Source organism: Lathyrus oleraceus, chromosome 5, assembly GCF_024323335.1.
Source record: "Lathyrus oleraceus cultivar Zhongwan6 chromosome 5, CAAS_Psat_ZW6_1.0, whole genome shotgun sequence".
Classification (NCBI taxonomy): domain Eukaryota; kingdom Viridiplantae; phylum Streptophyta; class Magnoliopsida; order Fabales; family Fabaceae; genus Lathyrus; species Lathyrus oleraceus.
Genome location: NC_066583.1, coordinates 545,772,552 through 545,844,640, shown reverse-complemented (window position 1 = coordinate 545,844,640; position 72,089 = coordinate 545,772,552). Strand labels below are relative to the sequence as shown.

General features: G+C 39.3%; 1 non-coding gene and 2 pseudogenes across 1 annotated transcript; 2 read left to right on the top strand and 1 right to left on the bottom strand.

Moving 5' to 3' along the window:
* The first annotated feature begins 255 nt into the window (after window positions 1–255).
* On the top strand, window positions 256–1,480 carry LOC127081974 (receptor-like protein 52; annotated as a pseudogene).
* A 34,206-nt stretch (window positions 1,481–35,686) lies between these two features.
* LOC127089314 (uncharacterized) lies at window positions 35,687–35,786 on the bottom strand (annotated as a pseudogene).
* Window positions 35,787–48,922: 13,136 nt separating this feature from the next.
* LOC127089732 (small nucleolar RNA R71) lies at window positions 48,923–49,029 on the top strand. Its single transcript, XR_007791289.1, has one exon. It is a non-coding gene; the product is annotated as a small nucleolar RNA R71 (small nucleolar RNA).
* Window positions 49,030–72,089: the final 23,060 nt, after the last annotated feature.

Genomic DNA, 72,089 nt, shown 5'->3' with positions numbered 1-72,089 from the left:
TTGTGTTAGAGATTCCATGAAATGCTGTGATCTTGATATGCGATGCGGTGGACGTTGTGTTTTGCAATGTTTATCTAGTTGGCCATTGGCATAACAATGTTGTGTATGCATCTCTGATAGGATAGTGCTGTGTTCAGGTCATTGGCATAACAAAATTGAGTAATAAATTAAAGTTTCTATTATTCCTAAAATATTTTTTAGACAAAGTGATAATAACCATTATGACCTTGAGTATTTGAGTTCTTTCATATGTGATTAAAAACCTCAAATGTTGATTTCAGCCACAATTTCATTCCTGGTGAGTTTCCAAAAGATCTATTTAACTGTTCCAATCTTGAGTATCTTGATTTGTCTTTGAACAACATTGTTGGCAAGATTCCTTATGATATTCAAAGTTTGGTTCATTTGCAGTATCTCAACCGTAGTTCAACCAATTTCGATGGAAAAATTCTTTCTGAGTATTGCAAGGCTGAAGGATTTGAGATTCCTTGACCTTAAATATTGTTTATGATACTTTTCCTTTTGAGGTAATTGGTGGTTTGTTCAATCTCGAGTTCTTTGATTTGTCCTTTATTCCTTTGCATCCTTTGAAGCTTCCATTAAGCTTAACCAAGTTGAAAAAATTGAAGTCTTTTTATCATACATGGTTCAAACTTGATAGGGGAAATTCCTGAAAATATTGGAGATATGGTTGCATTGGAGAAATTGGATTTATCAGGAAATAATTTAACTGGAAAAATTCCTAGTGGTTTGTTCATGCTGAAGAATTTGAGCATAGTGTACCTTAACAGCATTAATCTCTCTGGAGAGATACCGAATTCGGTTGTACTGAACGATTTTGTTAAGCTTCAAATGTTGACAGTGCTGCGTTTGAACATGAACAATTTTTCAGGAGAGATTCCAGAAAGCATAAGCTGTCTTGAATCTCTAACAGAATTTCATGTCTTTATGAACAAGTTTTCAGGTACACTTGATAGTAGCTTTTTAAACAATTTTGGTTTATGTGCTGATACACCAAAATTTAGTCTTAGCCTTTGCAATTTCGGCCTTGAAAAACCAACAAAAACTTAGTCTTAGCCTTTGCAATTTCGGCCTTGAAAAACCAACCAAAACCTCACGTTGGTCTATTGGTTTGATTGTTAGCCTTATTGTGGTGACTTTCTTGTTGGCTTACCTGTTAACGGCTTAACCTATGTTGCTGTGAAAAAATCATGAGCGTAGAAGTTAAAATATTGAGCAATATTTCTCATCGAAACATTGTGAAGTTTGTGTGTTGTATCTTTAATGAGGACTCATGATGCTTGTGTATGAGTATTTGGAATACAGCAGCCTAGACAAATGGTTGCACAACAAGAATAAATCATCGAATATGTCAGGTTCCGTGTGACATGTTGTCATTGATTGGCCGAAGCGATTGCAAATAGACATTGGGATTGTTCATCGCTATTTAAAAACAAGCAACATACTTTTGGATTCTCAATTCAATGCAAAAGTTGCTGATTTCGGTCTTGCTAGATCGTTGACATTACTTTTGGATTCTCAACATAGTTGATTTCAAAATCGAAATAATAGAATTTCTATTATGCTATTAGGGTATATACTAAAATCCACCTAAATCGATCTAAAAAAAAAGGCTGGATCGGGTTATTGGGTTAACACAATTTTTAAAAAGAAAGTGGGGTTTTTTTAATACACCTTATATGTTTCTTAGTCATCACGCAGAAATATATAATCCCCAGATTTAAGAGATGCATCTCCGGACACATCAAATTTTGATTAAACGTTTAAATATTTCAAAGATGCATCTCCGTAAAATCTAAAACGTATATCATGGATCATGCTCAGAAGTTATTGTACAATTTAAGATGTACCTTTGTTTATTTTACGGAGATACAACTCCACAACTTATCAGAACAAAATTGTTCATACTATGTTTTGTTAATGTTTGCTCAGATGAAGATTTAAATCGTATAAGTGATATGCAAAAAATGACGTACATAAGTCCAGATGATCCAAAAATGTCATATAAATAAAAGATCAGTAAATGTCAAAAGTCGAGAATAAAGATAAAGGAACATGATGTCGAAATAAAATACAATCCATACTACTACTACTACTACTATATACTAATGCACTACTGTGTATGTCTGACTACATCGCATCTACCTCCCCGGCCATCAATCCCCAGTCCTCTAACGCTGTCTCTGGTAGATCAATGTATCACGTGCCTCGGTCATGATGGCATATATAACTTGCCTTACATTAGATCCATCAGGGAAGATACCTCTGTCAATTCTTGTTTGCTCAATCTCCACAATATAATGACATCTAGGCAAGACATCCTCAACATGATCTAACTGTGTATGTTCCTCCTCTAGTATCTCCTGATGAGTTGTCCTAGGCGAGTCTATTGAAGCAGCATGCATGTGAGTCTCAACACTCGCCCAGTCGAAGATGCGCAGGAAGTGCTGGAGGATCTAAGTCTGAAATGAAATGTTTGGATCACACGAATTATCAATAATGATTTTGCAAAGATGAAATGAAAATGACAAAGAAACATTAAAAGACCAATAATTATTATAGTCAGTAGTGTGACGCTACTTGTGACCTACTTCGTCTTTCACATATAGCCCTCTCTCAACTTTGAGTACAGGTAGACCAAACAAGCGGCCCCCCAATTGTACTCATGGATGCCCTCGAAATCTTGGAAGTACCGTAGGTATTCGACATCTGAATAAGTGGAACTCTTGTCCACAAAAATGACAGTGCCAACAAAATATAACATGTATGCTCCCATAGCATGCGCTCTTTGGAGCCCCACTTGCTCCTTATCACTTGTGGCATGATGTGCTATTCATAACTCACGTATATACCTTTTTTAGGTATTCAAATCTAGCATGAGTCATTGGTCCTATCCAACTCCCTATTCGCCTCTCCTGGGTCAACCCTGAGATAGTCTTTCATCATCTCAAGTGCCTCGTCTTTGGTAATCCTCCCATGATATATGACTCTCCCAATGATCAGAAGATGTAGCAAACACGAGACATCATCGAGTGTGATAGACATCTCACCAAGCGGGAGATGAAATGATAAGGTCTCCGAGTGCCATCTCTCCACGAATGCATTAAGCATCCAGTGGTTGACCGTAGTATAGGCGGTCATGCACAAGTCCTTCATGCCAGATAAGGATAAAACTTCCTGAAACCAATCCTCATTCGGCTGAGGAAAGCCAGTAATCTTCCGCTCGTGGTTAATAAACTTCTGCGGATCACGCTCCATAAAAAAATAAAAATCAATGTTAGACATTTTTCAATTAAAATTAACGTAAATAAAAAATAATGAATCCAACTAATGCTATCTCTCCATCCCAGATATGTCTGATAGTATGATCTGCGTACATAGGCAATAATGATAAATCTACAAGGCCTCATCCCAATGCATCTGGCTCAACATCTGCAACAACATCACCCTCCAAAAGTGGCATTGGATAAACACCCCCAGCAGTAGGAGGTGGCGCAAACTCAAAAGCATCTACAATAGGAGGTGACGCTGGTGAATCGGGCACATAAGGTGCATGAATAGGGGAAACTTGGCGCTTGCGGGAGGATGAAGGGAGTGATGCGTCAGTAAGTGAATCTCGTCTCATACGGGAAGAAGATGTAGTAGCATGAAGAGAAGCATGAGCCCTATAAGTAGACGGATCTGCATGATTGGAGGGGCCAGGAGCCTCCAAAACCTATTGACCCTTCTCCTGCCGCATTGATGCATGTTGTGCAACCCTCCCGTGCCTCAGTCTTTCGTGTTTATCAGCCACTATGTCTGTAATTTAAATTAAAGCAGACAATTAGTGCAGGCAAAAATACCACAAGCAAGAAAATAAAAAAATAAAAAACTGAGAAAGTTACGGAGATGCATCTCCCGAATATGGGAAACTAAAACGTTAAAAAATTCTGGAGATGCATCTCCGGAACTTTCTACAACTCGGCAACTGCGTCAATAGCGCAAATGTACCCATGCAATAAAAAAAGAGCTTTAATAATCCATTTTAATCAATAAACATGTAATAAACTATGTCTAAACTATCATACATGCAATTTATACTCATTTTTGACCTTAATCATCAATCTCCACTCATTAACGCAAAAACTCAAAAACTTATCAAAAACTAAAAAAACTTACAAATTTCAACTTTTCTTCAGGGTTGGATGATGTTTCTGATGTTGATTGAAGTTCCTTTGAGCTTCGTTGATTGTTTTTTGAGTTGGTGATGAGAAAAAAATTTGAGAATGTTTGAAGTTGGTTTTGAGCAAAATGAGAAATAAGGAAGGAGAAGGGTTTGGTGCGATTTAACCTCCAAAATATTTCGGAGATGTATCTCCGGAATACTTTAACGTTAACTAAGGCTTAGGTGCGTCCAGAGGTACATCTTCAAAAGTTGGGGGCAATTATGTATTTTCACATGGTGGATAAGAAACATATATGATGCATTAAGAAATCCCCAAATGAAAAACCATTCAAAATAATTGGATTATTGGTAAGCATACACCGAACCCACAAAACTCATGGGTTATTGAGTGACTATTTTTTATGATTTCATGAGTGATGACTTTGATGCCTTTAATCTTGACTGCTTCGACTACATCCTTTTGAACATATTTTATTTTGTAAGTAGTGATTTTAACTTATTTAGGATGTTCCGTTTAGATTATTTTGTTGTTAATTCTTGTAAGTTGGAAGTATTTTATGCAATTCTAGGTATTACTGTAATATAACTTTGGTTTTTCCAAATATGTTTATGATGAATTTTATTATGAATTTATACATCTGATGTTTAAAAAAATTGAGGTAATAGGTTAAACTATTTATTAAGAAAAAAATGTGACCCATAATTTAAAATTATATAAGGAATAAAAGAAAGGCAAAAAATTGGGTAATCCACTATCCAACCCATAAATTTGTGGTGTTACTCAAATCGACCAAATGATGTTGTGAGTGGTTATTTCACCTCATCGAAACCATTGTACCATGTTTGGGTTGGGTTATGGTTTTGGCTAAATTCAATCCAAACTGACCCATGTACACCCCTAATCCTGAGGGAGCGTATAATAGAGTACCAGTTTTCAAAGGCGAAAATTATACATATTGGAAATCGATCATGCATGTGCACTTGTTGTCGGACGAAAAAAATCTATGGTGTGCCATCATCGAGGGACCATTTATTCTCAAGGGCGATGACGACATTGTTACACATCCAAAATATTGGAATGATGATGAAACCAAAAAGGCTTCATATGATTTGAAAGCGAGAAACATAATTATTTCAGCATTTAGTGCTAAAATGTTCTATTCAATTTCACATCATACGAGTGTTAACGGTATATGGGATGCTTTCCAAACTCTCTATGAGGGAACATAAGACGTAAAACATTCTAAGATCAATATGTTTACATAGGAGTTTGAACTATTTCATATGGAACCTAGAGAATCTGTGGATTTTATGCAAACTAGATTCCTCCATTTGATCAACAAACTGCGAGAATTGGGTAAACCTTTTCTAACAAATATTATACTAATAAAATATTGAGATCCATGTGCAGAGAATGGTAACCTAAAGTCACTGCAATAAAAGAAGAAAATGATCTTAGTACTTTGGACATTACAAAACTGTTTGAGAAGTTAGTCGAGCATGAGAATGAGCTGAAATGACTCGTCGATAACAAAGTAAAGTAGGAGAATAAAGAGAAAGGGAAAGAAGAAAATAAGATCTTTCTTTGAAGGGTTCATCTTCAAAAGGGAAGAAGTCAAAGGAAGAAAGTGACAACTCTGACGAAGAAGTTTCCAAAAAGGAAGAAATGTATTTATTTATCAGACGCTACTGTCATACCTTAAATATCACCCCGAGTTTTTACTTTCATTAACATAGCATGATCATTTTATTTGGTCACACATTCCATCAGTCAAAAGCATTCATCAAGGTTTAGATGAAAAGTCAAGAGTTTTGGCATTTTATTTGATCTTGAGGATATTCATTCATTCATCTGTGGATTGAGGAATCAAGAGTTTTTTCTTAATCTTAGTGCATCATCCATTCCATTGCATCAGATCTCAGAGGTCCAAATGGATGAATAGTCAAGGGTATTAATTTCATCAGTGTATTTGTAAGATTTTGACTGTCATTTATGATTGAGAATTTGAAAGTGAATAGTCCAAGACTTTTTGCATTTTGTTCTCTATTCATGACCCATATGCACCATTATCATGCATCATTTTTTTTGGAATAAAATTCAAAGTCAAAGATTAACTCTGTTGACCTTTGTTGTAAAATTTGTTTGCATTGTTTTGAAAATTCATATGCATTTGTTTTTACTCTCATTTATATATAATGGAGATTAAGTCAAAAGGCCAAGAGTTGACTTTTGACTTTGAATCTTTATTGGTTAATGACTTTTTCTTTTTATTTCATCTCAATTCATTACATAAGTAGTTGAATAAGACAAAGTTGGAATTAATTTGAAATAAAAAGTAAAATTTTATTAGTATTTGTTTCGTTACATTACATCACATTATCCATTTCTTATCTAGTTGAATCAAGCCATACACATTTTTTTTACACACAGTCACACTATACATCACATAGTACATATACTATTACATACACATACCATATACATCAATACACATAAGTACATCCAAATTCAGAAAATGACAAGAAGAAAACAATTTGTTTTGAGTTAAACTTCAAATAGAGCCAAGTTTCTTTATTCTCAAAGATGCAAGCCTCACCTTATGCTCCTTGCTTTATTTTCCCAATCTTTAAGGCCAAGTTAGCTTCACTTCAAGCCATATACAAGTCATCCTTGTGAGCGAGTACTTGGCATACAACCGGGAAATAAGGGAAAGGAATTTAGTTTTTACCTTAGTCTATACTGCGCAACGAAAGAATCACACTATTTGACTAAATCAGGTCCCCGGTAACGGCGCCAAAAACTTGATACGTCTCGTGACTGTATATAAAATATAGTCTATCGGGTATTTGACTGCAAGTGCACAGTCTAGTCGTTTTAGTTTTAAAAGATATCGAACCCACAGGGACCGATGGTCAAACTAATGCTATCGATGTTACTATGTTTAGCTAAGGAGATGATTTTTAGAGGTTTGGTTGAACAAAATTAAATCTAAAGGAAATTGAGTTTTTAAGAGAATATTAATAGAGGGATATCAATATGCAACACATTAATCGTCAGGGATTCGATAAGTCATCGGTGTATATTTTAATTACCAAATATCTCTTAGTAGAAAATACTCATTTAAAAGGCTTTATCTCACACTCTCGTGATTGTTGACACGGACTATACTTTTAAGTCAGAATGTACGCTCTCACTGTCCCATTTGAAGTTAAAAATACTTTTTGAAAATAAATAAGTTCTAATTGCTTTTAAAGTGCTCTCGCTGTTTTTAAAATCAATGCCTAGTTTTTACTATCCAGTTCGACCCTCACGCTCTCGTGATTGTCGGTTCTAACCTTAGTTAATTTCCCACTCTCGTGGCAAAACCGTATTAAATAGCCTCTCACTCTCATGACAAAGTTAATTAGATTTAAATTAAAAACCACAACCAAAAAGATTGTTTGACAAAAGAAGTTTACACCGATTATTATTGAATCCCGTCTAATTAAATTGTTTACATACCGATACCGGTAGTTTAGCCAGACATGTTAAATAACGCAAACACAGACGAACATAAATAGACCAACAATAAGGCAAACATGGTTAAATACTAATAAAGCAATAACAATAATAATTGAATAAAAACCTGTAAATTAGATTGATCAAATATGCCGAATCTTGAAGTACTTGAGCAGTCCTCCACAGGTCGGTAGGATTCTGCTTCTTCGAAATAATTGCTTAAACTAAATTAAATAAATTGCAGTAGTTCCCTAATGTAGGAAACTACTACTTTGGCTAAATGAAAAACGGAAAGGGAAAGGGAAAACGAAAACTCTGAACGGAACGGTAACTAAATTGCGGTAAAAGAAAACAATGTTGCTGAAGAAAAATAATAGAAAACAAAATTGTTGTGGAAAGTAAATGCAGAGAAAAATCTTGAAAGCTGACTTCCGGGAGGAAAATCAAGCCTGCCCCTAGGTTTCCAACTTCCATCCTTTTATATTCTCCATTTGGTCTTGGCAGTTGAGAGAAATAAGGGTGACTTTGTTGAGTGAGAAATTCACGGGAAAGTGGGCCGAGGAGCGAGAAAAATGGGCGTGTGGATCACTTCTGTTGACAAATTCATTACGCTGCTTTTAGCCTTGTGATGGTCGTGGTGGGCCTGTGATGCTCGTGACACCCAAGGCGTGACGGTCGTGACAGGGTTTGTGACGGTCGTCACATGCACAGGATTTGTATTTTCTGCTTTTCTGCTGTTTTCTCTTTTGTTTCTTCTTCTTTTTTTTCCTTTTCTCTACTTTGCTCATTTAAACATGGGAATTGAAATACCTGCAAAAAATACTCGAACACTTGAAGAATAATAGGAATATAAATGAAAGTGGTACGATTTTTGAATGTAAATCGAGGCAAATATACGCTGTATTTTCGCGTTATCAAACTCCCCTAAACTTGAATCTTTGCTTGTCCTCAAGCAAATAATCAGTATAAAATTCGAAACACTTGTTAAACGAGAATACGTGACACATTTCCAATTCGTACGTGGTTGTTAGGTATTTCGTTAGAATGACAGATACTCAAGTAAAACACTAAAGATACAATGACGACACAAACAATAAGCATTGACATAGATCTCTCTTTTGTACAAACCAGTTCGAATCATGCTATTATAGCTCAACCTAATGCTCCTCGTTCCTATTTCACCCGGTTTCATTCTAGTGCAATCACATTAAACCCTTTGCCTTTACACGCACTTAGTGAAGTAGCCGGTTAGTGGCCTTGATCCTTTTTAGCACGGGGTCTGGTACACTAGTGTGGTAACCCTTTATATATCCCATTTGAAGGTTGTGGGGGATCGAACCGTAGTTCTCCCTACCGAGTCTAGTACCAGGTACCTCTGAACCAACCGACAACATGTTTTTCTTTCCTTTTGTATATCTTGCAACCGTTTGTATGGTGCATTTTCAATTTCTCGATAGCAAAAGTATGAAGGATCTTCTTAATTCGTAGGCATCAATCATTTATATTCATCGGCTCTTTACATGGTTTGTGTTTAAGACGGTGCTGACTGCTAGTATAAACTACTAGGGGTTAATCTAGAACGGAGGCTTAAGGTATCGGTATAATGGGTATTCAAACTGGTCTCACAAAAGTGAGAGATCTAAGGTGTCAGGACGATATCAATCTTGTTAGATTTTTCTCAGCTTCCTAACATAACCTATGTGAGACAACCTATATACTTGTAGGGTATGCATTTAACATAAAAACAAAAAAAATTGTTATGGCAAATTAGATAGAAATAAATGAACGCTTAGATAGGAACAAATAAACGAAAGATAAATTTTTTGTTATGGCTAAAAATAGAAACAAATAAAGGAAAGACAAGGATTCCCTCCCACACTTAAACAAAGCATTGTCCTCAATGCGACAATATAAAGAAAGAAAAGGGAAGAAACAGGAGGATCGCTACTCTTCGCCACGATGTTGGGCTCTGCGTGCTCTAACTCTTGCTCGTGCACGTTCACTTCTACCATGCTTGGTAGGATCCAACCCCACATGCTGAGTGTACTCCTGGATGGCATCAACGCGATGTGTCAAGGCACTCATCTCTTTGAAAAGTTCCGTCATCCCTTGGTCGTGCCAGTTCGCATAGTCATGCTGATCTCTCTGTATCTGCTGGATCGTTTACATCATTTCCGTCTGGCGCTCTTCCATCCTCTGGTTATGTCGCAACATCTCAGCATAGATGTCTTCCATGGTGGCGGGTCAACGCTCATTTCTCCGTTGGCCTCGGGAAGATGTCTCTGCAGCATGTTTAGGAGGTGGCTGTGGCATCTGTTGGTCAAGTTCCTCTTCAATTTCATCAGCTCCATTATTAGGATCTTCTTCATTGGGATCAAGAGCGTTCAGATTAAAAATCCAATTTGCCATATTCTACGAATCTGTACGGTTCCTGTTGGGCATGATGATGCTTCAAACTATCTTGTTTCGAACCACAGGGTGGTACTTTCTGTTGTCTCTAACCTTGATGAGGTGCGAGGAACGACAATAGTTGAAGTTGAGGAACTCGGCTGGCAAGGCAGGTAAGTTGGTGAGCCTATCCCCCAGATTCAGGCTTAATGCTATAGAGGTGATGATTCCTCCAAAACAGAATGATGTGTTGTCTCTCATGCAGGCAGCCTGGATGTTAGCCAACAAGAACGGGGTGGCATTGAACGCCACTGAAGTGAACACACAATGTAGGAAGAAGAGCTCCTTAGAGTTTACCTTGTGGTTTCTTTCGAAAACCGTGTGTCCTAAGACTCGGTGGCAATATCTTATAGACGGGTTGTGGATGTACGTTGCGTTGAGCGCATCCCAGCTTGTGATGTTCACGTTGGTAAGGCTATGCCACACTCCAAATGCTATTTCCGACCATCCGTCAGGGATACATCACTGAACTCCATGTCCATGTCGGAAACCAAGTATTCACGCTATTTGAGTTTGGTTCAAGGAATACTCGGTACCGAACATTCTAAATGTGGCGGCTCCGGTGAGGAACTGAGTTGCACCGGAAGGTGTTATATAGGAGAACAAACTCAGGAATTCCAGGGTCAGCGCCTCATAAGTTGGTTGCGGGTTGGTGCAGAGCTGCGTCAAACTAGAGTTGTTCAACATCCATTCCACGCCATCTGAAAGCCCCAAATCCGTCAGACAGTCATTATCAACGTACCTCGTAGCTTGGACTGAACGTTGATAGAACCTGAGGTAGTTGTCCCTCTGTCGTTCGCTGGCTTCTCCCTCTATGAATACGATATTAGAAAGGTCAAGAGCAGTTCTCTCTTGACGGGCCATTGAGTGTGCGAATTGCAAATTTAGGTTTTGGTGGAAGAGAATGGATCTCATGAGTTATAGGGAACTCACTCGTTTCTTGCTTAAAATAGGTGGTGATGGAAGGGTTAATGGGGAAATAAGTGGTGTGAGTGGGATGGTTAAGGAAAATATAAGGGTTAGATGAGGAAGAAGAAGAGAAGGGCGTCTGTTTTTATAGGGAAACAGAACGCGCGTTCTGGATTCCTGACGAGCGTCACAGGGCTGTTACATTCGTCACGCGTAACGGTCATGTGCAATGGTCACATGCAACAGTCATATGCAACGGGCATGTTCATCTGTAACGGGCGTGGCAGCCCTGTGTGACGGTTGTCATGCTTTTGTGACGGGCGTAATACTTCATGTGACGCTCGTCACATGCAACGGTCACAACTTTTGCAAAAAGGCAAAAAAATATAATTTTTTTACTGCATGCTTAATTTCTAACTGTTTGCATGTTATGAGTGTAAGGACAAAAACAATATAGAAATGCAGTAAAGACAGTAGAGACACAGTAATAAAATAATTGTAGCAGCAATACAAAATAAAATAACAGCAGTATGGAACTAGTTCAGATGTTCTACACGAAGTCATGACATCTGATCCAACATTGTTCCTAATACAGCAAGACAGTTAGGAAAAATATAACCCAGTAGTCATATGCACACAGTCCCAGATGTCACGACATCTGCTAATCTACCACCATGGACAGAAGAACATCCAGTTTTGTCCATCTAGTACAAAGACACAGTATAGATCAAACATAGCCCTTTTGTATATTGATCCTGCCCAGTTATCAGCATGATGTCTCAACATTGATTTGAACATCACCTGTTCCAATATTACAGAAGGATGAACTGTAACAGACCAACCAGTCTATCAGTAACAACAGTCAATAATGAATGTCATAACATTCTGTTTTGCAATTAGACTGCAGGCTATGTGTTAGGTCTGTTATTGCTTTCATAAATAGACTAAAACAAACTGAGTTATAACAAACAAAATATAGTGTGCAGAAGGTAAAAACACCAGTAATTGTTAACCCAGTTCGGTACAACGTTACCTACTCTGGGGGCATACCAAGCCAGGAAGAAGATCCACTATTAGCAGTATTAATTCAGAGTTAAACTCCCCCGTTTACAACTCTTCACTTAATCCCTACCCAATGCAATCTATACCTAGGGACTCCTAGATAGAAACCTCCAGTTTCCATTCCTATCATTACAAGTACCATGTAATGTTTAAACAACTTGAACTTGCTTCACAACTTCGTTCAAGAACATAACCACTCTTGCCTACGGGCTTTGAGTTACAAATAATCTCATGCTTTCAAGCACTGAGAAACACTTGGTAACCTTCCCACAGGTTGGGAGGTTTACCTCACACATACCCCTAATTTCTACATTGTTTGAGGCTTACAAAACCTAGGTTACAATCTCCTATTTATAACCTAACCACCCAACTGGTTTTGGGCCTACAAAAATCGCAGCAAATCTTCTTCTTTGCTGTTACAGAGCTGGCAGAAATCTTCAGCTACAATCAAGGTCTTCAATCAATCTTTTATTTCCTAAAAGATCTCCCTATTTGGAAACTGCATATTCACCAAATCTTCTGATTGAATCTTCAAGATCTTCACATAGGAGATAGGATATTCACCAGATCTCCTAATTAATCACAAACCAAACCAGAATTAACTGATTCAGTTTGATACACATGTGAGATGTCACAGTCCCGATGTCGTGACATCTTACATGACATGTTGGTCCAGATGTTGAATTTCTTCAACCCAACATATTAAAACAACAGAGGTGATTACATTATTTGTTTTACAAAATTAATGCCAATCTTAAGGTACTAACAATCTCCCCCTTTGGCAAATTTTAGCTAAAACAAATAACCCAAATCTGGGTCTACACTTCCTCTTTGTCCTTGACAGCCCCAATGCCACCACCACTGTTGGTGTACATGAGGAAGAAGATGTACAAGGATCAGCTCCACCACAACCCTTCCCCTCAGCAATAGGGCTTCCTGAAGAATATGTAATGCTGAGTACATATGTAATGTAACTCAGATTACAAGACACAACTGTCTTCTAAACTCAGATCACAAGACACAACTGATATACCCAGTTAGTGACTTTTGTGTCTGAATCCATCTTCTCCTTGCTACCAGATGTTGCTTGCTTCTGGTACATCCTCAGGACCATGTTTCTCTCCCCCTTTTTAGCTAAACATTTATAAATGACACCTTCACAAAACCAGATCCAGGAGCAGTAAGCCCAGATTTTAACAAACCTCATGGTTTATAGGGAATGAAATGTCGCTCTTGTGAGAAGAGGAGTGCTGAAACATCCTTTAAATAGGCCAAACCATGCTTAAGAATTAACGGTAGGAGTAAATGCTTGGTCAAGATTCATAAATATTTGCTGAGAATCAGTCAGAGAATCACCACCAATATCCCAGACAATCTTTGAATACCTTTTACAGCTCTTGACTGTTTCCAGAAACAGCAGTTCCAAGACTATTCCATAAATGCTGTCAGACACGTTACAAGCTATGTCTTAACATTTGATACTGCTTTTGTCTGCATTCTCCATATATTCTCCCTGTCACCATTCCCTAAGACCACTTTCTCACCTCCAGTGGTAGCTTGACATCTGGCACCACACATCCACATTTCCTTATATAACTTCCAGCAGGAACATAGGATATCTTATGTTAAGACATCACATATGACATCTTGTGAACACTTTGTCCTTTTTGTTCATAAGGCAAACTAGCAGCACTTAAACCACACACCAATAGTTTAATCACTAGCAGAAGCAGAAAACAATTACTAGCTATGGCTATTAGTAAAACACACATGCACAAGGGTACTTCTCCTCCCCCTAAATCTGTGCAACAATCAGAATTACTAGTTATGGATCAACTAGTAAGACACACAAATGCACAATGCACCAGGGTACTTCTTCTCCCCCTAAATTTGTGCATTCATAAAAAACAGCTACTGAAAACTCCAGCACCTGTACCAGCCAGACTGTCATACTGACATCTACTTCCATATTTCCTTATGACTGTAAGTTTCAGAAGGAAATAACAGTTTTGTCCAAGGCAATGTCATGACATCCGGTCAGACATTCTTCTGCTCACTCAGCCTTGACACACACCTCATCATCCCACTAACTAACAAGGTGCCATACCTTGTTATCTGAGAACACATAGACCACAAGCTTGATGATTACTTGCAGTGCAAAGACAGAACTCCCCCTGTCATGAGCAACTAACTCTCCTCTTGAAACTTGGAGAAGAACATATCCAACACCCCAAGGTTGGACCTTTACAAACTTCCTGATTCAAGGAGAACCCAGACCACTTGATGAATGGAAAACATAAGACGCATCTTCATGTCTTCAAGAGCACGCCCTCTGTTCAACCTTCTTGGATGAACACATCCACACTCTGTGACAATCTCTCTTCTAACCAGAACAGAAAACAACATAACACCATCTGATATTCTTCAGATATCACTGAATCACAAGCTTGGTCCACAAGAAACCAGACACAAACCCTAGCTCTCTCTCTAAATTTCGCTCAGTCTAGGTTGTGCTTTCAAACAGGTTTTCTAAGTCCCTTTTTATAGAGGCATTGGACATCTTGAAAACCCTAGATATATTTTCCAATCAAATCTTTTCATATCAGCTGTAAAGATCTCCTTGGAAAATAAACAAATCTGGTTGATATCCCTGATAGAATGCGCCAACTAGCCATATCTTCAATCAACCAATGATTGCCCCCTAATTATGCAATCACAAAACACCAGACATTCACACTGAATGTTCTGTGTACAGGTTGTCATGACATCGGGTCTGACATCTGGAAAAATCCTGCATAATCCAGTTTCCTTTTATAGCAGGTACTGCCATATCAATTACAATGACAATGAGTATGTCAACTGAAACAATCCTGCAGCATATGTCTTCCAATTTAGCTCCAGCAGTTACATCCAATATCAGAAGCCTTAGCATTATAAGTGGCATTCTGAAACAATCCTGCTTGCATATGTTCTTCAAATCCAGCAATAAGCTCCAAGAGATGAAAAGGAAACACCTCATTATGTCTTCAACTTACTACTTTACTGCTCAAAGTAGTTTGTCTCAGACCTTCCTCAAGAATAATCAGCTGCCATAAGCTGATTGTCTTGATCCTACGAACTCACTTCTGAGATAGACCAATTGCCACTGGTTGATTACCTCCTTCATGAATCCTCATATGAAATAAAGTCAAATGTCATTCTTTGACCTCTCCACGTTTATCAGACTTCTCCCAAAGATATTCTGACCTTCCAAGTGAGACTATACCTTCAAGCTTCTTGAAGTATCCAATCTACAACCCAGTAGACCCTTCTATCTCAAGTTGATGTGCCACTTCACCAACTAAGATTCTGATGTTGAACCAAATGTCATAACCTTGTGTTTTGACATCTAGCTGTTGAATTCAGCTCCTTCTTCTGCCACTTGAAAGAACTTCCTCCCTTCACAGAACAAGAGTTCAATGTTCTCATAGACTTGATTGTGGAACCAAGTTTGAGTAAACATCCTCTATCCTGCAGGTTTGCAGTTAAGTCATCCAAGCTCACACCTTGATGAATCCCTGCTTCTTCTCCAAAGACCTCAGACACTCTGATGCATGAGTCTTCAGAAGGACCAGTTAGAAACTGTCCCTTCAGCTATACCAAGGATTCCACTTCCTCAAGCAAAGCTGTTTCCATGATGTCAAGAATGCTGCCACTTATTCTTAACTCCACAGTGTGCATTAGCCAATGCACTTCCTTACCTAGATCAGAAGTAAACTGATCCAAGTAACCACCATCAGGACTATGATGTTTTCTTCTTCTTGTACACGTCAAGGCTGAACATGTTTCTTGCCAGGAAACCTTTTCAGAGATCATATGCTTTTGCTGCCACCAAAGTGATAGATCATACTCCAGTGTACTATCCTTCCTGTGATTCTGCACAGGGTCTTGAAGACTAGATGTTCCAACATCTTTAAAAACATCAGTTATCTTGAGCTCCAAGGATAATCAATTAAATACTTGTACTTGGCACAAGTAGACATTGATCTTAAATCCTTTCCCAATATTCCTTTCAGATACTTCTACCATAAGAATACTTTGAAAATACTCTTCTAGTGTTAACAACTTCTGCTTGCAAGCACCTCAACAGTTTTGAAAAACTTCCCTGATTAAATTCACCCTTAGGAATGAGAGAGATGAATTCTTCCTTGCAAATGTGTCACACAACTACCAGAACCCATGTGACACAGGTCAACAGCCAACTAGACCCTAGGTTGACCAATACGTGAGGAGGTTAACCAAAACTCCCCCTCAAATTAACAATTATGGAAACTTCACACCAATATCCATGCATTGTACCCAACTGTCTCACCATGACATACATCACCCTTATTGGTGGCAACTAACTCTCTGAGTTAAACCTCTACATACTCCAATCACACCAATCAGACTCCAGCTGACCATAAGTACTGGTGAAAGACAACAACACTCGTCAATAGTAGGTATGCATTGCCAGAGCATACTACCTCAACCAATCTCTGAATCTTCATATTCTCACTCCTTGACAGAACTGCCACTTCTGAGCGTGGTGTTTGAATTACAAGATTCATGGTCCTAATCCTCCTAAATGATATAGCAATCAGGTTGCCCCATTATTGACTTCTAACATCCAGGGGACATGTCTTCCAACATAACATAGTACTTCCAGGAGCAACTATCCAAGACAGACAGCATGAGGTTGCACATTGTCACATTTCAACCAGCTCCACTTCTAGATATCAAACTTCCAAAAGTGACCTTCTTGAGCATACTCATACTTGACCCTACCCTTGTCAACTTAGCTCCCACAGATGTCTCCTCTTCCAGGTCAGGAGTAGGTTCCAAACACAAGTATCCCTTTGTTTGACACCTAAAAACATCTGCTCTTCAACCAGTAGCTGCATACTTGTTGAACAACATGTTCTAACATCGCCTAGAACATTAGTTCCACCTCCTTGGAACAAATCCTCCTTGAAAGTATTCAAGGTCTTCATATACACTACCCAAGAGAGTAAAAGAATCAGTAATCAGGTGATTCTTACCATCTTGAAGTGAGAACATCATCATGAGTGGACTTGAGGAGACTCAAGTATCTTTGACATCTTCAGTAGATTATGATGAAATCTTGAACACAACAGCCTTTCATCCACATGAGGAGAAACTACATCAGAGTTTGAGTTTTGCCAGGTATTATGCAGCGGAAATCATAATACAACTCAACCTATGACCACACACTTCACCAGATCAACCTCCAAGAACATACCAAGTTTGAATATGTTTCAATACTAGCACAGCTGTTCCACATAAAGGCCAATTGCCAACCTCCAAAGACAGGTACACATAGTTCCTGTTATGAATAGTCCAACCACCTACTTCAAGGGACCATTCAGGGGAATCACAGAACCTTCCACAGGCTCCAACAACAGTACTGGCATAACTCCTTGCAAGATACCAGAAAGTATCACCCATGGACCTCATCCAGAAACAGAACAGGATGCCTGCTCTGATACCAATTGAAATTCTGGTATAGTCAGAGTTCAGATGTTCTACACGAAGTCATGACATCTGATCCAACATTGTTCCTAATACAGCAAGACAGTTAGGAAAAATATAACCCAATACTCATATGCACACAGTCCCAGATGTCACGACATCTGCTAATCTACCACCATGGACAGAAGAACATCCAGTTTTGTCCATCTAGTACAAAGACACAATATAGATCAAACATAGCCCTTTTGTATATTGATCCTGCCCAGTTATCAACATGATGTCTCAACATTGATTTGAACATCACCTGTTCCAATATTATAGAAGGATGAACCGTAACAGACCAACCAGTCTATCAGTAACAACAGTCAATAATGAATGTCATAACATTCTGTTTTGCAATCAGACTGCAGGCTATGTGTTAGGTCTGTTATTGCTTTCATAAACAGACTAAAACAGACTGAGTTATAACAAACAAAATATAGTGTGCAGAAGGTAAAAACACCAGTAATTGTTAACCCAGTTCGGTACAACGTTACCTACTCTGGGGGCATACCAAGCCAGGAAGAAGATCCACTATTAGCAGTATTAATTCAGAGTTAAACTCCCCCGTTTACAACTCTTCACTTAATCCCTACCCAATGCAATCTATACCTAGGGACTCCTAGATAGAAACCTCCAGTTTCCATTCCTATCATTACAAGTACCATGTAATGTTTAAACAACTTGAACTTGCTTCACAGCTTCGTTCAAGAACATAACCACTCTTGCCTACGAGCTTTGAGTTACAAATAATCTCATGCTTTCAAGCACTGAGAAACACTTGGTAACCTTCCCACAGATTGGGAGGTTTACCTCACACATACCCCTAATTTCTACATTGTTTGAGGCTTACAAAACCTAGGTTACAATCTCCTATTTATAACCTAACCACCCAACTGGATTTGGGCCTACAAAAATCGCAGCAAATCTTCTTCTTTGCTGTTACAGAGCTGGCAGAAATCTTCAGCTACAATCAAGGTCTTCAATCAATCTTTTATTTCCTAAAAGATCTCCCTATTTGGAAACTGCATATTCACCAAATATTCACCAAATCTTCTGATTGAATCTTCAAGATCTTCACATAGGAGATAGGATATTCACCAGATCTCCTAATTAATCACAAACCAAACCAAAATTAACTGATTCAGTTTGATATACATGTGAGATGTCACAGTCCCGATGTCGTGACATCTTACATGACATGTTGGTCCAGATGTTGAATTTCTTCAACCCAACATATTAAAACAACAAAGGTGATTACATTATTTGTTTTACAAAATTAATGCCAATCTTAAGGTACTAACAGAACTCACTCGTTTCTTGCTTAAAATAGGTGGTGATGGAAGGGTTAATGGGGAAATAAGTGGTGTGAGTGGGATGGTTAAGGAAAATAGAAGGATTAGATGAAGAAGAAGAGAAGGGCGCCTGTTTTTATAGGGAAACAGAACGCGCGTTCTGGATTCGTGACGAGCGTCACAGGGCTGTTACATTCGTCACGTGTAACGGTCATGTGCAATGGTCACATGCAACAGTCATATGCAACGGGCATGTTCATCTGTAACGGGCGTGGCAGCCCTGTGTGACGGTTGTCATGCTTTTGTGACGGGCGTAATACTTCATGTGACGCTCGTCACATGCAACGGTCACAACTTTTGCAAAAAGGCAAAAAAATATAATTTTTTTACTGCATGCTTAATTTCTAACTGTTTGCATGTTATGAGTGTAAGGACAAAAACAATATAGAAATGCAGTAAAGACAGTAGAGACACAGTAATAAAATAATTGTAGCAGCAATACAAAATAAAATAACAGCAGTATGGAACTAAGAGCAGTAGGAAAATAATAAAATTAACCTGACAGAGGTAAATTAAATTTATTATAGAAGTAAAAGAAATAACAATGTTATTTAAATTAAATGTAAAGACTAAAGTTAAATGTAACATTAAGCATTAAAAGAAATAATAGTAATAAAGTGCTCCCTCCCCACACTAAAACATAGCAGTGTCCTCATTGCTTTAATGTGAGTAGGAGAATTCAGCGATCGATGTAATCAGCCACGGTGTTGTCCCAACGCAGCTACAACCTGGTTCAAGTGATCAAACTGTTCGATGGCGACATCCATTAAGCCTAAGACATCAAGGCGCATGCTTTTTAGTTCATCTTTCACATTAGTAATGTCAGTATGGAAACCATCCAAACGGGTAAGGATTATGGTCAGATTTTCGGTATAGGATGGAATTTCTGGTTCATCCAGGTTATAGTAGTTTAGAGGGGTTTCAGGGTCAGATTCATCAACAGAGATAAGGTCATCTAAATACTCATAAATAGGTGGTGTATTAGGAGGTGATGGTGGAGCCATGTGGTGTTCATCTAAATCATATAGCCAGTTATTTCGGTTATGAACACTTGTTCTCTCATGGTTTGGTAAGGTAAATAGCTAGACAACTTCATTATTAGTTAGGTAGTCAAAAGTGTCTGGCTCAAGGTTTCCTATAATTCTTCGGTCGAAGCAAAAGTCAATATCCATGGGTCGGATGTGTCCAAAAGGTGTATGCTCGTTAAGTGGGCGTCTAAGTCCAATGGCATCAGCTATCATGGTTACTAGGCCGCCTATTATGATTGGGCCGCGATTATTCTTTGCAAGGTGAACAAGTCTTTCCATCATAAATGTCACAACATTGACATGTCGACCTTGGTCGACATAGAGTAAGATGAAAAGTTCATCCCTTGACACTAAGGTGTTGTTCGCTTCTTTCCAAATAGGGTGTGGGCTAGTATTTTGTGGAAGTAGTGGATAGCAGGGTTGTGTATCATTTGGGAGTGCATCTGGTGTGGGTCAGGGTGGTGATCTTCAGTTAAACTACCCCAAAAGTAATCTAAGTCAATGTCATCGATTAATTCCTCCTGGCGGGTAGTGAATACAAATGGGCCACTAGGAAATCCTAGAAGGTCAACAAGGTCTCTACGGTTATAAGTGAAATCCATACTAAACAACCTAAAGGAAATCAACCCTTTGTTGAGTCCGTAACCATGCTCGGGGTTGTAAACTAGGGAGCTAAGGAATTCTAGGGTAAGCTCATAGTAGGTGACAAACCTTCTCTTAATAGCAGCATTCTCCCAACCTAGCTGGTTAAACATAAACAAGAAGCTATCACGGATACCTAACCTATCCATGGTAGGTCCATCATAATATATGGATAAGGCCATATCCTTTTGAGCTAAGTAATCATAGCGTCTTCTCTGAACTCTACCTCTGAAAACTGTATCTACTTGTTGCATGATGAAAGTTAGTTACTAACTAGTTATGAATTCGCCTGTTAATCAGTATCCAATATTTCTAAGTTAGTAACGTGAAACAACATGTACATTACCGCATAGAATCAAGGAAAGGGAGCAAAATAGTCAAAGAAGGGAAACACTTAAAAATAAAAATAGCAAAATCAATAACAAATTAAAAAGAGGTGGGTTGTCTCCCACTAAGCACTTTGTTTAATGTCGTAAGTTCGACAGTAACGTTGCGATACATTAGTTTTGGGGTTGAGCGGGAAACTCTATAAGTCTTAGACTATTTGAATAGTCTCTATTGTAAATATTATGATAATGTTTTAATCGCTGCCCGTTTACCATGAACGGTTCACTATTTCTACCTTTGATTTATATCGCACCGCTTTTAAAGACTTTTGTAATTTCGGAAGGGCCTGACCACCTAGATTTAAGTTTTCTCGGAAAAAGCTCAAGTCTTGAATTAAATAGTAGCACTACGTCGCCGACATTAAACTCTTTCCTAGATATACGTTTATCGTGCCATTTTTAGGTTCGTTCTTTGTATATCTTGGCATTCTCATAGGCGTTTAGTCGAAATTCTTCCAATTCGTGAATGTCTAAAATTCGCTTCTCGCCTGCGGAAGTATAATTTAGATTTAGGGTCTTAATTGCTCAATAAGCTTTGTGTTCTAATTCCACAGGGAGATGACATGATTTACCGTAGACTAATTTAAAGGGTGTGGTCCCTATTGGGGTCTTGTAGGCTGTCCTATAGGCCCATAAAGCTTCATTTAGTTTAGATGACCAGTCTTTTCTAGATATTCCGACAGTCTTTTCTAGAATTTGTTTGATCTCTCTATTCGAAACTTCGACTTGCCCACTGGTTTGTGGGTGATAAGGTGTTGCTACACGGTGTCGGACTCCATACTTCAGAAGAAGTTTTCCAAAGATATTTGATATGAAATGGGAGCCACCGTCACTGATTACTAGTTTTTGGCACACCGAATCTAGGAAAGATTATGCTCTTGAACAACTTAATCATTACTTGTGTGTCATTTGTCGGAGAAGCTACAGCCTCGATCCATTTTGAAACGTAATCGACAACTGCGAGTATGTACTTATTACCAAAAGAAGACGGGAATGGTCCCATGAAGTCAATCTCCCATACATCAAAGACTTCCACTTCTAAGATGCCTGTTTGTGGCATTTCGTCGCGTCTTGAAACGTTACCAGTGCGTTGGCACCAGTCGCAATTTATAAACGCATTATGGACATCTTTCCATAGAGTAAGCCAAAAGAGGCCAAATTGTAAGATCTTGGCACAAGTTTTTGAAGTGCTTGCGTGCCCACCATAGGGAGCGGAATGGCAATGAGAGATTATATCGTCTATTTCATCCTCAGGAACACATCGATGGAAAATACCGTCGGTACCTCTTTTGAAAAGCAGAGGTTCATCCCAGTAGTATTGTTTTAGATCATGAAAGAATTTCTTCTTTTGTTGGTATGATAGGTTCGGTGGAAGTACTCCAACAGCTAGGTAGTTAACAAAATCAACATACCATGGTGTCATACCCCAAAATTTGCCCGTTAATTTTGCAAGACATTTTTTAAGGCACTCCAACTCATTACTCAAGGCATTGACCTTAAAGGAACAAAGACCCAGCTCACAGATGGCCAAATCCAGAAAATGGCCCAAACTGGCATGCTCGCTAGGCGAGCAGCTCCTTCGCCTAGCGAACCCTTCGCTATGCCACTCGCCTAGTGAGGCTTGCGAATACCAGAAAATTCCGGGCTTCATTCTGAGCCCATTAGGTCACGAAAAAGCATTATAAATACCAACACTTCAGAAGGAAAACAAAAGGAAAAAACAGGAGATAGAGAGAAGGCACAGCAAACCCTGGAGGCTAACCCAGAGAATTCAGAGCAACCCTAAAGGAAACCCTGAAGGAAACTCATCTGCACCAAGGTTACCTCCGCCCAACTCAATCCGACTTGCCAATTCAAGGTTGCAATTCAATTGCAAACAGGTTTTCATTACTATTACCGCTTTATGTTCTTAATTTGCATGTGGCATTATGATTGAATTTGTAAAAATATCTTAAGTTTGGCATGTGAATTTAAGTATGTATGAATATCTTGAACGTTTAACCATGTAATGGATGCCATAGGGTTTGGAGCTTTCTGGAATTGTACTGTTATCAAAACCAGAACCCGCAGCCGCTCGCTAGCACATCGCTAAGCGAGCATGTAGCGAGCATTCGCTAAGCCATCGCTAGGCGAGGCAGAAGCGAACGTGACAGTCGCTGTGTTTTTTGTTCTGATTCTTGCCTATCTGATCTGTTTTATTGTAGTCATGCAGTATTTGCCTAACACTATTTCTGTTGTGATACCTTTTGTTGGGTGCAACTCTTGACCGCACCCTGATTTGGTATTCTGACCTGTTTGCTGAATTTTGTAAGGGTTCACATACTCCCGGAAAAGGTAGCTGGCTAAGGTATTCCACTTTATTTGTGGGATACCCTTGTGGAGATTCATCCTAATTACCTAATTGATTATAATGTGGGGATTCACCCTAATTACCTAATTGATTATAATGTGGGGATTCACCCTAATTGCCTAATTGATTGTAAAATATTGCCTTTGAATATGTGATCTTGGACCTCTCTTTGTTGCCTCACGATCTTACGGTATTATGGTCAGGTCCCGCGAATGTGGGGATACACTTAGCAAAGACCCTTCGATTAAATCATCATGTCCCTATAAAATAAATCATTGTCCCTCGGATGTTGCCTGCGAATATACGATTTTGTCCCTCGATGACCCTTCGTTGTAGCCTACGGTTAAATGATGATCGTCCCTTCGAATGCTAAGGTATCCTTACAAATGTTGCCTTCAATGACCAATTGATGACCCTACGATGACCCTTTTACATCCAAAGGGATAAGACTACTTACTTCTCAATAGTAAGGACAGTTTTACCCTCATAAGGATAGGAAATGCCCATAAAGACCTTGGGTAGGTATAACTCCTAAATGCTTGCTCACAGCTTAAACTACTTTTCACACCTCACACTTTTCAAAACCTCTATTAGAAAATCACCACTTGGCATACATTCGTACTGGAATCATTGTCAAGTTATATTTTTCTAACCAGCTTTCAAAATTAAACGAGATAAATACTTTATATACATTCGTACAAGAATCATTACAAAGTTAAACTCTCTTTTCAAAACATTTTCTAAACAGCTCTCACACACTTTTTCAGACAAGAAAAACATAAGTGATCAAGCAATTAAGAGCCCATGGATAACCATGGATACAAAGGGTGCTAACACCTTCCCTTTGTATAATGTACCTCCCGAACCCAAAATCTAATTAAGGTCTTTCCTGTTCTTTTCCACCTTTCCTTATTGGATAAAAGAAAAGTCGGTGGCGACTCTTGCTATCCGCGACATTCGCTTTCCAAAGCAAAAACACATAAAGTCAGTTCACCGTATGACAGAACTGGCGACTCTGCTGGGGATTTACAAAGAGAGGTTACCTTAAAAAAAAAAAAAGATCACTTATTTGAATTGTCTGATTTACTTTTAAGGGATTGCTTGGGTATTTTTGAGTGAAAGATCCAACACCCGGATCTAGTGTACCTTAGGTAAGTAGCAATATATCATCGCGACTATCCGGCGTATACTGGAATGGTTAAAATGATGGCTACGGTTAATGCGACACTTTGGATGTCCTGATGTTCCTCATGTTTACTTGAGGAAAAATTTGGCTTCCGCGTGGTGTCATCAAAGCGTTAACCAGACCTTTAGAACCCTAATTGACTCATCCTAGCCATTAGAAAGTAGTGAGATAACTGACTTCGGTTCCGACTGGGGTTGGTTGAGACTCGATACTACACTCTTTGAGATTGGACTTTAGGGAAGCTTCGGTCAACCACTTGGTGTTGCACTGAAGTGGACTTGAAGAAAGGTCAATGATTGGAGATCCTTCTAGAACCCGGTTACTATTCTAGGACAGGTGGAACCAACCGAACTTCAGTAGGGAGGGTACTTACCTATGGAACTCATGCAAGCCTTAAAACTTAGGGGTGATTGTTGTGTGACTTGCTTGTGCTTGTTACTTATTTAACATCATAACATCATGACATCATAACATCATGGCATTGTACTAACCATTTCAAGGACTTTAAACATTGAAAACATTTCATACATTGCATAGCATAACATAACATTGCATAACAGGTATTCTAAGGGATCAATGTTCTCACGGTTTTCCTCCAAACAGAAAAATGGACCTCGAACAAACTGTCAAAGATCTCCAGGCTCAGAATGCTCAATTCCAGGAGATGATCTTGAACTTATCCAAGGGGCAGGAGGAACTGAAGGCTCTCTTGCTCGAGAAAAAGAAAGACGAGAAACCTGTGAGTTACATCAACCCGGGAAGAAGGCTTAAAGGACAGGTTACAAGAGTCAAGATTAGAGTTCCGAAGGATCAAGGAGAGGAGACAGAGAGTGATTCGGAAGAGGAGAATGTTGACCTCTTCAACTCTGAGGACGACGATGAAGATTATGAAAATGAACAGTACTCTCCAAAAGATGATAAGTATAAGTTGCTGGAAGAACGTATGCTAGCTATGGAGGGTCAGAAGGCGCCCAGTCTGGATTTCGAAAGCTTGGGTCTGGTCTCTGATGTGATCATTCCCCGCAAATTCAAGGTCCCCGCTTTCACTAAGTATGATGGGGCATCTTGTCCTCAGATGCATCTGAGAGCTTATGTGAGAAAGATTCAGCCGTATACCACTGATAGGAAGTTATGGATCCATTTCTTCCAGGAGAGTCTGTCTGGCACACAGTTGGAATGGTATTATCAGCTCGAGAGCTCTAACATCCACACCTGGACTGATTTAGCGACAGTTTTCTACAAGCATTACCAGTATAATTCTGAATTAGCGCCTACTCGGCTACAGTTGCAGAATATGACTATGGGATCTAAAGAAAGCTTCAAAGAATATGCTCAAAAATGGAGAGATTTGGCTGGCAGAGTCAATCCCCCCATGACTGATCGAGAATTAGTGGACATGTTCATGAGCACACTGACTGGCCCATTCTACAGCCATCTATTGAGAAGTTCCTCATCGGGTTTCACTGAACTTATATTAACAGGTGAGCATGTTGAACGCGGCATTCGAAGTGGAAAGATAAAGGCGACTACCTCTGATCCTCCGGAGACTCCTAATGACATCACCGCCCCTCTGCCTAACCATGACGAGACTGTCAATGCTGTGGAAGATGCTGATAACGATTGTGACTCGGATAGTTGGATTTTCCTAACAATTGGTGACGGACTCAATAATTGGAAGGCTGAAGACATTATCCTGATTTCCTTTAGTCAGGAGTAATTGTTATTGCTTATTTTAATGTATTAAATTTTGTTAAAGGTTTTGTCATTTTTATAAGCATATTCCCATTCAATAAATCAATGGACCTTTTTGCATTCAAATATTGCGCTCTTTATCTTTCCTGTCATCTTTCAAATAAACTATGTTTTCTTGCACACACTCACGTAACAATTTGTCGATCCATATCCACTCTGGATCCTGTTGGTAATAACTCTGCTACTGTTCATTATGACTTTGAAAATCCGATCTACCAAGCCGAGGATGGAAGTGAGGAAGTTTGTGAAGTACCTGAGAACTTTCCAGACTGTTACTGCAAGAAGAAAAGACTATACAGCCGCATGAGGAATCAATTGAAATTGTAAATCTGGGTACTGAAGTAGACAAGAACATTACTGAGGAAAAATCAAGAGATAATATGGAATGATGAATGTCAAGAAGCTTTTGACAAAATCAAGAAGTATCTCCAAGAACCTTCAATTCTGATGCCACCAGTTGAAAGAAGACCTCTAATCATGTATTTGACCGTGTTAGAAAATTCAATGGGGTGTGTGTTGGGGCAACATGACGAGTCTGGTCGAAAAGAGCATGCAATATACTACCTTAGCAAAAGGTACCGACTGTGAAACAAGATACTCACAGCTCGAGAAAGCTTGATGTGCTTTGGCTTGGGCTGCTCGCCGACTAAGACAGTATATGTTGAATCATACCACTTTATTGATTTCTAAGATGGATCTTATCAAATATACATTTGGAAAACCTGCTCTCTCCAATTTGAACAACAAGATGATTACTGAACTCTGCACGCAGTTCAAAATAAAACACCATAACTCTTCTCCGTACCGGCCGAAGATGAATGGCGCCGTAGGGGCTGCTAATAAGAATATCAAGAAGATCATACAGAAGATGACAGTAACATGCAAAGACTGGCATGAGATGTTACCATTTGCTCTTCATGGTTATCGCACTTCAGTACGCACTTCGACAGGGGAAACTCCTTTCTCTTTAGTCTACGGAATGGAAGTCGTCTTACCGGTGGAAGTTCAGATTCCCTCTCTAAGAATCATGAAAGAGACAGGTTTAGACGAGGATGAATGGATTCAAACTCGACTCGATCAGATAAATTTTATTGATGAAAAGAGACTCGCGGCTGTTTGTCATGGGCAAATATATCAGAAGCGCATGACCCAGGCATTCAACAAAAAGGTCAAGAGACAGGTGTATCAAATCGGCGACTTGGTGATCAAGCGTATCGTTCTACCACAAAGTGATCCCAGGGGCAAATGGACTACCCCATACGAAGGGCCATTTGTAGTTAAGAAGGTATTCTCTGGTGGAGCCATGATACTTGCTACGATGGATGGCGAAGACTTCCCACATCCCGTGAACGCAGACATAGTAAAAAAAATACTACGCATAAAAGAGACCCGCTAGGTCGACGTACCTAGGCAAAAATAAGGGCATCCCGGCGAACCAAAAGGGTTCGGGCAAAAATTAGGGATAAACATATAAAAATGTACACCCGACAAGTCGAAAACCTGAAAAGGCGGCTTGGGCAAAAAAGGGTATCCTGGTGGACTGAAAACCTGAAAAGGCGGTCCAGGCAAAAATTAGGGATTAAAGCGTATGACTATGTCCCGTTCTCAGTCAGCTTCACCCAAGTCAAAGGGACTGAACAAGCCAATCACTTCTATCCGACAACAGGAGATGAGATGCTTGAAGACATAATGATAGTGGCAGAATTAAAACCAATAGGACTTTTTTCTGCATAGCTTTCTCTTCGTTTTCTTGGCAATTTCCTCTTACTAGGATTTCTGTCTCCTTGTACACAAAATTGCCTGTTTATAGACCCTCTTTCAAAATCAATACAATTTCATTTCCAAAAAGATGTTTTGTTTTACTTTCTCTGTTTTGCTTGCATAAACGCCCATTGATTTAATTTGAATTGATACATGCACTTGAATATGATCGATGTTTATCAAAATACATGCATAAAACGGAAATAGCAATTACTACAAGACTTCAGGATCGAGGAAAGGTCTAACCATGCATTCCAATGAATCCGGTTGCTAATTCTATTCCCCAACAAAAACCAGCTATTTCCCAGAAGAGGTTGGCATCACCAGACAGACTGGTCATCTCTTCCGTCCCCAGCCAGGCTCTGTTGAATATTCCTACCATCAGACAGAAATCAAGTATCCCCAGCTAAGAAAGGGTCATCAATACAAATATCTCCAACCAGAATATTGGGATTTATTTTCCCTTGGAAAAAACTCCTCATGCATAATTCATTCATTACATCATTTCACAGCATACGCATGCATACATTGTTCGCATTTATTTTCATAAGCATAAAACATCTCATGCATCATGACATAGCATGAAGCTAACTTTATTTTTCAGGTTAATTATCCTCCTGATACAGTCAAAACAAAGGTCCATTCAGACGGACACCTTTATCAATTACATTCAGGATTCAACTACATCTCTCAGATATAATCCATATGAACATTCATTCTGACAAACACTCGGATATCCTCCTAATGGTGGCATCTTTAAGCCCACCCCGGATATTCATTGCAAATACAACATATACAAATACTATCAGATATAGCCTAGCGTACGGTTCATTCTGACTCAGCTCAACATATGACTCCTTCAACTCAGATACGATCTAACGTACGATCCATTATGACCTTCAACTACTCCAATACGGTCTAATGTACGACCCAGTTGGACCTTCATTCCTCAGATACTACCTAGCGTACGGTACATTCCGGGGTGTAGTCTAGCGTACGACTACTTTCTTCTTCAGATACAGCCTAACGTACGGCTCATCCTCCAACTGCTCCAATACGGTCTAGCGTACGACCCATTTGGATGTTCATCCCCTCAGATGCTACCTAGCGTACGGTACATTCTGAAGTGTAGTCTAGCATATGACTACCCCTTTCGTCATCAGAAACAGCCTAACGGACGGCTTATTCTGCAACTCAGATACGATCTAGTGTATGATCCATTCTGATCTTTCATCCCCAGTGAAGTCACCCGCCTAATGGACGACTCAGTCTGCTACTCAGATACGATCTAGCATACGATCCGCTCTGATCCTTACCTCTCCAGATACAGCCTAACGGACGGCTCATTCCGCAATTCAGATACGATCCAGCGTATGATCCATTCTGATCCTTTATCCCCAGCAGCGCATGACCCATTCTGATCCTTATCTCATCAGGTCCAACTCACCCCAGTGGACGACTCATTGCACGGTCTAACGTACGACTCAGTATGACACCCATGCCTTCAGATATGGTCTAATGTACGACGCACTCTGAAGCTCTTATCATCAAACTTCCTGGGTGGCATCTTTAAGCCCATCTCCATCAAGACTAACTTTTAATTAACAAGTGCAAATTTTTGGGGCATTCTAAGTGTTCAATAATCTTCCACCTCCAGACCACGAATGGCGTACATACCATTCTAACTCTCTCGGTTTAAGAATATTGAACAAGGGCCAGCTGTCATACCCCAAAATTTACCCGTTAATTTTGCAAGACATTTTTTAAGGCACTCCAACTCATTACTCAAGGCATTGACCTTAAAGGAACAAAGACCCAGCTCACAGATGGCCAAATCCATAAAATGGCCCAAACTGGCATGCTCGCTAGGCGAGCAGCTCCTTCGCCTAGCGAACCCTTCGCTATGCCACTCGCCTAGCGAGGCTTGCGAATACCAGAAAATTCTGGGCTTCATTCTGAGCCCATTAGGTCACTAAAAAGCATTATAAATACCAACACTTCAGAAGGAAAACAAAAGGAAAAAATGGGAGATAGAGAGAAGGCACAGCAAACCCTGGAGGCTAACCCAGAGAATTCAGAGCAACCCTAAAGGAAACCCTGAAGGAAACTCATCTGCACCAAGGTTACCTCCGCCCAACTCAATCCGACTTGCCAATTCAAGGTTGCAATTCAATTGCAAACAGGTTTGCATTACTATTACCGCTTTATGTTCTTAATTTGCATGTGGCATTATGATTGAATTTGTAAAAATATCTTAAGTTTGGCATGTGAATTTAAGTATGTATGAATATCTTGAACGTTTAACCATGTAATGGATGCCATAGGGTTTGGAGCTTTCTGGAATTGTACTGTTATCAAAACCAGAACCCGCAGCCGCTCGCTAGCACATCGCTAAGCGAGCATGTAGCGAGCATTCGCTAAGCCATCGCTAGGCGAGGCAGAAGCGAACGTGACAGTCGCTGTATTTTTTGTTCTGATTCTTGCCTATCTGATCTGTTTTATTGTAGTCATGCAGTATTTGCCTAACACTATTTCTGTTGTGATGCCTTTTGTTGGGTGCAACTCTTGACCGCACCCTGATTTGGTATTCTGACCTGTTTGCTGAATTTTGTAAGGGTTCACATACTCTTGGAAAAGGTAGCTGGCTAAGGTATTCCACTTTATTTGTGGGATACCCTTGTGGAGATTCATCCTAATTACCTAATTGATTATAATGTGGGGATTCACCCTAATTACCTAATTGATTATAATGTGGGGATTCACCCTAATTGCCTAATTGATTGTAAAATATTGCCTTTGAATATGTGATCTTGGACCTCTCTTTGTTGCCTCACGATCTTACGGTATTATGGTCAGGTCCCGCGAATGTGGGGATACACTTAGCAAAGACCCTTCGATTAAATCATCATGTCCCTATAAAATAAATCATTGTCCCTCGGATGTTGCCTGCGAATATACGATTTTGTCCCTCGATGACCCTTCGTTGTAGCCTACGGTTAAATGATGATCGTCCCTTCGAATGCTAAGGTATCCTTACAAATGTTGCCTTCAATGACCAATTGATGACCCTACGATGACCCTTTTACATCCAAAGGGATAAGACTACTTACTTCTCAATAGTAAGGACAGTTTTACCCTCATAAGGATAGGAAATGCCCATAAAGACCTTGGGTAGGTATAACTCCTAAATGCTTGCTCACAGCTTAAACTACTTTTCACACCTCACACTTTTCAAAACCTCTATTAGAAAATCACCACTTGGCATACATTCGTACTAGAATCATTGTCAAGTTATATTTTTCTAACCAGCTTTCAAAATTAAACGAGATAAATACTTTATATACATTCGTACAAGAATCATTACAAAGTTAAACTCTCTTTTCAAAACATTTTCTAAACAGCTCTCACACACTTTTTCAGACAAGAAAAACATAAGTGATCAAGCAATTAAGAGCCCATGGATAACCATGGATACAAAGGGTGCTAACACCTTCCCTTTGTATAATGTACCTCCCGAACCCAAAATCTAATTAAGGTCTTTCCTGTTCTTTTCCACCTTTCCTTATTGGATAAAAGAAAAGTCAGTGGCGACTCTTGCTATCCGCGACATTTGCTTTCCAAAGCAAAAACACATAAAGTCAGTTCACCGTATGACACATGGCAGAGTAATATTCGCATGAATTTCTTCCACGAATTCTTCTATTTTGGTATCATTTAAGGCTAGTTCAGACATGTCGCTTTCCATTTGGGCTATAAGTCGTTCGTAAGGGAAATCATCATTGATTGGAATTTGTTCAGGCGTATTCCCTTCGATTCGTGATAAGTGGTCTGCTACTACGTTCTTAGTACCCTTCTTATCTTTTATTTCTAAGTCAAATTCTTGTAAGAGTAGGATCCATCTTAAGAGTCTTGGTTTGGCATCGTTTTTACTTAGGAAATATCTAATAGCGGCGTGATCAGTATAGATGATGATTTTTGCTCCTACTAAGTAAGAACGGAATTTGTCTAAAGCGAACACAACGGCTAGAAGTTCCTTTTCAGTGGTGGCGTAGTTCATTTGGGAAGGATCTAATGTTCTACTTGCGTAGTAGATCACATGAAGTTTTTTATCCTTTCTTTGTCCTAGCACTGCGCCTACGGCATAGTCACTCGCATCACACATGATTTCGAATGTTAATCTCCAATCAGGTGGTTACATGATAGGTGTGGTGATTAAAGATGTTTTTAATTGTTCAAACGCTGTTAAACATTTCTCATCAAAGATAAAGTCAACATCTTTCATTAATAAACCAGTCAATGGTTTGGTGATTTTCGAGAAATCCTTGATAAATCATCGGTAGAAACTGGCGTGTCCTAAAAAGCTTCGTATTTCTTGTACGGTTTTCGGAGGTTGAAGATTCTCTATAATTTCGATCTTAGCTTTGTCTACTTCAATTCCTTTATCAGATACTACGTGTCCTAACACGATTCCTTGTTGGACCATGAAATGGCATTTTTCCCAGTTCAAGACGAGATTCACTTTTACGCATCTTTCAAGTACCATTTCAAGGTTTGATATACATCCTTCAAAGCTCTGTCCACAAATAGAAAAATCGTCCATAAAGACTTCCATAATGTCGTCTATAAAGTCAGCGAAGATTTACATCATGCATCTTTGGAATGTTGCGGGAGCATTGCATAGTCCAAATGGCATTCGTCGATAAGCAAATGTACCAGAGGGGCATGTGAAGGTTGTTTTCTCTTGGTTGTCAGGATGGATAGGAATTTGAAAGAATCCTGAATAACTATCTAGATAGCAAAAGTGGGAATGCTTAGCCAATCGTTCAAGCATTTGATCAATGAAAGGCAAAGGAAAATGATCCTTTCGAGTGGCTTTGTTTAGTTTCCTATAATCGATGCACATTCTACTTCCGATCACAACTCTTTGTGCTATAGATTCGCCCTTCTCGTTCTTAACAACTGTAACACCCCCTTTCTTGGGTACTACATGAATGGGGCTAACCCATTGACTATCGGAGATCGGGTATATGATTCTTGCATCTAATAACTTCTTTACTTCATCCTTGACTATAGTACTTAAGATTGGGTTGATCCTTCTCTGGTGTTCTCTAGAGGTTTTACAATCTTCCTCTAGCATAATACGATGCATACAGATAGAAGGACTTATGATAACACGAAATTATATCATATTTTTGGACTTAATTCAATTAAATTTTATTATTATTTATTTCAGTTCACTTCATTTTATTAGATATTACGCGGTATTTTCTTCCTATTTGTCTCAGGTGGCTTATTTTGAAGCACAAGTAAAAATGGAAGAAAAGGAGGTACAAAAAGGAAAGAAAATGAACCAAATGTCAAAGCCCAGCCCAAAACACAAAAGCGCAGGTGCTGTGCATGTGACGGACGTCACAGAGGGCGTGACGAGCGTCACGCCTTGCACACTCCTGTGACGGACGTCACACATGGTGTGACGAACGTCACACCATTCCCCTACATTTTTGGCGCAAGGAACGCCTCAGAGACGTTGAGGAGACGTTGAGGAGTGTTGGGCCCTATATCCACGCCATGCATTTATGCACGTTGAAGACTTTTTGGCAGCGGAAGCGGTTACTCAAACATATATAAATAGCCACTTGCAAAACCAAAGAGGGTTCCGAAGCTTTTCCACATTTTTCCTTTGCCGTTTTCGCTTTTGCATATTTTATTTTTCCAGCAGCTTAGGCATTGTTTCTTTATTATTTTTACGAGTTCTACTTTATCTCTTTTGCAATTTCTATTTTCCTTTTTCCTTTTAGCATTTAGTTAATTCTTTTCGTACAATAGTTTCTACACCGGAAACTATTGTACACCTTTTTACCGGATCTAACCTTACGTTAGAATCTAGTTTTATTTCCTTCGTTTTAATTTGTTGTTTAACTGAAGAATCCAAGAACAAATCCTACCGGCTTGTGGTGGAGTGTTCAAGACTATTGTTTACCTCATTCAGGTTCTTTAATTATTATTTAATGCTTTGTTTTATTATTTATTTATATTATCTGCCTGGGATGAGTCTGTTTATGCATGATAAATATTTTAGTTTGTTTAGCATGTCTGGCTAATTTATTTAGGTATCGGTATGTAAAGTAAGCGGAATGAAGGAATAAAAACTAAGTCGGTTAAATTAAGTTTAGAATTAAAATCACTCTTTTTACGGTTTAAATTTACAGGTTTAATAACAAAGGTTTTTACGAAAGTAAAAGACATAAAGAAGTTAAAATCAATAGAGCGAGAGTTTGAGGTTTTAACTGGACAGTGTAAATTAGACATTAATTCTAGATCAGGGCGAGAGCAAGTTTTAGAGTTAATTAAATTCCGATCTTTTCCAAAAAGTATTTTTAAAGATTGAATGTGAGGACGAGAGTTAAGCATTCGAATTTAACTATATAACCTAAGTCAACAGAGCGAGAGTTTGAGATAAGGGTGTTTAAACGGTCAGTGTTTTCTTGAAAAGAGTTTCTATGGACTGTATTGCTTTCAAAAAATGGTTTTTTACTTAATTATAAGTGACAGCTACATTAACATAAAATCATGGTTTATTCAACAGAGCGAGAGTTTGAGATAAAACTTTTAATCAATAAAGTCAACTGAAAAGATTTATTTTAAAACCAAGAGACCGACGAAGGATTGATTCCCTAATTACGACGAACTGCATACCGATATCTTCTTTATTAATATTTAATCTAGATCTTAGTTTAGTTTTTAGCTTTCCCCCAAACAATCAAACATTGTTCACCTTAGCTTTACGAAGTAACCTTAGATAACGGTATATCGATTCATAAGTCCCTGTGGGATCGATATCTTTTAAAACTACGCGATAGAACTGTGCACTTGCAGTTTGTACCCCAAATTCGACTCACGAAGTCGAGCGATCAAGTTTTTGGCGCCGTTGCCGGGGACTTTTATTTAATCGATATCGTAACTCTTCCGTTACGCTGTAGAGACTAAGGTTTCTTTTTCTTCTATTCTTTCTTTCGTTGATTTGTATGCCACGCACTCGCTCTCAAGGCGAACCGCTCTATTTACGAATCAACGATATCGAACTATATCTCCGAGTCCTACGACGAATTCGGGAATATTGTGCTGCAAACAATCTCCCTCCTATAGAACTTCCTGATTTCAAAAACCTTTTTCCTTCGATAACCGAGATGGCAGAACCAGCTCGTGCTCTTAGAGATTATGCCGCTCCATCGCAAGATGAGCCGCATTCAAGTATTGCTCCACCCGCAATCGAAGCAAACAACTTCGAACTTAAACCTTCGCTGTTGCAGGCTGTGCAACAGAACCAATTCTCTGGAAATCCTACCGAGGATCCAAACCTTCATTTATCCGTATTTGTCCAATACGCTGATACTGTTAAAGCTAATGGTGTCACTTCAGAGGCAATTCGACTTCGTCTTTTTCCTTTCTCATTAAGAGATAGCGCTAGAAGATGGCTTCAATCTCTTCCTTCCAACTCAGTCACCACATGGAACGAGTTGAAGAAAGTTTTTCTTGCCCGATACTTTCCGCCAAGCAAAACAGCTATGTTAAGAGCCCAGATAAACGGATTTAAACAGAAAGACAACGAGTCTCTTTTCGAAGCATGGGAAAGATACAAAGACATGATGAGACTTTGCCCACACCATGGTTTGGAAGACTGGTTAGTAATTCACACATTTTATAATGGTCTCTTGTACAACACAAGGTTAACAATAGACGCCGCTGCAGGTGGTGCACTAATGAACAAACCTTATGCCGATGCTTACCAGCTTATCGAGAGCATGGCCCAAAACCACTATCAGTGGGGAACCGAACGAACAATGGTGGAAAAACCTCAAACGAAAACTGGCATGTACGAGATAAGCAACCTTGATCACGTTAATGCAAAAGTGGATGCTTTGGTCTAGAAAATTGAAAGTTTAAACGTATCACCTCCAGCCGCCGTGGTTGCTATAACTCAGAATTGCGAGGTCTGTGGAATCCAAGGTCACACTCCTACGGATTGTCAACTCTTGACAGGAATCCAAGCAGAGCAAGTAAACTATGCTCAAGGAAGCCCCTACTCGAATACCTATAACTCAAATTGGAAGAACCATCCAAACTTTTCATATAAGAGTAATAATGCTTTGTACGCACCTGGACAGTCTCCAAATCAAGCCCCAGCTATACCTCTGGGATATCAGAAACCGAACCCATCCATGCCTAACAATAACGCGCCTAGGAAATCCAACTTGGAAATCATGATGGAAAACTTTATAGCTTCCCAACAACAAACCAATAAAGATTTTTTAAACCAGAATGTACACACTGGCGAACAACTTAAACAACTAGCAAGCAAAGTAGATGCCTTGGCTACCCATAACAAAATGCTGGAAACACAAATATCACAAGTAGCTCAACAACAAGCACCTACTGTTGCCCCAACTGGTACATTCCCTGTACAGCCCCAACCTAACCCGAGAAGCCACGCTCATGCAATTATATTAAGAAGTGGAACAGAAGTGGAAGGACCGTCTGATCCAAGGATAGAAAACCAAAACCCTAAGAAATCAACTGAGGAAAGTGAACCTAAGGAAAAGGAAGAGAGTAATAAGGAAACCCTAGAAAAGAAGGAACCTTATGTACCTCCACCACCTTACAAACCACTTATCCCTTACCCTCAAAGGCTTGTTAAAACCAAAGATGCGGGCCAATTTAGAAAATTTGTTGATCTCCTTAAACAATTAAACGTTACAATTCCGTTCACCGAAGCTATTACGCAGATGCCCTCCTATGCTAAATTCTTAAAAGAAATTCTTTCTAATAAGAGGAAACTGGAAGATAGCGAAACCGTTACACTCCCTGCCGAATGTAGCGCTATAATCCAAAACATGCCTCCTAAACTCAAGGATCCGGGTAGTTTCTCTATACCCTGTCACATAGGAAAATTTGTCATCGACAAAGCCTTATGCGATTTAGGAGCCGGAATTAGCGTTATGCCTTTATCCATATGTAAGAAACTGGAAATGGGAGAATTAAGACCAACCAAAATGTCTGTGCAACTAGCAGATCGTTCCATAAAATATCCTGTAGGAATTCTTGAAAACATTCCCGTACGCATAGGTCAATTCTACATTCCAACTGATTTTACAATTATGGACATTAGAGAAGATGATATTACACCCATTATACTAGGAAGACCGTTTTTAGCAACTGCCGGTGCAATCATAGACGTAAAACGAGGACGACTCACCTTCGAAGTAGGTGAAGAGAAAATTGAGTTCATTCTTTCCCAATTCTTGAAAGCACCTGCAATAGAAGATACGTGTTACTTCATGGATATCATCGATGAATGCATAAAAGAAGCAGAGTTAAGAGAAGACAAATCATCAGACTATCCTCTAAAAGACAAATCTAACCAATGTTTAGCAATAACACCAGACCCCATGCAATGTCTTAACAAACCAACCCCTGACCTGAAAACACTCCCCAAAAATCTGAGATATGAATTCCTAGACTTAGAACTTGAACGACCTGTGATAGTTAATGCAGACCTAGGAAGACTCGAAACAGAAAAACTCCTACATATCTTAAGAAAGTATCCAACCGCACTAGGTTACCACATCACTGATCTTAAAGGAATAAGTCCTTCTATTTGTATGCACCGCATCATGTTAGAAGAAGACTGTAAAACCTCTAGGGAACACCAGAGGAGACTAAATCCGATCCTGAGTGAGGTAGTAAAGAAGGAAATAACCAAGTTATTAGAAGCAGGTATTATATATCCTATATCTGATAGCAAATGGGTTAGTCCTGTACACGTAGTACCAAAGAAAGGAGGCATAACCGTTATTGAAAACGAAAAAGGGGAAACTATAACTAAACGAATCGAATCGGGATGGAGAATGTGCATTGACTATAGGAAACTAAACAAAGCAACCCGAAAAGATCATTTCCCTTTACCATTCATTGACCAGATGTTAGAACGATTAGCAAAACATTCACATTTCTGTTATCTAGACGGTTATTCAGGCTTCTTCCAAATACCAATTCACCCTGATGACCAAGAAAAGACAACGTTCACATGCCCTTTTGGTACCTTCGCTTATAGACGAATGCCGTTTGGCCTGTGTAATGCTCCTGCAACCTTTCAAAGATGCATGATGGCAATTTTCGCCGACTTTCTCGAAAATATCATGGAAGTATTTATGGATGACTTTTCCGTATACGGACAAAGTTTTGAAGAATGCCTTGAAAACCTAGAAAGAGTTCTTGAGCGATGTGTGAAAGTAAACTTAGTACTTAACTGGGAGAAGTGCCATTTTATGGTGCAAGAAGGAATTGTTTTAGGACACATCATCTCGAACAGAGGAATTGAAGTAGACAAAGCCAAAATAGAGGTAATCGAAAACCTTCAACCCCCGAAAACTGTGAGAGAAGTACGAAGCTTCTTAGGACACGCCGGTTTTTACCGACGATTCATCAAAGACTTCTCTAAGATAACTAAACCTTTAACCGGACTATTGATGAAATATGCTGATTTCATATTCGACGATAACTGTTTAAAAGCATTTCAAGCGCTTAAGCAAGCATTGATCTCCGCACCCATAATGCAGACACCCGACTGGAATGAACCATTCGAAATAATGTGCGATGCCAGCGATTATGCTGTAGGTGCTGTTTTAGGACAACGAAAGGATAAAAAGCTTCACGTTATATACTACGCAAGCAGAACCCTGGATGAAGCGCAAATGAATTACGCCACTACCGAGAAAGAACTCCTAGCAGTTGTATTTGCGCTAGATAAATTTCGATCTTACTTGGTCGGAGCCAAAATAATAGTTTACACTTATCACGCTGCTATCAAGTACCTTTTAACAAAAAAGGATGCTAAACCTAGACTCCTAAGATGGATCTTGTTGCTACAAGAGTTCGATTTAGAAATCAAAGACAAGAAAGGAACTGAAAACGTAGTAGCAGACCACCTCTCTAGACTTGAGAACCTTGAACCGGAAAGAACCTCAATTAACGATGATTTCTCGTACGATAAACTTATAGCTACTTTGGAAGAGAACAACTCCGACATGCAAGTAGAAACCACCTTAGCTATATCTGTCACACCATGGTACGCTGATCTCGTCAATTATTTAGCTGCCGGAATAATTCCGCCCACTTTATCCTACCAGCAGAAGAAACGATTCTTTTACGACATAAAACACTATTACTGGGACGATCCCTTACTTTTCAAAAGGGGCCCCGATGGTATTTTCCGTCGATGTATACCCGAAGAAGAGGTAGAAAATATAATCCAACACTGCCACTCCGCTCCTTATGGTGGACACACAAATACATCCAAGACCTGCTCTAAAATCCTACAAGCAGGCTTTTATTGGCCAACTATATGGAAGGACGTACATGCGACTATTAAGGAATGTGACAGATGTCAACGCACGGGAAACATATCTAGACGTGACGAGATGCCACAAAAAGGTATTTTGGAAGTAGAGATCTTCGACGTGTGGGGAATAGACTTCATGGGACCTTTTCCATCCTCTTTCGGTAACAAATACATACTCGTGGCAGTTGACTACGTATCAAAATGGATCGAAGCCATAGCTTCTCCAACAAATGACACCCGAGTAGTAACTAGACTCTTTAAGAATATAATATTTCCGAGATTTGGAATCCCAAGAATAGTAGTCAGTGATGGTGGATCGCACTTTATATCCAAGGTACTCGAAAAATTATTATTTAAATATGGCGTGAGACATAGGATAGCGACACCTTACCACCCTCAAACCAGTGGACAAGTGGAAGTATCTAACAGAGAAATCAAGCAAATACTAGAAAAAACAGTCGCCACTTCAAGGAAAGATTGGTCATTGAAATTACCAGAAGCTTTGTGGGCATACCGAACTGCTTATAAAACCCCCATAGGGACGACCCCATTCAAGCTCATATATGGAAAATCCTGCCACCTCCCGGTAGAGTTAGAACATAAGGCCTATTGGGCTATTAGAAACCTGAATCTAAACTATAAAGCCGCCGGTGAAAAGAGAATCCTTGACATAAACGAATTAGAGGAACTCAGAAGAGACGCCTATGAAAATGCCAGAATCTACAAAGAAAGAACAAAACAATGGCATGACAAGCGTATATCAAGGAAAATCTTCAAGCAAGGCGACGCAGTCCTTTTATTTAACTCTAGACTAAAGTTATTCCCGGGAAAACTACGATCCAGATGGTCAGGACCTTTTCATATCACTAACATCTTTCCCAGTGGAGCGATAGAAATTAAAGGCAAATCCACAGAACCGTTCACCGTAAACGGGCAACGTCTAAAACACTATCACTATGCGGAAACCAATGGAGATTCGCAAATCCTACACTTAGACGAAACGCCTCCAGGATTAATAGATTATATTTAACAGTTTCTTTGTCGAGCTTGCGACATTTAAACAAAGCGCTTAGTGGGAGACAACCCACGATTATTTTATTATTTCCTTTTATTATTATTATTATCTTCCTATTTCTTCCTTAATTATTCTTTTAATTTCTGTTTAGTATTCATTCCTAATTCTTTTTAATTTTATAATAACTTTTCTTTCTTCTTTCGGCATTTGGCCAAATCCTGACTAAAACTCATGTTTTCTTTTCTCTAGCTAACACTAACCAGATGGGACATATTGATCGTATGGGTATCAAATTCAGAGGAATGGCTCAGAAACAAAAGTTTGAAGAACTAGCCACTAGAGAGATGCTACCTAGTTTATATGCTGATGATTGGGCTATGACTGCCCTTGGACTGAGACAAAGTGTCCTGTATTTGCTGAATCAGATAGGATGGGAGACATCCCCTATCCTAAGACATTTCACCACTTACCGGAGACTCACACTAGAATTCCTTAGCTCATTAATCTATCTACCCAGCCATGGAAAAGGAATTAGCAGAGGTTTTATCCAGTTCAGAATGTTCAACATGGAGTACCAATTTAATATTAGAGACTTTACCAACCTTTTGGGTTTTCCTACCTCCTTTGACACATTCACAGTAAGCCAGGAAGAACTTTTTGAATATAGAGAACTTGAACACTTTTGGGGTAAGTTGACTGGAAATGACGAGCCCGAGGAACATGAGTTTCTCTCTGGAAACATACACAACCCGGCCTTTCGCTATTTCCATAAGATCCTGACCCACACTTTATTTGGGAAGAAGCCAAATAGTACTTCAGTTTCACGTGATGAACTCTTCATCATATTTTGTGCTTCCCAGAACCGTCCAGTAAACGGTGCCACTTTTATGTTAGCTAATATGGACCACCTTATCCAGGATGAGCGAGCACCAATCCGAATAGGCGGTTTGATAACGATGATAGGTAATGCTATTGGATTACGTCAGCCTATGCTTGACCTAAGCCCTTTTTGTGGCATTACTACTATGAGTATACCCTTCCTCTTCAACACTATGTTTATAGCAAACCTAGGGTCTGACGAGTTTGAGCTTATTATTGATAACCAAGTTCTTTGCCTTTTCACCATGCCCGATCCTAGGACTAGTGTTCATAACCGCAGTAACTGGCTCTACAACCTGAACGAAACCCCCTCTCCGGCTAGATCCACTGAATCCATCCAAGACTATGAGATTTGTGATGACTATGAGACTTATGATGACTAGATCCCTCATGCTGAATCTGACCCTCAAACACCATCTGGCTATTATGATATTGACCCTCCTCCTCAGCCTGTTCAGACCGAAGAATCAGCAGTATCCGACCTCCGGCATCATATGCCCGGAACTGATTATAACACCGCCATTGAAGCTTTGATGTCAGAACAAGGCGACCTCAGAGAAGAATTTACTGACATGAGACACGAAGTTCTAGGATACATGAGCAGTATGACAGATCAGTTTCACGAGTTGCTATATCGTGTTAACTCTTTTGCTCCTCCGGCCAGAGATCGTGCAGATGGATAGTATTTATTTGTTTTTCTTAGTTATTTAGTTTTAAGCTAGATTATTCATTAATGTTATTTGAATTCATGTTCGCATTTGTTTCCTTTTCGCATTTCTTTTGTTCTTCTTTCCAATATTACATTATGATCATTTTATTGAAGTTATTTATTTAATTTTATTATGCAATAGCTATTATGTTCTCTACTGTGGCTACCTATGATTTATTATACAAAGTAAAATAAGCATGCAGGAGAAATTAAATTGCAGAATAAATCATTCAGTAGAAAACAAACAAAAATAAATAAATAATAACAATATATAATAACGTACCTGAAGGACGCTAGCTGAACATTGGCCAAACAGACAGTGTGACGAGCGTCACACATTCTGTCACGGACGTCACACTAAGAACCTGTTACGCCCGTCATGCACCTGTAACGAGCGTAACGCCCTTCAGACTAGGTGAACGTTAAGGAGCCGTTGGAGACGAACGTTACACCCCTTCAACTTTTTATCTTCCCCATTTATTCACATTTACCCATATTCATTCACTTTTCAACCACCTCCTTTCCAACTTCCAAATTCTTTTCCTATAAATACCCACCAAACCTTCCTTCATTCACCACAAACCATTCTCTCCTATCAAATACATTTCTTTTCCTTCCAAATCACTCCTTCAAAATTCATTCATCACAATGGCAGGAAATCAGAATTTCGGAAATATCATCTTCCGATCAGAAGATGAAAATTATCAAAGGGAGCCATTCGAGCGTTTCCAACAGCGAGGCGTCGTTTCCACCAGGTATCCCGATTTAACTTGTTTACAACAATTAGGATTACTCCAAGGTATCGAATGGATGCTCCGCCTAGCCAACTTAACCTTCCTTTGCACTCATAATCAACCCACCTACCCATCCCTAACCTTAGAATTCTTAAGTTCATACGACTACACCACTCCCGCCGATGAAGACGAATTTTTAACCGGTACCGCAACCTTCCGTATGTTTAACACCGAGTACTCCTTAACCCAAAACCAATTGAGTACCATGCTACAATTCCCCATAGAAGGTCTGGTACACCCCAGAATCCCTCCAAACTCAAACTGGAACACAGTTGACGTTTTCGGCCTTTTCAAGAAAATTTCCGGTATAGATACCTACAACTGGGAAGAGCTCCTTCTTTCCCATATACATAACCCCACTATCCGGTACTTTATCCGCATCTTGCAAAACACAATTTTTGGAAGACCGAACAACAGCAAGGTCAACTCAAAGGAGCTTTTCTTCCTCCAATGCGTCTTCGAACCGGACACTCAGGTAAACGCCGCCTCCTTTCTATTTCATCATATTCGCACCTTATGTGCTAGAGGCCGGCAACCCTTTATAATTGGTGGATTAATCACCACCATAGCACTTGGCCTAAACCTAGGGGATAAACTCCAAACTTTAGAATCTCTACCTCCCCTATCTATGGATATCAGCTACTGTCGATCCAGCCGCCTGATTAAGAACAGAGTAGGCGGAGGATATTATCTTATGGTGAACAACCAGGCAGTCCCAAGCGTTGTTCTACCAAATATCACCCTAACTGATGTCACAAACCCCGACCGCCACCTCTATGATCTAAACGCTCCCGAAGCCACCGAGCCTTCACAAACAAACCCGCACACGGACGAGTTTGAAGCAATGGAGCACGGTGATCATCCTCCTACACAACAGTCAGTCCCGCTCAACCCTTCCGGTAATGCAACTGGCTCATCCTCCCAACGTCGTCGACGAAGAAGGCCTGCAACCAACGACGACATCATGGCTGCTATTGATGGTATGCAGGCACAGAATGTCGAGATGATGCAAATGATGCGCCAAATGCAACAACAACAGGATGCTAGGAATGCCATAACCGACCAGCGGTTTACTGAGTTGTTCAGCAGGTTCGACAACTTAGACTTACGTCAGAGATCACCAGGTCCAAGAACCAGAGGCGGAAGGCAGCCTTAGTTGTAGTTTCTTTTTCCTTTCCATATTGTATTTCATTTCCTTAAAACATTGGGGACAATGTTTAGTTTAAGTATGGGGGGGAAACCATGTTCTTTCAATTTTCATTTTTCAAGTATATACCTTTCCCTCCATTGTTATTTTAATTATATTGTTTTATTAAAAAAAAAAAAATCTATTATTTTAAGTTAAGTCCCGAGTGTGAACAAATTTCTATTATCTATTCCCTCAAATTTTCATGAGCCACAACAACAAAAATTCAACACCCAATAAGTATAAAGGTTGCTCATCTTATCGATCTTGAGTCGAATCAAGACAAAGACTACTACCGCCAAACACTCTAAACGAACCCAACACGTTAGATCAGAATAAGTACCTATTATACCAATCCCCTAAACTTTTAGTTTTATAGTAACCCCAAGTAGTTTATACGAGAAATCAGCACCATCTTAATAGCAAACTACGTGGAGAGCCGATGAATATAAGTGAATGATTCCCAAAGTAACATAAAAAAAAATATTTATATATCAGGAAATGCACTAATTAAGTTAGGTGATCCTTACCAGATCATTTAATCTAAAGGTTGCAGATCATACAAAAACACAATATGAAAGATCCATTATGAGTTGGTTCAGTAGGTATCTGGTACTGAACTGGGTAGGGCGAACTACGGTTCGATCCCCCGCAATTTGCAATGGGCTGAATAACGAAGTTATCCGACTTATGTACCAGAACTTCTAGCTAAAAGAGGGATCATAATCACTAACCGGTTACTCCACTATGTGCGCGAAAAGATAAAGGGCTTAATGTGATTTCGCTAGAATGAAAATGGGTGAAATAAGAATAAAGGAACCAGGATAGCTATCATAGTGTACTTGAACTGATTTGCATAAGGCAGGGTTATCTAGGTTGTGACGGTGGTTGTTGATGTCAAGATTAAACTCAAGTTGCTTCTAAACTAAATCCACTTGCAACCTATTACGAATTGATGTGTGTTTTGAAATTTTATCTGGCTAAAACCTTTAACGAGTTCTATACTGAATTTTGCTTGAGGACAAGCAAAGATCTAAGTATGGGGGAGTTTGATAACACGAAATTATATCATATTTTTGGATTTAATTCAATTAAATTTTATTATTATTTATTTCAGTTCACTTCATTTTATTAGATATTACGCGGTATTTTCTTCCTATTTGTCTCAGGTGGCTTATTTTGAAGCACAAGTAAAAATGGAAGAAAAGGAGGTACAAAAAGGAAAGAAAATGAACCAAATGTCAAAGCCCAGCCCAAAACACAAAAGCGCAGGTGCCGTGCATGTGACGGACGTCACAGAGGGCGTGACGAGCGTCACGCCTTGCACACTCCTGTGACGGACGTCACACATGGTGTGACGAACGTCACACCATTCCCCTACATTTTTGGCGCAAGGAACGCCTCAGAGACGTTGAGGAGACGTTGAGGAGTGTTGGGCCCTATATCCACGCCATGCATTTATGCACGTTGAAGACTTTTTGGCAGCAGAAGCGGTTACTCAAACATATATAAATAGCCACTTGCAAAACCAAAGAGGGTTCCGAAGCTTTTCCACATTTTTCCTTTGCCGTTTTCGCTTTTGCATATTTTATTTTTCCAGCAGCTTAGGCATTGTTTCTTTATTATTTTTACGAGTTCTACTTTATCTCTTTTGCAATTTCTATTTTCCTTTTCCTTTTAGCATTTAGTTAATTCTTTTCGTACAATAGTTTCTACACCGGAAACTATTGTACACCTTTTTACCGGATCTAACCTTACGTTAGAATCTAGTTTTATTTCCTTCGTTTTAATTTGTTGTTTAACTGAAGAATCCAAGAACAAATCCTACCGGCTTGTGGTGGAGTGTTCAAGACTATTGTTTACCTCATTCAGGTTCTTTAATTATTATTTAATGCTTTGTTTTATTATTTATTTATATTATCTGCCTGGGATGAGTCTGTTTATGCATGATAAATATTTTAGTTTGTTTAGCATGTCTGGCTAATTTATTTAGGTATCGGTATGTAAAGTAAGCGGAATGAAGGAATAAAAACTAAGTCGGTTAAATTAAGTTTAGAATTAAAATCACTCTTTTTACGGTTTAAATTTACAGGTTTAATAACAAAGGTTTTTACGAAAGTAAAAGACATAAAGAAGTTAAAATCAATAGAGCGAGAGTTTGAGGTTTTAACTGGACAGTGTAAATTAGACATTAATTCTAGATCAGGGCGAGAGCAAGTTTTAGAGTTAATTAAATTCCGATCTTTTCCAAAAAGTATTTTTAAAGATTGAATGTGAGGACGAGAGTTAAGCATTCTAATTTAACTATATAACCTAAGTCAACAGAGCGAGAGTTTGAGATAAGGGTGTTTAAACGGTCAGTGTTTTCTTGAAAAGAGTTTCTATGGACTGTATTGCTTTCAAAAAATGGTTTTTGACTTAATTATAAGTGACAGCTACATTAACATAAAATCATGGTTTATTCAACAGAGCGAGAGTTTGAGATAAAACTTTTAATCAATAAAGTCAACTGAAAAGATTTATTTTAAAACCAAGAGACCGACGAAGGATTGATTCCCTAATTACGACGAACTGCATACCGATATCTGCTTTATTAATATTTAATCTAGATCTTAGTTTAGTTTTTAGCTTTCCCCCAAACAATCAAACATTGTTCACCTTAGCTTTACGAAGTAACCTTAGATAACGGTATATCGATTCATAAGTCCCTGTGGGATCGATATCTTTTAAAACTACGCGATAGAACTGTGCACTTGCAGTTTGTACCCCAAATTCGACTCACGAAGTCGAGCGATCAACTTATTCCTTTTAGGTCAGTGATGTTGTAGCCTAACGCAATTGGGTATTTTCTTAAGACATCTAGTAACTTTTCAGTTTCAATCTGTCCTAAGTCAGCATTGACTATTACTGGTCTTTTGAGTTCAGTGTCTAGGAATTCGTATCTTAGGTTCATGGGTAGTGTTTTTAATTCTAAGTCTGGTTTCTTCAGGCATGGCATGTGGTTGGGTGTAGGTGCTAAGCATTCGCTTAGACTGTCATTTTGGTATGGTTCACGCCAATTATCATCTTCAAAGATTGGAGGGATTTGGATTTTCATTATATCAGAATATGTGGTTTCTTGCATCTCCATCTCTCTTATGCACTCGTCTATGACATCAAGTAGATAACAAGTATCGTCAATAGCTGGCACTTGTAAGAATTGTGTCAAGATGAATTCAACTTTTTCTTCTCCAACTTCGAATGTTAGCTTACCTCTTTTCACGTCTATTATTGCTCAGGTGGTAGCTAAGAATGGCCTTCCTAATATAATAGGTGTACTGGCATCTTATTTGATGTCCATGATTATGAAGTCTGTAGGAATGTAGAATTGTCCTACACGTACTGGGACATTCTCTAGTATACCAACAAGATATTTGATTGAGCGGTCAGCTAGTTGAACAAACATCTTCGTTGGTCTTAGTTCTCCCATGTTGAGCCTTTTACAGATGGTTAAGGGCATTACACTAATGATGGCTCCTAAGTCGCATAGAGCTTTGTCTATGACAAACTTTCCAATGATACATGGTATGGAGAAACTACCTGGGTCTTTTAGTTTGGGAGGCATGTTATTTTGGATTATTGCGCTACACTCAGCAGTAAGTGTAACTGTTTCGTTATCCTCGATCTTTTTCTTATTGGATAGGATCTCTTTAATAAACTTGGCATATGAGGGCATTTGTATGATGGCTTCTGTAAAGGGAATTGTAATATTCAGTTGCTTCAGAAGTTCAACAAATTTCCTAAATTGCCCTGCAGTTTTAGAATTTGCGAGTCTTTGAGGATACAAAATGGGTGGTTTATAAGGTGGTGGAGGCACATAAGTTTTTTCTTTCTCTTCGGCCTCTTGGGTATTATCTTCCTTCTCCTACGATTCACTTACCTTCTCAGTTGTTGTTTTGTCAGGTTTTTGGTACATGGCAGGATTTTGGAGTCTTGGATCTACGGGTCCGTCTAGTTCTTTTCCACTTCTCAATATAACGACATTTGCATGTCCGTTTGGATTAGGTTGTGGCTGCCCAGGAAATGTGCCAACGGGAGAAGCAGTAGATGCTTGTTGTTGAGCCACTTGTGAAATCTATGTTTCAAGCATTTTGTTGTGGGTGGCTAAGGCGTCTACTTTACTCGCTAATTGTTTTAAGTTGCTCGCTAGTATGTATGTTTTGGTTCAAGAATTCTTTATTTGTTTGAACTTAGGTAGCTATGAAGCTTTCCATCATGAGTTGAAGGTTGGACTTCCTAGGCATGTTAGGAGCATTATTAGCTGGCTTTTGATATCCAGGCGGAACAGCGGGTGCTTGGCCAGGTGCATACAGGGTGTTGTTGTTCTTATACGAAAAGTTAGGATGGTTTTTCCAACCTGGGTTGTAGGTATTCGAATAAGGATTTCCTTGTGTGTAATTTACTTGATCAGTGGGGACTCCTGCTAATATCTGACATTCTGGTGCAGTGTGTTCAGGAATTCCACATAACTCACAATTTGGAGTCACGACAGCCACGATGGCTGCAGGTGGTATGGTCAAGTTGTCTAACTTTTGAACAAGGGCATCTACCTTTGCATGGACATGGTCAAGGCTACTGATTTCGTACATTCCACTTTTTGTTTGGGTCTTTTCTACTGGAGTTCTTTCACCTCCCCATTGGCAATGGTTTTAGGCCATATTTTCAATGAGTTGATAGGCTTCATTGTATGGCTTATCCATAAGTGCACCGCCCACGGCAGCGTCTACTGTCAGTCTTGTGTTCTACAGAATCCCATTGTAAAATGTGTGAATGATCACCCAGTCTTCGAAACCGTGATATGGACATATCCTCATCATGTCTTTGTATCTCTCCCACGCGTCGTAGAGAGATTCTACATCTTTTTATCGACATCCGTTGATTTGAGCTCTCAGCATAGTAGTTTTGCTTGGCGGAAAATATCGGGCTAATAAAATGTTCTTCAGTTCTTCCCATGTAGTGACTGAGTTGGATGGCAAGGATTATAACCAAGCCCAAGCTCTGTCTCTTAGAGAGAAAGGAAAAAGGCGTAGTCTTATCGCATCTTGAGATACACCATTCGCCTTCACAGTTTCTGCGTACTGCACAAACTTGGTCAGATATTCATTAGGGTCGTCCGTAGGATTTCCAGCAAATTGATGTTGTTGGACAACTGATAATAATGAGGGTTTTAACTCAAAATCATTTCGATTGATAGCAGGGGCAGCAGTGTTGTTGTGAGGTTCTTGTTGGGAAGGGGTAGCGTAGAACTTAAGAGGACGATTTTGTAGTTCCATTGCATCCATGGTTGGTTTTTTAACTGGTTCAGTAGTAGGAAAGAAGATATCGGGAATATCGTACCTTCGTTGGTACTTTAGTATTCGGCGTCTTAAATATAAGAAACGCTCTAATTCTGCAATTGGTGGTGCTAAGTTTTCGCCTTGTGAGCGAGTACTTGGCATACAACCGGGAAATAAGGGAAAGGAATTTAGTTTTTACCTTAGTCTATACTGCGCAACAAAAGAATCACACTATTTCACTAAATCAGGTCCCCGGTAACGGCGCCAAAAACTTGATACGTCTCGTGACTGTATATAAAATATAGTTTATCGGGTATTTAACTGCAAGTGCACAGTCTATTCGTTTTAGTTTTAAAAGATATCGAACCCACAGGGACCGATGGTCAAACTAATGCTATCGATGTTACTATGTTTAGCTAAGGAGATAATTTTTAGAGGTTTGGTTGAACAAAATTAAATCTAAAGGAAATTGACTTTTTAAGAGAATATTAATAGAGGGATATCAGTATGCAACACATTAGTCGTCATGGATTCGATAAGTCACCAGTGTATATTTTAATTACCAAATATCTCTTAGTAGAAAATACTCATTTAAAAGGCTTTATCTCACACTCTCGTGATTGTTGACTCGAACTATACTTTTAAGTCAGAATGTACGCTCTCGCTGTCCCATTTGAAGTTAAAAATAATTTTTGAAAATAAATAAGTTTTAATTGCTTTTAAAGTGCTCTCACTGTTTTTAAAATGAATTCCTAGTTTTTACTATCCAGTTCGACCCTCACGCTCTCGCGATTGTCGGTTATAACCTTAGTTAATTTCCCACTCTCGTGGCAAAACCGTATTAAATAGCCTCTCACTCTCGTGACAAAGTTAATTAAATTTAAATTAAAAACCACAGCCAAAAAGATTGTTTGAGAAAAGAAGTTTACACCGATTATTATTGAATCCCATCTAATTAAATTGTTTACATACCGATACCAGTAGTTTAGCCAGACATGTTAAATAACGCGAACACTTACGAACATAAACAGACCAACAATAAGGCAAACATGATTAAATACTAATAAAGCAATAACAATAATAATTGAATAAAAACCTGGAAATTGGATTGGTCAAATATGCCGAATCTTGAAGTACTTGAGCAGTCCTCCACAGGTCAGTAGGATTCTGCTTCTTCGAAATAATTGCTTAAACTAAATTAAATAATCTACAGTAGTTCCCCAATGTAGGAAACTACTACTTTGACTAAATGAAAAACGGAAAGGGAAAGGGAAAACGGAAACTCTGAACGGAACGGTAACTAAATTGCGCTAAAAGAAAACAATGTTGCTGAAGAAAAATAATAGAAAACAAAATTGTTGTGGAAAGTAAATGCAGAGAAAAATCTTGAAAGTTGGCTTCAGGGAGGAAAATCAAGCTTGCCCCTAGGTTTCCAACCTCCATCCTTTTATATTCTCCATTTGGTCTTGGCAGTTGAGAGAAATAAGGGTGACTTCGTTGAGTGAAAAATTCACGAGAAAGTGGGTTGAGGAGCGAGAAAAATGGTCGTGTGGATCACTTCCGTTGACAAATTCATTACGCTGCTTTTGGCCTTGTGACGGTCGTGGTGGGCCTGTGACGCTCGTGACACCCAGGGCGTGACGGTCGTGACAGGGTTTGTGACGGTCGTCACATGCATAGGATTTTGTATTTTCTACTTTTCTGCTGTTTTATCTTCTGTTTCTTCTTCTTTTTCTTCCTTTTCTCTACTTTGCTCATTTCAACATGGTGTAGTGGGGTATTCGTTACCTTTAGATTTATTGACTAAATCAAAAGTAAATCATACAATTCGAGTCGCCACCGCACTTCTATTTATCCAAAGGAAAGGTTAGAAAGCGAACAAAAACTGAGAAGTTTTATCAAATCAAAAACTAATAAAAATGTCATAGATCGGGGTAAGGGGGTTGGTTATGCAATGAGAAGGTTTTAAGCACCCAAAACATCCTTAGTACTCTAAGGGAGCCCTTTTCACCAATGTTGTAAGGTAGGTTGGTATTTGTGAAAATATTTGTGCAAACATGATTGGGGAGATGAGAAAAGAATATACAATTTATTTACAATTTTTTGTTTGAATGGATGAACCCATTGCCTACGTACCATCTTAAAAAAGATTAGGATCAAAACCTCGTAGTTCGGGGTAAAAATCTCAAAAGAAGTTGGTGAATTGATTGGTCAAAAGCCTTAAGGTCTTTTGTTATCAAAGGGAGAAAACTCAACCTAAAACCACAAATCCACCATGTGAGGAGAGCTTCAACATGATAGTGAGGGGTTAACCCTATAATAAGCATGGAAGACTTATAGTCCATCACTAAGGATATAGGTGAGTATTATATCAACCTCTAGGATAACTCAAACCTAATAGCTAATTTTTATGAAAACCTTTGGCAAAAATGGCCATTGGAACCACAAAAACAATTGAGTGAGTTGTATTTACAAATGAAAAGTATTCACAAAATAAGGTCAAAGTTTGACTTAAGATTCAATTCAAAATAAGTGTTATGAAAAGAGTTTGAAAGATCAAAAGGCATAATGCCTAGGTTTCTAATTTTTGAAAAATAATTTTAATGTTTGCACAAAAGTTTGGCTTGGGTTAGAGTGGAGAAGAAGAGAAAGGCTAGGTCCTAAACATGCAAAGATGAAGGAAGAGAAATAAAACCAATAGGAGTTCCCTTCTTGAGATCATAAAGATGTTCCAAGTTGCTCCATCCTTTGGAATTAGCAAGCAATAAGCAAATAACTCAAGCAATCAAGCAAACAACAATCAAGCTCCTAGGAATCTTCCAATTGGCTTTTGTATCTCTCACTTTGGATGCTCATGACAATGGTTTTTCTAATTGGCAAGTTTGGGATCCCTATCACACAAGAACACACAAATCAAAAAGTTCCACAATACTAATAAAGAATGGACAAGAGTGAGTTTAGAATTAGGGGTCCTTTCAAGTTCATCTTCAAAATTAAGCATTCTAAAGGCATGAGGCATAGTTTCTCTTTGACAATTTTAACACTCTAAAGGCATGAGGCCTAGTTGCTCTTCAAACTCCATTAGCATGGGTAAGGTCCTAAAATTTAAGTCCTTTCTCCATTTGCATTGGGTTCACACAAACAAACAAACACAAGGCAATAGTATATACACAATAATGTGCTCAAGTGAGCAAAAGGCAAATTGCATTAACATAAACATGAGCTCAAGTGAGCCAAGGGCAAAAGCAAATTAATTAATGTGCAAGAAATTAAATTGCATAAAAGTAAATTGCAAGAATTAAATGCTTGAATTAAAAGTTAGTGATTAGTAGTTAGTGTTAGTGTACCATAAGGCAATTTAGCGCTATGTTAAGCAATCGTAAGTGGACTAAGAAGCAACATATCCTTAATGTAAAGCAATTCACTTGATCTTTGATCAAGATGAATTTGATTTGAATCAAGGAAGGTTAAGCCTCCCATATGTCAAGGCTAACCACCAATCTTTAACTCATTGATCAAAAAGAAAAAGAGGAAGAAGAAGAAGAAATGGAATGTACATAAATGGAATTCAAATGACATAAGCAAAACACATTGACCAAAAATGAATGGAATCAACATCAATCAATGGTAAACAGAAGTGAGATGAAGCTTAGAAGTCAAGAATCAAATCCATTTCAAATCAACTTGGAATAAGTCCAAATGGATCATCCTAATTTCAACAAGGTCAAACAAGGTTTGACAAAAATTTTCATCATTTTTTGAAAACAGAAACTAACTTTAAACAATTAAAAATGAAGAAAACATAACATAATTGAACTAAAATCTCAAATAAATCTCAATTCAATTAAGAAATTGATGAGAATATTTTTCATAGATTTATCATCATTAAAAGATGTTAAGAAAATATTTTTGGCATTTTTGAATATTGAAAACTATTTTAAATGAATTAAAAACAACCAGAAAAGAGAAAATTCACAAAAAATATTAAATGACATCATAAAAAATATTAAAAAATCATTTTCAGAAACTAGAATTAAAAAGAGAAATAATGCAATTGGTCCCATATTTTTTGGATTAAAAATGAAGAAGATATGAATTTTTGAAATAAAATGAAATAAAAGAAAATAGAATGAAAAATCAGAAATTAGAAAAATCCTGGCACGTCTGATCCTGATTCATTAAATGACATGGAGGATCAAGTGGCTGATGGATGCGTGCGCATGGTAAACCAAAGTCAAAGGAGAAACACATGGCATTAATGGAAGTCAAACAAACCAAGCGCCAGGATTAGATCCCAGAGGCCAGATCCAAGGGTCCAGATGCAAACGTGTGGGGGATGGTGGTGTACACCACCGTCTTTTCCGGCGAGAAGGCCAGCTCCGGCCAAAGTTGCAGGTTTTCAAAACCTCGAAAAAATGCATGATCCTCATATTATTTGAAAGCTGGGGTGATGTACATCACCCCTGTGCCATTGGTTTCCACTCAAGATCACTATATGAAGAGAAATCTGAGATGGAAGTTTATGGAGTTCAAGCTGAACTTGATCAATTCATGAAATTAAATGCACAGATCAATTGTCTCTCACATGAGGACTTCAGAGGTACCAAGAAATGAGCAATATCCAAGGAGTTTCGAATCAGAAAAGTTTGAACAACAACCTTTGAAGAGCAACTTTCAAACACTTGATCCACTCCAAATCTTTGGTGCAACTTGTTCTTGAGATGGAAATGAAGCAAAGTCTAGGAATTGAAGCTCAATGATCAACCAATGAAGTTGAAAATTGAACTTGAAAATTGAAAGAGAAAAGCAAAAATCCTTTTAATGGAGGTTGGATTTTTACTTCTGTAGCAATTCAGGCGCCTTGAGGTTGTGATTGAATGAAGCCATGCATGTGTATTTATAGCAAGAGCTGATGCAAGCAATGAAATTCTCATATGTGCATGAGCTTGGGTCCTTCATGCATGGGCCTGTAAGGCGCATGGGAGGCCCAAAACCAATTGGTTTTTCATGTTGATTATGAAACAAATGAAAATGGACGTGTACATGGCAAGGCAATGTGGTGTGCAAGCAATTAAATCATGTTATGCATAATTGAACACAAATCTTCTCCTCTTCGAAAATGCCACTTACATAATTGGAACATAGCCTTGTGGGTAATGGTTGGAAAGGTATTTACATGAGGAACAAATGTTATGTCGAACAAAAATACATTTGATGTTGGGAAATTTATGAAAACAAACCATGAAGTTCAAGGTACAAAACATGTGTATGAGAATTTTGCCAAAATGGACCAACTTCAAGCCCTTCTGTTTCAATGATGAAAGCCTCAAATGAACAAACCTTCAACATAAAAGTTGTAACTAATTTCAAGAAAATAAATTTGGACTTAAAGTTTGCATCATTTGGATTTTTGATGAGAAAGTTATGGGCACTTGAAGTTGGACTTTTCACATTTCAATGACTTTGGTCCAAAGTGACCTATAATATTTTGTATTATCATATGTGTTTCTTTTAGGATTATGAAATTTTGTCAAACATAAAAAATTAAATAGACATCTTAAACTTTCCAATGCATTTGATCCCACCTCAAAATCATGAAAAATGAGTGAGTTAGGTCCTTGGGAAGTTGACCTAAAATTAGGGTTTCAGTCAAAATGACCTATAATGTTTTGAAATGAATCACGACCTTCCACGCTTCAAATCAATTTTTTATGAACATGAAAGTTGTTCATATGGTTCTTAAAAACATGTTTTATCTTGGGGTCATCTTAATTGGACAAACACATCAAAAGTTAGGTCTCAGTGGATTTCAAAATAGTCAGATGAATTGACTGATCAACTTCTCAAGTCCACACTTCAAATCTTAATGAATCAAGGATTGAGGGAACTAAAATAGGCACATATATGCATGAAATGATGAATTAAAGAACTTATCTTGATTTTATTTGATCATAGGTTGAGGTTTCTTCATGAGCAAGGCACAGTCAATGCACAATTGAATTAGGGTTTCCTTGGGAAACAATCCTCAAGCCCTTTGGTCTATCTTGATCAAATTGACAAATTGAGATACTTAGGAGGCATATATTATGATTGAGAGCTTTGGGAACCATTGTCATGCTTGCTTTCAACTTCATCTGGCCACATCAATAAGCATAGGGGCCTCCTAGGGGCCTTGGATCACATGATTGCTTGAGCTACAAAACAAACAAAGTTAGTGACATATTTTTGTGCTTTTGGTTAGTAAACAAAATAAGAAAATCAATAATATACAATTCAAGCATGCTTGGTGGTCTCAAACCAACTCACACAAGTCCCACCCTAGGGTTAAGGAGCCAAGATGCTATGATCCTTGAGGCAAATGCAATGTGCAATGATATGATGCCATGAGGGATCTTAGGGTCAAAATTAGGGTCTTACAGATGCCCCTATTTAAGGTCATTCTAGTCGGAGATATGAAGGTTAAAATCTTCATCTCGACGAGGTAGAATGGGCTTAAATAATAATAAAGAGACGAATTTTGGTCCCTAAGAGACCTCATGATGCAAATGTATGCATGCAAAAGTTACCACTCTGTGGGGATTTGTGTCCACAAAAGAAAAAGAAATCAAGAGAAACTGAAAACCCATAAATGGGACAGAGACTTTGGGGATTTTATCGGAGAATAAAGGGGTTAAAATGCGTGAGCAGGTCACGGCTTAAAACTTGTTGAGAGACACGAAGGGATTCCATGAAAATAAATCAATGGAAAGACTCGAGCTGACGCAAAAATGCATGTATTGGGGAATATGCCAATACAATAAAATTATCCACAAAGGATACTTCGGATAAAAATCGGGACTCAAATGGGGAAAATCCACTAAGAGACTCAGGCTGGGAATATCCATAGAGGACTCAGCTGAGGGAGGAAGAAACAAATGAGGTATTACCGGTTACTGGGTAATAAGCTCAAAGAGACATGTGATCGAAACATCGGTATAAGGGCGAGAGAACAACACGCTCGGGGAGAATGAATATCTAAGATCGGTATAAGGGTGAGAGATATCAATCATCCAAAAACATCTGAGGAATGCCTAAAAAGGTATGTTTCAACTCAGGAAAATCTGACTCCACAGGGGACAAAAAAGTCATAATAAGGAGCAGAAGGAAGGAACACCAGGGATACCGGTTACTGGGCATATAATAGGTGACCAACCAGGCGTGAATTGGGGAATATTTCCAAGACACTCATCATTCGAAAGGAGGGTTGAAAAGGCAAACTCGATTACAGGATGGGCATTCGATTCCATAAGGAAATACGAATCTTACTCGACTGGGGTAGAAAAAGACTTCGACTGAAGAGCGCATGAGATATATTATCTATTACCGTCAGAACGTAGATAACATACTCGCATGGAAGATTATCCACAACTGGTTACTGGGTCAACAAAGGATAAATCGACCGAAAAGAAAGGACATCGGGATACCGGATACTGGGTATAAAATGATGACCAATCAAGGGGAGAAACAATCATTACCAACAAGGGTAAATGAAAGATGACTCGCTGGGGATACATTGCTAAAAGAAATGACCCGGGAGATATATCACCGGTTACTGGGTGGTATACTCGAAAATGAAGGAATATCAATACCGAATATTGGATAAAGATAATCAACAAAGAGGGGATTATATCTACCGGTTACTGGGTTGAAAACCACAGAAGAGAGTAACTGTCATCGGTTAGGATGAACAAAATCGAGGGTTAACTCTGCAAGGGGATAAAATGGGGTTTACAACTACCGGTTACTGGGTAGAAAACCACAGAAATAGGACTTACAACTACCGGTTACTGGGTAGAAGGCCACAAAAGTCCGTCGGGGAAAAGATGGACAATTACTGGTTACTGAGCAATCACTCATCTAAACTACGGGGAAGTGCAGGGGAAATAACAAGAGTAGTCAATCAGGAACAAACTAGAGAGACACAGTGAAACAAGACTCAACCCAATGAGGATATAACTCAGGGGAGTAATTCCATCCCAATACCTGTTTTGGGAGGAAACTGAAATAATAATCATCCACGAGGACGTAACTCAGTGGGGAATATGGGAGAAAGGATAAACACTTTCTGCCTATGGGGCTGACTCTATATGGAGAGATCAGACACAAACATCTGCTTGGGGAAGTATGTATCACCAAATAGCAGGAGACAACAAACAAAGATATATGGCAAAGAATGCAACATGAATATCTGAATGTTATAATTATGCATGTATATGCGTGGTTTATGTATGATTAATGCTGACAAACAGACATATCTAACACAAACAAGTCCAACAATCAATGGACAGACATTCGGTACTACGTCTCAGAAGAGAAAACCAGGCCCACAGGAGAAATCCAATCTGGTGGGGGCAACAAATACCAGGAAACACCAATCTCTGCGGGGGATAAAGACCAATGCCGAGAATCGAGCAAAGTCGTTACCAGGGACAAAGATAACTGCTAGGGGAACAAGCAGGATCGTCGGGGATCAGAAACCGCTGTTGGGAGTAAGCAAGGGAGGACAATCACCAAAGTTGGGGATCTTCCAACAGTACGCAGAGATAAAGATCAGTCAGAGAAGAAATCTACTGGGGATCTTATCAGGGGGTGATATGGAATTCTGTGGGGAACAACCACCAAATAGAAACACATAAAACAATCACTTCTAACCACGGGAGGAATATCTCTGTTGTGGAGAAGGAGAACCAGTCACTCCGCTGGGGAGGAAGAGAAAACATCTTCCTCAGAAGTTCCAACACCAAAATAGGATCAGACAGAGCCTTAGCTGGGGAACAACACATGAATATGATTCCATCGTAGAAGAAAATTTACTGGGGAACTTATCGGGGCAAGATATGAAATTCTGTGGGGAACAACCACCAAACAGAAGTTTCAAAAACCACCACATTTCCTCATACTGCTGGAGAGACAAACTCTGCCGAGGAAAAGAGGAACAACGCTCCACTTGGGGGTAGAAAATAAACATTTTCATCACCTGCTCTGCTAGGAGGAAAAAAACTTATCAAAGAAGGAGGAAGTAACAACATATATCAGGCTCCGATTCGGCAACTCTCCTGGGGAAGGCTGTTGGTGATCAAACAGGGGACAACCTGAAAGCGATCAACTGGAGATAACCTGCTGGTGACCAAACTGGGGAAGTCTAAGGTGAACAACCCTTCTGAGGATGAATGGGAAGAAAACCTGCTGGATATCAATATAGGTGACTCCACAGGGGAAAAACTACAAACCACTTGCTCAAAATTCCACTCATGCTGGCGATTTCCTGCTCACACTGCGGGAGAATTCCAATCCGAATGAGGGAAGACCAACTTCCTCAAAAAAGATAGCATATCGATTTACCAATCTATAAGGGATTTTAGGTCAATCCACACAAGGGATGACAACCATATAATTGATAACACAAATGCTAGATCCAGACTCATTGGGAAGCTAGAGGACTGATACCAAACCCCAGACTCTCATGGGATCTGGTGGTGCATTACCTCTCTTGCGCTCACTGAGGAGACAGCCTGAAAGATGATGAAGAGGATACAAGAATATGCTAGGAATATGAACAAATGTCTTACCCTTTTGGAAATGATACCATCCTTGGAAGAGCACTGAAGACATCCCAATTACCTTTTTAGTCTTTTGTGAATGTTCACTTTGTTTAAAAATAGTTTATAAAAACTTTATTTGTTTAAAACAATGATATTTATCAATTAAAACATGCAAACATTTGTTGAACAGAAACAAATAAGAGTGCAAAGAATTGGATAAATGCTCAAATTTATTTGATGGAATGGTAGTCTGCAAATGACAAGACTCCATGGATCTTTACAAATTTGAAATTGGTGATATATATTGGAAAGGGGCTACATTGAACATAATGACCATTTCTCCACCAACTCTGAATCCAATGTATTTGAAGCTTCAGTTGACGATGACTGAGCGAGAATCTTTGACAGAAGACACTTGAAGAACAAAGTCTTGTCAGGATGCAGTTACTTGTCAAATCCCTAATTTTTGCCTAGATTTCCCCAGGGTGAGGTACTCAATCTAGCGGGATATACGTATTCATTTTTTCATGTCTCTAACTTTTGCCTGGATTGCCCTTTCGGGTTTTCAATCCACCGAGACGCTCATTTTTGCCTAAGCCACCCTTTTGGGTTTTCAACTTAGCGAGCTATTCTGTTTTCATTTTAGGCAAAGTATTTCTTGACTGCATCTGAATTCACAGGACGAGTGAAATCCTCCCCATCCATAGTTGTTAGTATTAAAGCACCGCCTGAAAAGGCTCTCTTAACAACATATGGTCCTTCATAGTTTGGAGTTCACTTGCCCCTGGAATCGGGCGTGAAAGACAAGACTTTCTTGAGCACAAGGTCACCTTCTCGGAACACACGAGGCTTGACCTTCTTATCAAAGGCTTTCTTCATCCTTTGCTGATATAACTGACCATGGCATATGGCAGTCAATCTCTTCTCTTCAATCAAATTTAGCTAGTCATAACGACTCTGAATCCATTCAGACTCAGTCAACTTGGCTTCCATCAAGACTCTCATTGATGGGATTTCAACCTCCACGGGGAGCACAACCTTCATGCCATATACAAGGGAGAAAGGGGTTTCCCCTATTGAAGTGCGGACAGATGTACGATAACCATACAAGGAAAATGGCAACATCTCATGCCAATCTTTGTATATAACAACCATCTTCTGAATAATCTTCTTGATGTTCTTATTAGCAACTTCAACAGCCCCATTCATCTTGGTTCTGTAAGGAGAAGAATTATGATGTGCAATCTTGAACTCGCTACACAGCTCTTTCATCATTTTGTTGTTCAAGTTAGATCCATTATCAGTAATGATCTTATCTGGCACACCATAACGACATATGAGTTGATTCTTGATAAACTTCACAACCACCTTCCTGGTCACATTTGCATATGATGTTGCTTCTACCCACTTGGTGAAGTAATCGATTGCTACGAGAATAAACCTGTGACCGTTGGACGCCTTTGGCTCTATCATGCCAATCATGTCAATTCCCCACATGGAGAAAGGCCATGGTGATGAAATCACATTCAGAAGTGTCAGGGGAATATGAATCTTATCCGCATAAATCTGACACTTATGGAATTTCTTCACATATTCTCAGCAGTCAGACTCCATTGTCAGCCAATAGTAGCCCGCTCTCAACATATTCTTTGCCATGGCATGTCCATTGGAATGAGTACCAAATGAACCCTCATGGACTTCAGTCATCAACAGGTCTGCTTCGTGTCTATCCACGCGTTTAAGCAGAACCATGTCAAAATTCCTCTTATAAAGCACATCGCCATTGAGGTAGAAACTGCCGGATAATCTCCTCAAAGTATTTCTATCTTTAACAGATGCCCCAGGCGGGTAAATCTGACTCTGAAGAAAACATTTGATATCATAATACCACGACTTATCATCTTTTACTTCTTCAACTGCAAATACATGAGCTGGTCTATCCAAGCGCATCATAGTGATATTGGGGACTTCATTCCAGAATTTCACCACAATCATAGAAGCAAGCGTAGCAAGCGCATCTGCCATCCGATTCTCATCTCGAGGAATATGATGGAAGTCAACCTTAGTAAAGAAAGTTGAAATCCTCCTCGCATAATATTTGTATGGGATGAGGCCAGGCTGATTTGTCTCCCATTCACCCTTTATCTGATTAACAACCAGGGCCGAATCACCATAAACATCAAGATGCTTGATCCTAAGATCAATACACTCTTATAAACCCATAATACAGGCCCCATACTCCGCCATATTATTCGTGCATTTGAAAGTGAGCCTTGATGTAAAAGGAAAATGTGTGCCTTGAGGAGTAATGATCACTGCCCCAATACCATTTCCATATTAATTTATAGCGCCATCAAACACCATGCTCCATCTGGAACCAGGCTCTGACCCTTCATCGAGCGTAGGCACATCACAATCTTTCATCTTCAAATACAAAATCTCCTCATCTGGGAAGTCGTACTGAACAGACTGATAATCCTCAATTGGTTGATGTGCCAAGTGGTCAGCCAAGATACTACCTTTAATAGCTTTCTGAGCTCGATACTCAATATCATACTCAGACAACAGCATCTGCCAACGGGCAATCCTCCCAGTTAAAGCAGACTTCTCAAAGATATACTTGATTGGATCCATTTTGGATATCAACCAAGTCGTATGATTCAACATATACTGGCGTAAACGCTTAGCGGCCCAAGCCAAAGCACAACATTTTTTCTCAAGCATTGAGTATCGAGACTCACAATCAGTAAACTTCTTACTCATATAGTATATGGCATACTCTTTCTTCCCTGATTCATCCTACTGACCTAATACACAACCCATAGAGTCTTCAAGAATGGTCAAGTACATAATCAATGGTCTCCCTTCAACAGGCGGAGACAAAATCGGAGACTCGGACAGATACTCCTTGATACTGTCAAAGGCCTTTTGGAAATCCTCGGTCCAATCATGACACTGATCTTTCCGGAGGAGCTTGAATATTGGCGCACATGTGGCAGTCATGTGGGATATAAATCTAGAAATATAATTCAAGCGGCCAAGAAAACCTCGAACTTGTTTCTCGGTTTTGGGCGCATGCATCTCTTGTATTGCTTTGACCTTGGCAGGATCAACTTCAATACCTCTTTCGCTGACAATAAAGCCCAATAACTTGCCGGAACGGACTCCAAATGTACACTTGTTCGGGTTCAGGCGGAGTTTGTACTTCCTCAAACGCTGAAAAAGCTTCAACAAGTGCTCTACATGTTCAACTTCCGTTCTCGACTTTGCAATCATATCATAAACATATACCTCGATCTCCTTGTGCATCATATCATGAAACAAGATAGTCATAGCTCGTTGATACGTGGCTCCGGCGTTCTTCAAACCGAAGGGCATCACTCGATAACAGAATGTTCCCTAAGGCGTGATGGATGTTGTCTTCTCCATATCCTCAGGTGCCATTTTGATCTGATTATATCTGGAAAATCCGTCCATAAATGAGAAGAAATTGAATTTAGCTGTATTATCTACCAACATATCAATATGTGGTAGAGGAAAATCATCTTTCGGACTAGCTTTATTCAAGTCTCTATAGTCCACACACATTCGGACTTTTCCATCTTTCTTAGGCACGGGCACAATATTGGCCACCCATTGAGGATATGTAGAAGTCACCAGAAACCCCGCATCAATTTGCTTCTGAACTTCTTCTTTAATCTTCACTACCATATCAGGATGAGTTCTTCTGAGCTTCTGCCTCACAGGCACACACTCAGGCTTCAAAGGCAGGAAATGTTGCAGAATATCAGTATCCAAACCAGGCATGTCTTCATATGACCAAGCAAATACGTCGACGTATTCTCGTAGCAACTCAATTAACCCCTTCTTCACAGATTCTTCCAGGAGTGCCCCAATCTTTACCTCGCGAACACAATCTTCAGACCCCAAGTTGTTTGTTTCTAGATTCTCAAGATGCGGCTGAATGATCTTCTCTTCGTGCTCAAACAGACGGGTAATCTCATCAGGAATCTCTTCAACATCATCTCCTTCTGCCTCAAATACAGGGAAATCAAAGTTAGGAGATGGTGTTGGATCATTATGTTCAATGGGTTTGATCAACCTGCATAATGATTTTGGATATAAAAGATATTTTTAGAATTCAAACAAAGTAAATCATTATGCAGATGAAAAGATTGATTTTATTCTATTTTTAGAGTTTTTTAGTGATCACCAATTTTAATGCAAAAAGCAAAAAGTGAAAATAAAATTTGAAAAACAAACAATTAACATGAATTTATTGAATGAATATCATTGTATTTATGTGCCAACAATGTCATCACTTCTCCTTTTGGCATGGGAGAAGGGTTTTTAAACAAAAAATGAACATTACTTGGACTTATGGACAACTGTTGGAACATCAACAGCGACCCAATTATTGCAGACTCCTCCAAGGATGACAAAGTTGCCAAAATCTTCCTCTGTATCATCTTCCACTATAGCAGCAGCCTCTTGGTCTTCGACCGTGTGGATGAAACCACCACTCTGAAACAACCCATGCTTGTTGAAAGTGCCTGAAGAGTACCCTATGCCAGCCCAGGATTTATTGTCTTCCAGCTTAATCATTTATCCTAAACCAGTAGTTGCGCCATACTCAATGGCCAACTTTGCATCATTATAGGACACAAATGAAGAAGTTCCTTTCTTAGAAGGCTCGGTAATAGACAGGGCTTGGAACGGCGTTCCAACTTCATCCTCAGCATCAATATAAGAAAAGGAAGACAGATGGCTAACCAAGAGATCCTTTTTCCCCCTACCACCACCAACTTCTTGTTCTTAACGAATTTTAACTTTAGGTGTAGGGTGGATGTCACGGCGCCTGCCTCGTGAATCCATGGTCTGCCAACAAACAGCTATATGATGGGTGGATATCCATGACCTGAAAAGTGATCTGGAAATCACTAGGTCCAATCTTGATTGAGAGCTCAACCTCGCCAATCACAGTCTTGCGAGATCCATCAAAAGCTTTCACAACCACTCCACTCTACCTCATGGGAGGCCCTGGTATGAAAGTTTGGCCAGAGTGGATTTTCGCAACACATTCAGCGATGATCCTGTGTCTACCAGCACATTAGACAAGGCATCATCCTTGCAATTCATAGAGATGTGAAGTGCCAAATTATGGTCTTTTCCCTCCTCGGGAAGATCAGCATCACAGAAGCTCATGTTGTTACAAGCAGTAATGTTTGCAACAATGCTATCAAATTGTTCTATGCTGACGTCGTGATCTTCGTACGCCATGCCAACACCTTCTACAAAGCTTCACGGTGTGGCTCAGAGTTCATCAATAAAGATAGCACAAAGATCTTTGAAGGCGTTTGTAGCAGCTGGTCTACAACATTATACTCACTCCTCTTGATGAGCCTCAACATCTCATCACAGTCCTCTTTTATCATGCCATTCTGGCCAACAGGGACAGAAGTTCTAGCAGCAGCGGCAGGTCTATCAACAGCAAGTGCCGGATTCGGAGAAGAAGAAGAAGAATTCCCCAAAGGACGGATGGCACTATCAGCAACATCAACTCTTCTAGTGTCAGCTTGGGGTTTCGGCGTCGCCGAGAAGACACGACCACTGCGGGTCAAACCACTGACATCAGCAATATTCACAACAGAAGTGGAGGGTAGAGGCACCTCCTTCCCATCTTCTAATGCAACTGCATTATAACGATAGGGGACAACTTTGTCGGAAGAATATGGAACAGGGCCAGCTGGCTTGATAATCAGAGAGGGAGAAGCCTCCTGCTTGCTGCCATCATATCTGACAATAACAGGCTCAGATAACCTGAATATAGGGGATATCACATTCACTTCGTCCTCATCACGATTCTGAAGTATCTCTATCACACCTTGATCCATCATTTCTTGGATGTCTTTTCTAACTTGACGATATCCTCTCTCATTGACAGTGCATACACGGCAGCTGTCATGGTCGTGCTCGTAGTGACTGTATCCACACAACAGTCTATGCATCTCGACCAAAGATTGTTGGATATGGCTGACATATCGGACCTTGTATTTTCCAGGGTAACCCTGAACCATGTTAACAACAGATTTCCCATGCTCGGGCAATGGGTTCTTATTCACATTAGGACATACGTCCTCGAAAAATAGAATACCACTTCTAACAAGGTCTTGAACCTTGGTCTTGAGAGGGTAACAGTTCTCCACATCATGTCCGGGAGCATCGGAATGATAAACACAATGAAGCTCGGGCTTATACCACCACTGAGGGTTGGTCAGTATAGCAGGTGGGTCACGTGGAGTAATCAATTTCCTTTCAATCAGGGAAGGATATACTTCAGCGTAGGTCATTGGAATAGGATCAAAACTAACCCTCTTCCTATCATAGCTCGTGCTGGTTTGATTGCTGTGTCGAGGCTGGTAGGCCTGCTGTTGAGGACGATGTTGTTATTATTGATACTGTTGATGTTGCTGTTGCTGGTTCTGATGCTGATAATGCTGGTTTTCTCTAAAAGCAGGTGTTATATGAGCCACCTGGTGCTGGTTACTAGAGGGACGCACGGTCTTCCTCTTCACAGAGGGTCTTCTTGATTTAACATGGGAGGTCACAACATGTGCCTCTCCATCTTTCTTCTTTGCAAACGCCCCACAATGTTTGGCAGAAGAGCCATCTTCTTTGGTCAGGCGCCCTTCCCTGACTCCTTCTTCTAAATGCATCCCCATGTTCACCATCTCGGTGAAGTCAGAAGGAGCGCTAGCAATCATCCGCTCGTAGTAGAAATAACTTAAAGTCTTGAGAAAAATCTTCGTCATCTCCTCTTTGAGCGGGGGTACAATCTGTGCAGCCAATTCTCGCCACCTCTAGGCGTACTCCTTAAATGTTTCTTTCTCCTTCTGGGACATGGCCCTCAGTTGGTCCCTATAGGGCGCCATATCAACGTTATACTTGTATTGCTTGACGAAGGCTTCGCCAAGGTCGTTGAAGGAGCGGATGTTCGCACTGTCCAGACCCATGTACCATCTCAAAGCGGCATCAGACAGGATGTCCTGGAAGTAGTGGATTAAGAGTTGATCATTGTCGGTCTGAGTCGACATCTTGCGTGCATACATCACAAGATGGCTGAGCGGGCAAGTGTTTCCTTTGTACTTTTCAAAGTCAAGCACTTTGAACTTGACAGGAACTTTGAAATTAGGTACGAGACAAAGCACAGCAGCAGATTTGCCAAAGAGGTCCTTCCCTCTAAGAGTTTTAAGTTCCTTGCGCAGCTCAAGGAAATGATCATTCATAGCGTCCATTTTTTCGTACACGTCTGGGCCCTCAGATGGCTCAGAGTGGTAAATGGTGTCATCTACTCTCGGAAAAGTATGCATGACTGGAGGTGGCACATCAAGGACCGGGCTAGATGCCGGCAGGGAAGCAAAAGTTGGGGCGAGACCCTCTGGAACGAAGTTCACGGGCATCCCCTAGGGAAACCCGGCTGGCATAGCAGACGGAGCAAAGTGGGCACTGGCAGCAGGCACGGTAGAGGAAGCAACCTCTAAAATAACCGTCCTCTGGGGAGGAGTTGAAGGCGTTGGAGAAGACTAGCTTTGGACGGCCAAGAATGACTCCATCAGGGCAGTCAATCTTGCCACTTCCTCCTTCAGTTCTCTGTTCTCTTGCTCTAGGTGATCCATTAGCTTTGATGAGTTGGCTCTGGTGTAGTACCGGTGCGTCAGCTTGTCTTCAAAATAAATGAAGAACACAAAGTTAGACCACTGAACAAGAAGCCCTGGAACAAAACCTGCTTATGCACATGATGCATGTAATGCTTGTGCATATGTTTTTATTTTTAATCAGAGGAACTTTTAGAGTTCTATTTGCAAATATTTGGAAAATATTAATCATTTAGACATATAATGGAATAATCATATCAATAATATCTGGAAAAATTTTACACCAAAGAAGTACAATCTTGGTAACCAAATACAACACAAGAGAGAAGGAAAGTGAACATCCTATGGAACCCTAGAAACAATCGTCCAAAGCTCTCGAGACCGGAAGATAAGCTGCACAAAGCCTCTTCACCTCTCTCTCATAGGCTGCCTTCATATCTGCCTTCTCTTTGGCGAGTCGATCATACTTCCTTTTCCAAAACCTGGAAGACTGAGGAAGAAGAGAAGTCACCACATCATCAGGCTCATCGATAACCTGATGCTCCAGAAACTCTATCAATGCATCCTTATCTCTAAGCTGCTGAAGTAGCTCCTCCCGCTCACAGACCCAAGCACGCGAACAGTCTTCATCTCTCAACTCCTCTACTCCTTGGTTAGGGAGGGTTGAAGGCCCAACCATAACCATAGGGGTAGGTCTCGGGTAGTCATAGGGCATGTGGTACTCAGAAGCTCTCCTCCTAACCCATGAGGTATAGAGTTCCAAAGCAATACAATTCTTCAGACCAAGCTCTTTCCTTCCCTTCCTATGAATCTTGTGCCAAGCACGGACCATCCTGCCCTTCAAGTTTTGGGGATCTTTACCCTCTTGAAAGAACACACCTTCTAACATAATGTTATTAGGTTTATCCTTTAAGGGGAACCCAAGCTGACGACGTGCCAAAATAGGGTTGTAGTTAATCCCACCACATGTACCAAAAAGAGGCACATTGGAGAATTCACCACAAGAATCAATAATTTGCACATCATCATATACACGGTTATACCAAAAGATATCATCATTAGTGAGAGACATAAGTCTCGTGGACCACCGTAGACATCCTTTGTTCTCCTTGAAGGCGGGCGTCTGTGGCAAGTGCGAAATAAGCCACTTGTACAACAGAGGCAAACAGCACACAATGGTATCACCACCCTTTGCATTCCTCATATGCAAAGAGAAATAAGTGTCACCCAACAGAGTCAGAACGGGATTAAGAGTAGAGAAAATCCTAATAGCGTTCACATCCACAAAATTATCGATGTTGGGGAATAACACTAGCCCATAGATGAGAAGTGCAAATATGGCCTCAAAAGCATCCTCACTCATGGCCTTCCCATACAAAGTAGCTTGAGCAATGAGGAAATCAGATGAGAGATCTTGAATTCCACCTTTGGTAGTCATATGAGCACCAACAATAGATTCATCTATATGCAACAGATCAACAATCTCTTGAGAAGTAGGTACTCTCTCCAAGCCACTGAACGACAACTGATCTAAGATAGGTATACCTACAAGATAGGCATACTCCTCAAGCGTAGGCAAAAGCTGGAAATCCGGAAATGTGAAGTAATAGTACAGAGGATCATAGAATTGCACCAACACACTCATCAGACCTTCATCCACCTGAGTAGCAAGAATAAATAGAAGCTTCCCATGACGAGCCTTGAACTCCAAGGGATCTAATACATAGGATGTCAAACTCTTCAACTCTTTCAAGTCGGGTTGTCTGAAATTGTACTTCTTCATATTCCTTCTTTGCTTATCCATGTCTGAAAAATTTGCAAATAGACCTCTTAAGTTTTTTTTGAAAATTTCTCATTGTTGATGATATGGATGCAAATGAATGCATGAATGCATGGATGCAACAATCACACTCAAGGATCAAGCAAATCACACCACACAAAGGTCATGCGATGGATCAAGTCATCCTTAATATCAATCATCCATTTTGGTGGATTATGGTTTACACCTTATCAACACCCAAGTTCCATTGATATTAGGGATATACAAGAACGGATCAACCATGAATCAAGGGTTTGTTGCAAGTCACGAGCATGGATTCTTAGTTAAGAACCACCCAAAGGGAGTGTACTATGGTTAAACCTGACAATCATGCTCAAAAAGAGGTTCCCATAGTCATCATCCCATCTTTCGGATATTATCGGATAAAGACTACTCGTATTCCAAAAATATTCTCAAGAGAGACTCTTATGAGTGTAGTATTGCGTAACAATCATATCAAATCTTACACTTGAAAGACCTTCGTACTACGTCCTAAAATAGGCCAAGATGGGCTAGGTAATCTAAGGTCCTTGGCTTCTAAGGCATATATTGGAAAGAGTAATGCCTAACCACGACTACTCGTGTGACATTATTGATTCCAACATAACCTCCACCAAGTGAATGGGCTTGCAAGTCAACTTGCTAAGGAATAACTCCACACAAGCCAACAAGACTATGACATTCTCCTATCATAAGTGCACTCGAGTTCGGGTATAGAACCCATCTCACAAGAGACCACCAAGCACACAAGCAATTGATATATCAAACAATTCATACATTACAAACAATACAGTAATCCCAAATTTGCACAAAAATATGTCACAAGTAATATACAATACAATACAACAAAAGTGAAAAGTAGGCAACACCCACTAGGCAAATCATCCCCAACAGAGTCGCCATTTTTCTGTAGCGGGGTATTCGTTACCTTTAGATTTATTGACTAAATCAAAAGGAAATCATACAATTCGAGTCGCCACCGCACTTCTATTTATCCAAAGGAAATGTTAGAAAGCGAACAAAAATTGAGAAGTTTTACCAAATCAAAAACTAATAAAAATGTCAGAGATCGGGGTAAGGGGGTTGGTTATGCAATGGGAAGGTTTTAAGCACCCAAAACATCCTTAGTACTCTAAGGGAGCCCTTTTCACCAATGTTGTAAGGTAGGTTGGTATTTGTGAAAATATTTGTGCAAACATGATTGGGGAGATGAGAAAAGAATATACAATTTATTTACAGTTTTGTGTTTGAATGGATGAACCCATTGCCTACGTACCATCTTAAAAAATATTAGGATCAAAACCTCGTAGTTCGGGGTAAAAATCTCAAAAGAAGTTGGTGAATTGATTGGACAAAAGCCTTAAGGTCTTTTGTTATCAAAGGGAGAAAACTCAACCTAAAACCACAAATCCACCATGCGAGGAGAGCTTCAACATGCTAGTGAGGGGTTAACCCTATAATAAGCATGGAAGACTTATAGTCCATCACTAAGGATATAGGTGAGTATTATATCAACCTCTAGGATAACTCAAACCTAATAGCTAATGTTTATGAAAAGCTTTGGCAAAAGTGGCCATTGGAACCACAAAAACAATTGAGTGAGTTGTATTTACAAATGAAAAGTATTCACAAAATAAGGTCAAAGTTTGACTTAAGATTCAATTCAAAATAAGTGTTATGAAAAGAGTTTGAAAGATCAAAGGCATAATTCCTAGGTTTCTAATTTTTGAAAAACAATGTTAATGTTTGCACAAAAGTTTGGCTTGGGTTAGAGTGGAGAGAAGAAGAGAAAGGTTAGGTCCTAAACATGCAAAGATGAAGGAAGAGAAATAAAACCAATTGGAGTTCCCTTCTTAAGATCATAAAGATGATCCAAGTTGCTTCATCCTTTGGAATTAGCAAGCAATAAGCAAATAACTCAAGGAATCAAGCAAACAACAATCAAGCTCCTAGGAATCTTCCAATTGGCTTTTGTATCTCTCACTTTGGATGCTCATGACAATGGTTCTTCTAATTGGCAAGTTTGGGATCCCTAGCACACAAGAACACACAAATCAAAAAGTTCCACAATACCAATAAAGAATGGATAAGAGTGAGTTTAGAATTAGGGGTCCTTTCAAGTTCATCTTCAAAATTAAGCATTCTAAAGGCATGAGGCCTAGTTGCTCTTTGACAATTTTAGCACTCTAAAATCATGAGGCCTAGTTGCTCTTCAAACTCCATTAGCATGGGTAAGGTCCTAAAATCTAAGTCCTTTCTCCATTTGCATTGGGTTCACACAAACAAACAAACACAAGGCAATAGTATATACACAATAATGTGCTTAAGTGAGCAAAAGGCAAATTGCATTAACATAAACATGAGCTCAAGTGAGCAAAGGGAAAAAGCAAATGAGTTAATGTGCAAGAAATTAAATTGCATAAAAGTAAATTGCAAGAATTAAACGCTTGAATTAAAAGTTAGTGATTAGTAGTTAGTGTTAGTGTGCCATAAGGCAATTTAACGCTATGTTAAGCAATCGTAAGTGGACTAATGTAGCAGTCACACCTATCTGAGGCCGGTCAATAAAACTATAGGTAACAAACACAAGTTAGAGACCACGACTAGTAAGCCAAGCTCATACAACTTGCCATGCCAAAAGAAAAGAAGAATGATCTTGTATGATTTAGGTTTTTTGCTTGACCAAGAAGCAACGTATCCTTAATGCAAAGCAATTCACTTGATCTTTGATCAAGATGAATTTGATTTGAATCAAGGAAGGTTAAGCCTCCCATATGTCAAGGCTAACCACCAATCTTTAACTCATTGATCAAAAAGAAAAAGAGGAGGAAGAAGAAGAAATAGAATGTACATAAATGGAATTCAAATGACATAAGTAAAACACATTGACCAAAAATGAATGGAATCAACATCAATCAATGGTAAACAGAAGTGAGATGAAGCTTAGAAGTCAAGAAACAAATAAAATATTTTTTGTATTTTTTGGAATTAAAATAATACTTGAATTAAAATCAACAAATAAAGGTCAAACTTCAAATCCATTTCAAATCAACTTGGAAAAGTCCAAATGGATCATCCTAAGTTCAACAAGGTCAAAGAAGGTTTGACAAAAAATTTCATCATTTTTTGAAAACAGAAACTAATTTTAAACAATTAAAAATGAAGAAAACATAACATAATTGAACTAAAATCTCAAATAAATCTCAAATCAATTAAGAAATTGATGAGAATATTTTTCATAGATTCATCATCATTCAAAGATGTTAAGAAAATATTTTTGGCATTTTTGAATATTGAAAACTATTTTAAATGAATTAAAAACAACCAGAAAAGAGAAAATTCACAAAAAATATTGAATGACATCATAAAAAATATTAAAAATAATTTTCAGAAACTAGAATTAAAAAGAGAAATAATGCAATTGGCCCCATATTTTTTGGATTAAAAATGAAGAAGATATGAATTTTTAAAATAAAATGAAATAAAAGAAAATAGAATGAAAAATCAGAAATTAGAAAAATCCTGGCACGTCTGATCCTGATTCATTAAATGACGTGGAGGATCAAGTGGCTGATGGATGCGCGCGCATGGTAAACCAAAGTCAAAGGAGAAACACATGGCATT